The sequence below is a fragment of the Schistocerca serialis genome, chromosome 8, assembly GCF_023864345.2.
Source record: "Schistocerca serialis cubense isolate TAMUIC-IGC-003099 chromosome 8, iqSchSeri2.2, whole genome shotgun sequence".
In the NCBI taxonomy this organism is placed as follows: Eukaryota; Metazoa; Arthropoda; class Insecta; order Orthoptera; family Acrididae; genus Schistocerca; species Schistocerca serialis.
In genome coordinates, this window is record NC_064645.1 from 492570279 (window position 1) to 492642367 (window position 72089).

At 43.7% G+C, this 72089-nt stretch overlaps 2 non-coding genes across 2 annotated transcripts; one reads left to right on the plus strand and one right to left on the minus strand.

The window, feature by feature from the left end:
- Positions 1 to 27172: 27172 nt before the first annotated feature.
- Positions 27173 to 27247, minus strand: Trnat-ugu (transfer RNA threonine (anticodon UGU)). Its single transcript has one exon. It is a non-coding gene; the product is annotated as a tRNA-Thr (tRNA).
- Positions 27248 to 27313: 66 nt separating this feature from the next.
- Trnat-ugu (transfer RNA threonine (anticodon UGU)) lies at positions 27314 to 27388 on the plus strand. Its single transcript has one exon. It is a non-coding gene; the product is annotated as a tRNA-Thr (tRNA).
- The last annotated feature ends 44701 nt before the right edge of the window (positions 27389 to 72089 follow it).

Genomic DNA, 72089 nt, shown 5'->3' on the forward strand with positions numbered 1-72089 from the left:
AGCAAAGACATAAAGTAGAGATAAAGCTTAACCTGCCCTCTGCCAGACTTCTCTTTTATTTTGAACACTGCAGTCCTTTACTAGGGAGATGTGTCCTGTAATAGTGGCACGCCTGCTAGTGCACGAGGTACAGAAGTGAACAACAATGCTCTTGAAGTACTCGCCTTAAGCACTGCGTCGTAGGCACCCCGTTACACCTTTGCGAATGTGTATCTTCACCAACAATGCAAAAATTATAAGCGTCTGTGTGTATTGTGATCAGCTAGGGGTCACGTCTTCCTACATCTGTCACTAGTACTTGAGTCTTTTTACTTATCTGTATGTGAGAATTCTCTATTGGATCCTTTTCTTATCAATATTGCGCTAGGAAATACAGCTGTAATATACTGAAAGACAAACAAGGACAAATTTAAAAAGGCAGTTACAGTTCATGGGGGAAGAAACAAAACGTTTCAGGTTTGCCAGTGATGCAGTAATTCTGTCAGAGACGGAAATGGAAGAACAGCTGAAGTGATAATCCTGAGAAGAGACTGTAAAATGAGCATCAAAAAACTATAAAGGGTAATGGAATGTAGCAGAATTAAATCATCCGATGCTCAGGGAATTATATTAGGAAATGAGACACTGAAATTAGTCTGCTTTGCTTTTTGGGTAGCAAAATAACTGTTGATGGCGGAGATAGAGGGGCACAAGACGCACACTGTCAAAGGAAGAAAATCGTTTCTGAAGAAGAGAAATTTATTGACATCGAATGTAGCCCGCCCGGTTGGCCGTGCGGTCTAACGCGCGGCTTTCCAGACTGGGAAGGAGCGCCTGGTCCCCTGCATTAATCCACCCGGCGGACTTATGTCGAGGTCCGGTAAGCCGGCCAGTCTGTGGATAGTTTTTAGGCGGTTTTCCATCTTCCTCGGCGAATGTGGACTGGTTCCCCTTATTCCGCCTCAGCTACACTATGTCGGCGATTGCTGCGCAAACAAGTTCTCTACGTACGCGTACACCACCATTACACTACCACGCAAACATAGGGGTTACACTCGTCTGGGCCGCGTGGGATTAGCCGAGCGGTCTCGGCGCTGCAGTCATGGACTGTGCGGCTGGTCGCGGCGGAGGTTCGAGTCCTCCCTCGGGCATGGGTGTGTGTGTTTGTCATTAGGATAATTTAAGTTAAGTAGTGTGTAAGTTTAGGGACTGATGGCTTTAGCAGTTAAGTCCCATAAGATTTCTCACACATTTTGAACTCTCGACTGGTGTGAGGTGGTAGACGTTTCCTGGAGCGGGGAGGGGGGGGGGGGGGGAGTGTCCACTGGGGAACGAACCGCACAATAACCCTAAAAGAGTGGTTCTGTGTGTGGCGGCGGAGTGGTGAAGTGGACTGCGGTAGTCGTCTTTGGGTTGTGGACCACTGCGTCTGCGGCGGGGACGAAGCACCTCCGTCGTTTCTAGGCCCCCGGTTAACATACAATACAACACTGAATGTAAACGTTAGTGGTACGAAATCTTTCCTGCAGGTATCTCTCTGGAGTTTAGCTTCAAACGTAAGACAAAGGTGGATGTCAATCTGTTCAGAGAAGGGTGGAATAGAGGCTTTAGAAATGTGGTACTACAGAAGAATGGTGATCATTGTAAGGGGCAATCAAAAGGTTTCTGTTTGTGGGAGCTGCAACAGCGTACATGCTACCCTCGGATGAGGGTATGTGAGCACCTACATGTAGACAAGGGATCAGTGCGGCATTAACGTGTTTCTAGCGTGCGTGCGATAAATGCGGAAACGTGAACAATGGCGACGAGATTACCAAATGCGCGCAAACAGGACCAACGTGCTGTTATTCTTGTCTCGGCTGCCAAAACTCCGGTAGACGTCCATCATAGAATGAAAAATGTGTATGGGGGTAGCATGCCAGTCAAAAATCACCGTTGTGAAACGTTGGCTCAAGTTTCGTGCTGCTGGCGATACGACACAAGACGCCGGTCAATCTGTCTTACGCCAACTCAAGTGGGCGACACTCGACCATACGCCCTATAAACCTGATCTCTCCCTATCCGATTATCACGACTTTGGTCTCTTGCAAATGCTTTGAAGAGTCGACAATACCTGTCGGACGAGGATGCGCAGCAAGTAGTTACTTGGTTCTTCATGCAGCAATACACGGTGTTCTACCAAACGGGCATCTTCAAGCTGGTGCGTCGGTTGAATGATTGTCTCAATGCTCACGGTCATTTTGCCAGATTTTCACAGCGATTCTGGACAGTACGGTCTACGAACATAATCTTTTTGATTGCGTTTTGTAGGTGGGTAGATCAAATAACTAATGAGGTGGTACTGAATAGAAATGAGGATAAAAGAAATTTATGACATATCTTAATTACATGAAGGCATCGTTTTACAGAACTTGACTTGAGGCAACAAAGACGCGCCAATTTTTTGATGGATGGAACTGTGAGGAGTACACACATTAAAGGTAGATCAAGGCTTGAATACATTAAACAGGCTGGCCGTTAAGTTGCGGTAGTTACGCAGAGAAGAAGAGTATTGTACATGGTAGACAAACACAGAGAGCTGCATCAAGCTAGACTTTGGACTGAAGACCACAAAAACAATAACACTAAATGGAGAAAAAGTAGGAATCACCTGAAGAAAGTAGCTATGACTATGGTGTTTACGATTTGTGCAGAACTACAAGTAAGTGATACATGGAATCCTATTTCTGATAAAGATACTAGTGTATGCATCGTGTTCATGAAGTGCAAGGGCTTGGAAATACAGGATGTTTGACAAAGACTCATCCTATGTTCCAAGACTGCATCATCTGCAAGAATCAAGATGGATACTTTGAGTATATTTAAATTATGCGTATTAAAATATTTATTTTTATGCTTGAAAGCCTGGCCGGATTTCATTAGAATTTATCTTTTAAATACATGCACATACAACTTTCTAGCGATTTTTACAGTTCTGTTTATGATCAAAATTTTCATTTTCTTTCACGATTGTTTAAAGTGTCCTCTACTGGACAAACATCCATGGCATATTCAAATTCCTCCAGTACCTTTAAGAGCATTTTTTGAGTTTCAGCGTTAAGTTCTGTTTCACCCAAAGTTCTAGGAAGCCAAGGCACATTGAGAGAGCCATTCACTAACTAACAAAAAAAAGTCACAACCACGAGACGCAAATGATGCAATTCCAGATACGTACACCAATTAAGGCCAATCCATCGTTGCTCATTGCTAAGGAATGCTCTTTCTTGTAGGCGCTAGTGTGGTGGTGACCGGCGGATGTTGCCTTTCAGAAACAACCGTGTGGTCAAATGGCTCTGAGCACTATGGGACTCAACTGCTGAGGTCATTAGTCCCCTAGAACTTAGAACTAGTTAAACCTAACTAACCTAAGGACATCACAAACATCCATGCCCGAGGCAGGATTCGAACCTGCGACCGTAGCGGTCTTGCGGTTCCAGACTGCAGCGCCTTTAACCGCACGGCCACTTCGGCCGGCCATGTGTGGTCAAATACTTTGAGCTGTTTGAGCTACAGGGAAAATGGTTCAAATAGGTCTCAGCACTATGGGACTTAACATTTGAGGTCATCAGTCCCCTAGAACTTAGAACTACTTAAACCTAACGAACCTAAGGACATCACACACATCCATGCCCGAGGCAGGATTCGAACCTGTGACCGTATCGGTCGCACGGTACCAGACTCATGCGCCTAGAACCGCTCGGCCACTGCGGCCGGCGAGCTGCAGCGCCGTACTCCTGACGAACATCACTCTGCGCAATTGTAATTGAATAGCATCTGCTGAAATGGAGGTCGCAAAACGCCTGTCGTTGCGAGGGAGGCGTACCGTATATCGCAGGAACTGGAAACTTACCAACCGGTGGCAAAGTAAACTTTTACTTTCGATGTACAAGTCAAATTCACGACATTGTTTTACACTGCCCGACAAGAAAGGTGAAGCACTCAGGAAAGGAAAGGTCGAACAGAAATGAAACCACAGATACAGAGGAAATGTGATGTTATTGCAGTGATTACAAAATCGAGTCACATTTGCAAAGAATTTGGCAGCATGAGACCAGGCGTCAGGATACGTAGCAACCCTCTGGCCTGGGTGCATGCACTAATTCGGTTCGGCAGGTTGTCATAGGGCCGTTGTATCCTGTCCTAAGGCAAGCTGCCGTACAACTATTGTAACCGGTCCCTGAGAGGTTACACATCAGGACTAGGATGTCCGCAACTTACCGATGTGCCGTTAGAGTTCCCTCAGTTACTGGCAGCGGTCACCTGACGTCATACCCAGGGACTCCCCTCTCCAAGACACCAGGAGTTACACCACTGTGCTTCTCCAAGACGGAGGAATAATGGGACCTCTTCCATAGTCGCCACGAAAATGCAGCACCGTGATTAACTGCTCAACACAATGTGATACTCTTAATCAGCAGTCGATGCTTCCCGTCACGGCACCACTCTAACGACAGCCATTTGTATTGTCGTGGAAACGGCAGCCCACAAATGGAACAGGATGTTACTACTCTCGGTTATGCTCGGATGGCAGGTGCAGCATGAGGTGATCGACCGAAACTTTGACGACAAAAATGCCTGCTCCCACGTTCCTCTGCAGTACAACATGGAGCGACTGTCATATCACAATTTGATCAGCTGGTTAAATTGATATCCACAATGATGCCCCTTTCCACCCCTGTCAGGAACTGATAACGCTGTCTCAAACGGGTACGCCGCATCTCTGTGTCATTTACAGTGATAAATCCACATTGACTCTATTGACACCCTTATGAAGGGTGTTCCCAAAGTCCCTTTACAAGTTCAAAATTTTATTACAACGGCAGTTGTTGAAATATGGTAACAACATTTCTTTTATTGTAATCAGTCTTTATAAAGGTTTTTTTGACAGTGTTTAATAGACCTCTATATGAGCGCTTTTAGTTTCACGAAGCACGTCAAGACGGTACTCGACTTATTGCCATATTCGCTGTAGCATAACGTCATAAATGGTGGCAATGGCATTCCGAATCCTTTACTTTAAGTCAGCAATGTCCTGTATCTGTGTTTGATACACGATGTCTTTTTCATACCCCCATAAAAGAAAGTCCAAGGGAGTGATATTTACGTGGCTGGAGTGGCCGAAAGGTTCTAGGCGCTTTAGTCTGGAACCGCACGACCGCTACGGTTGCAGGTTCGAATCCTGCCTCGGCCATGGATGTGTGTGATATCCTTGGATTAGTTAGGTTTAAGTAGTTCTAAGTTCTAGGGGACTGATGACCTCAGCAGTTAAGTCCCATAGTGCTCAGAGCCATTTGAGTGATATCTGGCGAACGTGGTGGCCAAGGAATTGGCCTATCCCTCCCAATCCATCTGCCTGGAAATGTTTCATTGAGGAACCGACGAACATGCCGTCCACAATGTGGTAGTGCACCATCTTGCTGGAAAATGATAGTTGGTTTTAAGTCAATAAATTGTGATGTTACATATTCGGTCACAAGGTCGAGGTAAACATCTGCTGTAACTGTTGTCTCGTTGAAGAAAAATGGACCATTTATTCGGTTGCACATGATTCCACACCACACACTCACATTTGAACTATCCCGGTGAAGTTCCCTAATCACATGGGGGCGTTCGGATCCCCAGATTCTCAAATTGTGTCTGTTTAATGTCCCAGAAACACGAAAAGTTGCCTCGTCACTGAAACCAACTCGCTTGAGGAATGCTTCATCCTCCGAAATGCGTTCCAGCATGTTAAGTGCAAACTCTGTCTGTTTTGGCTTGTCATTTGGCTCATATGTGTGTAACAGTTGCACTTTGTAAGCATACAACCGTACGTTCTTGTGGAGGACCTTATGCGCAGTTGAACGTGGTAGTTGCAGCTGTCTGGCAGCAGTGCGGATGACTTCGTAGGTGAACGAGGGAAGACGTTTAAAACGCGATCGATGTTTTCCTCGGATGTGCTTAGTCGCCCGCTCCTCCCTTTATCCAATACTCTCCCTCTCTCCATAAATTTTTTGTGCCATGCACGGATCGAAGGGCTCGATGTTGGATCTCTTCCATACTTCCTTCTGAAGTTTTGTTGGATCTGAACATCCTATTTTGTCAATAAACCAGGACACACTCTTGAGGAGCTGCCATTTTATAGAGTTTCAGTTCCTTCCATCAACAGAGAATCTGAAACACAAAATTTTAGTATATATAAAAACTTTAGTAAACAGTAATTACAATAAAAGAAATTTTGTTAAAATATTTCAACAGCTGCCGTTGCAATAAAATTTTGAAGTTGTGATGGACTTTATGGTCACCTTGTATATCCTATCAGCCCTGGTAACAACACTGAACACGAACAACAAAAATCCATTGTAATGGTCGTTCTACTCGAGACTCAAAATTGCAACTCAAAATTGCACCCCCTTATCATCTACATAGCCGCCGATGGTGTGTATGTATTATGTAGTTACAATGACATTGGATAATGTCTTTGGGTGCTTCACTTTTATTATGAGGCAATGTATCTTCATTCATGTAAAATATATTGTCTTGCGAAGTCGGATGAATGTTTCTGAAACACCCAGTCTTTTCCTTCAGGGCATCAAACGGCTTAAGGGGCTCCGGAAAGGCTCAAAATCATGAAAAGTTCAATTTTTACTTTTTTGCGTTTTCTGAATCTGCAGACTATTACCTTTTAATAGATATATAATTTATTCAATTCCGAAGACTACAACTACTTTTAATTTTTTTTTTTGAAATGTGTTCTACATGGGCGTGACCCACTGTGGCGCTGTTAAACTGCTGTCAAATGGTGTTATTATTAACGTCCGTGTTCATCAGGTACATTTTAGTGATGTGAGATAAAGTATGTGTTGTGGCTAACCTGTGATGGTTCAATATATATCGCTGGTGTGATTGTCGATTGTTTCATGTTTATTTACTCTGTCGTTATCTCGAAAATATTCGTAATTAATTCTGTTTCTTGAGTCTCTGTTTTGTTGAAGTATAATAATGAGTAAAAGTAAAGTTATTAGAAATCCTCTGAAGGCTTTTAAGGAAAGGAGAAATGTTGTAAAGCCAAAGGTATGTGTTATTACTGTAAACAATAAAGACGATAACCAAGTGAGTGAACCTAACATCTCAAGTACACCTGCCCATAGCAGTCAAAGTGGGAAAGAAAATACTTCACAGAAGAAGCTTGGTTCAATGAGTGAAAACTATGAATGTTTTATGGGCGAATCGGATGTGAATGAAATATTTGATATGTCGGTTCTCAAAGGAATTTTTTCAAACTGTGTAAGATGTATTCATTGTAGTGAAGTTGGTCTGGAACTCTCCGTAATAAAGCACGAAGGACTTGCTAGTGAAATACAACTGAAATGTGATAAGTGTTCATACATGACCACCTTTTGGAACAGTGTTGCAGTAACTGCAACTGAAGAAAATGGTAGCAAAATCTACGAACACAACAACGAGCGATGCTTGCTTTAGACAAGGAACGCCTTCGGGCTGCAGACAGGGCTGTAAAGAGTCTAGAAATACAAGCAAGAGTAAACAGGAGGAGGAACAAGAGGAAGCTGGAGGAAGAGTTTGCAGAGGATGAAGATAATCCATCCTATGGACCTGGAATGCACTAAAAAGTTAATCCAATCTTTGTCGCTCGATTCCCAAAACTTTTATTTTCTCATACTAATTACATGTTTTCTAAGGATATTTCCAAACATATTTGTTTCAAACTTTCAGTAAATGTTACACAGTACCATCTTCATAATTTAACACAGCCTTTTTCCAAAAACTGTATATTTTTGAATATATAAATAAAAAATTGCAAAAAAATGTTGTGAATTTTCATTACAATTGAAAAAAAAATCATCTTTAATAACTGAACTAAAATTTTGTAAAATCCATGTGTTAAGTTGTAGCCCATATTCCAATAAATAATCTGTAAAAAGTTCAACTTCCTACCTCAAATACTTTGTGAGGAAAGATGTAATTTATAAGCGTTATTTTAACATTGCAAGTATAGGGCGTTCCGGAGCCCCTTAAAGCATTTCGTAATGCACAGATGCGAAAGTCTGGTCAGGGTAAGATGCAACTATGGTACATAATAATAGACCTTTTGTAACAAGGAGGGAAAGAAGAACGGCAGGGAAAAGTGGACATTATGGTTTAACAACGTCCCATCGACAATGATGTAATTATAGACAGAACAGAGCTCGGACGGGGGAAGGATGATGAAGCAGTAAGGAGCTCGTTGGGGAGTGAAAAAGTACTGGAATCACAAATAAAGTATCAGTAAAAGGCACGTTTCATCAGTAGGTCAAATGCTTTACAGGTAGGTACAGTATAAGCAACTAACAAAATTATTCTGGACAACTGCGCTAAAGTTTTAGAGCCCAAAAAAGGGCGTTTCACAGTGAGGTAAGTGGTTATAATGAAAAGGCAATGAACAGTTACAGATTAAGAACATAAATACTGGAAAGTATAGCCAAAACCAAATTTTAAACTCTTACTAACAATGACGTTTAACAGCAATTTTTCTTCTTTGAGAAAGATGTGCACTGAATTAATGTCTGGTTGCCATCAAAGAGCTTTACTGTGAAGATGTGTCAGGATTTGCTGAATACTGTGAAAACATAAGGAGTCAATATTACTATACAACCGGTTCTTGCGGCACAGTGGCCTGAAATGACACTGAAGACCACCTTTAGGCTGTGTTTCTTACCATTACGTAAAGATTTAAGAACAGATTTTAAAATAAACCAGATATAAATTGAATAATTAAAAGTTCTTAGTAAGACCAATACTTAACTTCCTGAACAGCAGACAGTGGCAGGCTCGAATACACAGACAGAGTGGGCAAGACTAAGCAGGCAGCATGACGAAATAAACAATTGACAGATAATAAGACAGAGGGCTAGTTCAAAAAACAATAAACGGGAATTATAATGGATTTAATATACTCGGCTGACCTGCTGTTTCAACCACAGTAGTTCTATTTCGATCGATGTGTTACAAAGTCTATTTGGTGACTGTACACTGATGTCCCTGATAACTAAAGAAGTAATACAACTATAGACAGAAATAAATACTATTATACACTCCTGGAAATTGAAATAAGAACACCGTGAATTCATTGTCCCAGGAAGGGGAAACTTTATTGACACATTCCTGGGGTCAGATACATCACATGATCACACTGACAGAACCACAGGCACATAGACACAGGCAACAGAGCATGCACAATGTCGGCACTAGTACAGTGTATATCCACCTTTCACAGCAATGCAGGCTGCTATTCTCCCATGGAGACGATCGTAGAGATGCTGGATGTAGTCCTGTGGAACGGCTTGCCATGCCATTTCCACCTGGCGCCTCAGTTGGACCAGCGTTCGTGCTGGACGTGCAGACCGCGTGAGACGACGCTTCATCCAGTCCCAAACATGCTCAATGGGGGACAGATCCGGAGATCTTGCTGGCCAGGGTAGTTGACGTACACCTTCTAGAGCACGTTGGGTGGCACGGGATACATGCGGACGTGCATTGTCCTGTTGGAACAGCAAGTTCCCTTGCCGGTGTAGGAATGGTAGAACGATGGGTTCGATGACGGTTTCGATGTACCATGCACTATTCAGTGTCCCCTCGACGATCACCAGTGGTGTACGGCCAGTGTAGGAGATCGCTCCCCACACCATGATGCCGGGTGTTGGCCCTGTGTGCCTCGGTCGTATGCAGTCCTGATTGTGGCGCTCACCTGCACGGCGCCAAACACGCATACGACCATCATTGGCACCAAGGCAGAAGCGACTCTCATCGCTGAAGACGACACGTCTCCATTCGTCCCTCCATTCACGCCTGTCGCGACACCATTGGAGGCGGGCTGCACGATGTTGGGGCGTGAGCGGAAGACGGCCTAACGGTGTGCGGGACCGTATCCCAGCTTCATGGAGACGGTTGCGAATGGTCCTCGCCGATACCCCAGGAGCAACAGTGTCCCTAATTTGCTGGGAAGTGGCGGTGCGGTCCCTTACGGCACTGTGTAGGATCCTACGGTCTTGGCGTGCATCCGTGCGTCGCTGCGGTCCGGTCCCAGGTCGACGGGCACGTGATCCTTCCACCGACCACTGGCGACAACATCGATGTACTGTGGAGACCTCACGCCCCACGTGTTGAGCAGTTCGGCGGTACGTCCACCCGGCCTCCCGAATGCCCACTATACGCCCTCGCTCAAAGTCCGTCAACTGCACATACGGTTCACGTCCACGCTGTCGCGGCATGCTACCAGTGTTAAAGACTGCGATGGAGCTCCGTATGCCACGGCAAACTGGCTGACACTGACGGCGGCGGTGCACAAATGCTGCGCAGCTAGCGCCATTCGACGGCCAACACCGCGGTTCCTGGTGTGTCCGCTGTGCCGTGCGTGTGATCATTGCTTGTACAGCCCTCTCGCAGTGTCCGGAGCAAGTATGGTGCGTGTGACACACCGGTGTCAATGTGTTCTTTTTTCCATTTCCAGGAGTGTATTTAAAACCATTATGTAAAACAAATTTAACAAGCACTGAAAGAACTAGTACAATAAACTGAATAAACACTATTTCCAAAAAATGAAGGACACTAGACAACACGTAAGGCAGGCAAATTATAGGTAACATAAACAGTAGGCAATGACTAATAGCTAATAATGAATAGTAGCTGTCATCCACCGTATAATGGCTTGTGGAGTTTGTATGTGGATGTAGATGAAGATGTAGATGCAGATGTGCCTAACAAAATAACTAACGCCTTAAAAACACTGACAAACCTGAGACAAAGACAGTACAGGTGATCTACAAAAAATACAACAGCAAGCACCTCTTATGCATACCACAGAACAACCACACAGTAATGTGGCAGATAGATAACATATCTTTAACTTAAAGCACATTCGCCACAGCATAAAAACACTAACGATCCCCTTCAGCTCACTACGGCAAACCACAGTAACGACAGCAATACAGTTGTGTGCTACTTCGTACCCAACGGTAAGAAGAGATGGGTTACAGAAATGTGCAGCGGGTGTCCGTCGTATGAAAGCTGGACGGCAGCAGAAATGATTAGCCAACTAGAAAATGCAGTAAACACAACCTTCTGTTAACTGGTAGCATTCTCCAACGATACGAAGATTCTTCACAAGTGAACATGCAGCAATAAAGTCCAGCTAATACAATAGTAACAAGAGCATCATAGGGTGTAGCTCTCTTAATTAAAGCACGGGTGATACTGACAGGGCCTTGGAAGAGCTACATCTCGGTGGCAACTCCATTGCGATTGGGACATTACTCAATGCGAATGGGTGTGTGGCTGCTGCCGGCCATCCTCTAATGCGGCAGCCGAGGGCGCTTATAGTACAGAGCCCGCTTAGTGGACATGCTTCATTGGATCCACCAAATGCTGCATGATCACTATCGGTGCCTGATGAAAACTTGCGTTGCCGTTACCATGTGGGTTAGTATCGACCTATGATAGATATGAAACATAGTCCACAATGTGGGCAAGCAACAGCTTCCCAGACTCGCTTCCTTCAGCAGTGGGGTGGATGAGAGTCAAGCTCCCAGCCAGTCTGGTGGTGCTTATAACTCTTCGCAGGCGAGACAGCTGCCTTCGGGCAACGTACAGCCAACGTGCAGCGTCACACGTCCTCAAACACAAGTTTCTAACGGCCACTGTTGAGATCTTGTCACTCCACAGCTAACCAAAGACGTGTTGGTATCCTGTCCTCTGCTGTTTGCGTGCGCTTTCTTGCTGCAAAGCGTCCTCTGGTCTCTCGGCAGCAGGCCAGTGGCATACCTAGCGTAGGTGGTATCGATACCATTTGGGCGCGTACAGCGCAGATTGGGAAGAAGGTCGTTCGTGTCCTTTTCAGAACAACCAGTATGGCATTTCCCTTAGTGTTTTAGAGAAATTACACAAAATCTGAACGGAGATCTGAACCATTGCACTACCGAATGCGAGTCCAGTATCTTACCACAGCGCCACCTCGCATGATGTGCTCATGGAACAAATATGGCCGCAAGTTTAAAAATGTTACAGCTTTTGCGTTAATTGTCTCCTCCTTACTTACAGATGCACCATAATATCACCGAAAGCAAAAGAAACACGCAAGAGACTTTCTGACCAGTTCTGCGTACTACTTCTCGTCATCCAAAGTAGTCGACGTAAGACTGATACACATAGTGAAGGTTGTTTTAATAGTTTAATCGGATGTGCTGTCACTGCATGGAAATTGGAACCTCTTCCTACAACAATGTTTAGTACCAGTGTACTTCGAAATTAGTCTGTTCTATGGATCATCTGAAACACTTAACGAGTTGACGCACGAACGGCATAAACCGATACCATCCAGAACCCTGCTAGGAATAGTAACTGGGGATAGTATTCTCTTGGTTACCTTCGATCTTTGCTGTAACAGCTAAGGATTGCGTTTTACACAGTATCGTATCTGTATCAGAGAACATATTTTTAGTTCATCTGAGTTTATGGAGCAATATTATGAACATATGATTGCAGTCGCTTTGAAGATAATTTATTCGTGACTCATCAGTGTACAGATTTTCCTCCTACCAAGATGGTTATGTAAGAGAAGTCGGTAGAAAACAAAGGTGTGCTTGTACAGCTGATGGATCAGGTATGCATTTCTTCAGATACTTGACAGCTATAAACAGTTACTTTAAATATATTGTATTAGATCTTTCAGATGACTTACTTAGCCGTTGCAGTGGGGCCTACTGTTTCATGTCAGCTCTCAACTAGGATGTAAGTTGCACATGTGCAAATGAGTGCGAAAAGTTATAGAAGCAATACACTGCCTGACCTTTGGCTATCACCTCAGGACATAATCCATCAGGGACATTTCATTTCTTCTAAGGTTACCAAAGGCGACTGTTGGTATGTGGTTGTGAAGTGGAAACGGGGAAGAACGATCGCAGGTAAATCAAAACCAGGCAGATCTCGCGCCGTGACAGTCGAGAACGTCGGAGGGTCGCTGTAAAAACCACATGAAATGGGTCGGAATAATGACTCTTGAGCTAAAAAAGTTCTACCAGCATTCCAGCTAGCACAGTGGCTGTGCATAGAGAGCCAAAAAGAGTTGGGTACAATGATCTACGAGCTCCTCATAAGACACACATTTCTGTAAATGCTTAGTAAGTATAATGCTTGAGGTGTTGTAAAGACGCCACGGAACAGTGAATGACTGGAACGATTAATTTGTACTGATGAATCACACTATACTGTGTGGCAATCAGATGGATAGCTTGGGTTTTGCCCATACCCGAAGAACGTTATCTTCCGTCATGTATAGGGCCAACAGTGAAGTACAAAGGAGGTGTTGTTAGACTATGAGTATGTTTTTCGTAGTCTGGATGTGTTCCCCTTATTGCGCATGTCAGTGCATCTTGTCATGTGGCATAACGCAATGGTGCGTGGACAATAACATCCCTGAAATGGACTGGCATGCCCAGTGACCCGACCTGAACCCAACGGAACACCTTTGGGATGACTTTGCTGCACACCCCAGCTCCAACATCACTACCGTCTCCGGTTTCGGTTCTTGAGGAGGAATGGTTTGTTATTCCTTCACAGACATGCAGACACCTTCCAGTAATTTTCGGATTTGCAGCCGGATCCCATCAACATTCTGCCGCGATATTTCGGTCCAGAGAGTCCGGACATCCTCAAGTGCGTAGACGAAGTACTGAAGAGACTTCATACAGTCATGGTATTTATAGCGAATTCGGGGCTTTCAAATCGTTCTGGCGGTTTGCGGCGCAAGCATTAGGAGATGACATGCGCGAGGCAGCCACGTTGTGTGCGCTGGCTGCCCTCAGCCTACAACGAGAAGATATATAGTCATCCAAGTGATTCTATGTACCGCATAATCGGTAAGGACCCAGCGAGACATATATTCACAAAAACTATTACTCTTTTAGACGCTAGTTCTGTACCTGAACAAGTTATCGAGAGGCTGAGACCACACAATGCTCTTCCACCAAGACTGTATGGGCTGCCCAAGATTCACAAGGATGGCGTTCCTCTACGATTGATAGTGAGTAATATTGGTGCCTCTACTTAATCGACCGCAGAACATCTGGCCTCCTTACTCAAGCCGTATGTGGGTAAGTGCTGCCACCATACACGTAATTCCAAGGACTTAATGAATCGTTTGAAGACTGTTAAGCTGAACAGCTCGGATTTACTAGTTAGCTTCATGTGGTCTCACTTTTTTTTACCAAAGTGCCTTTATTTGACTCGCTACATCTTATTGGTAATTTGTTCAGTGAGGATTTGACGGCTTTCTTTAAACATACTCCCTCCTCAACTTATTTTTTTATTTAATAACGAATTTTTTGTACAAACTGACGGTGTCGCCGTGGGGAGTCCAATGTCCCCTGTGGTGGCCAGTCTTTTTATGGAAGACATTGAGTAGAAATCTCTTGAGTCTGCCGTTTTCTGGTGTTGCGTAGATGATACTTGGTTGTATGGCCTTATGGCAGACAAGAATTCCTTTGTCACTTAAACTTCTTACATGAGAACATCAAGTTTACTATGGAGGTTGAGAAAGATGGAACTTTACCCTTTCTAGACGCGTTAGTATTCCGTAAGAATGATGGGTCTTCGGGACATACCGTATAGAGAAAACCCACACATACAGATCTATATCTTCGGGCGTTTAGTTGTCATCACCCCGCACAAACCTCCGGTGTTCTCATTACTTTAATTCATCGGGCGCATGTAATATAGGATGCTGATAGCCTTCACGAAGAATTAGTGCATCTGAAGTAGGGTTCCGAAGAGAATGGCTATACTTCGCATCGGATACGGAAGACCATGCACAACAAGAAGTAACGCTCTAAGGACACTGATGACGACTATAAAGCAACTGCGTTTCTTCCATATGCCGGGAACGTGTCTTCTAAAATAGGCAGATTGCTTAGGAAGGATAATACTGATGTCATATTCCGTCCACTAGCAAAGAGCAGGGCCTTAGTCGCATCCGTTAAAGACGATTTACAATTGAGGAAGGCAGGGATTTATAAAATTCCCTGTGAGTGTGGCCCTGCATATACAGGGTTATTACAAATGATTGAAGCGATTTCACAGCTCTACAATAACTTTATTATTTGAGATATTTTCACAATGCTTTGCACACACATACAAAAACTTAAAAAGTTTTTTTAGGCATTCACAAATGTTCGATATGTGCCCCTTTAGTGATTCGGCAGACATCAAGCAGATAATCAAGTTCCTCCAACACTCGGCGCAGCATGTCCCCATCAATGAGTTCGAATGCATCGTTGATGCGAGCTCGCAGTTCTGGCACGTTTCTTGTTAGAGGAGGTTTAAACACTGAATCTTTCACATAACCCCACAGAAACAAATCGCATGGGGTTAAGTCGGGAGAGCGTGGAGGTCATGACATGATTTGCTGATCATGATCTCCACCACGACCGATCCATCTCCTGTTTAAGAAATGCCGAACATCATGATGGAAGTGCGGTGGAGCACCATCCTGTTGAACGATGAAGTCGGCGCTGTCGGTCTCCAGTTGTGGCATGAGCCAATTTTCCAGCATGTCCAGATACACGAGTCCTGTAACGTTTTTTTCGCAGAAGAAAAAGGGGACGTAAGCTTTAAACCGTGAGATTGCTCAAAACATGTTAACTTTTGGTGAATTGTGAATTTGCTGCACGAATGCGTGAGGATTCTCTACCGCCCAGATTCGCACATTGTGTCTGTTCACATCACCATTAAGAAAAAATGTTGCTTCATCACTGAAAACAAGTTTCGCACTGAACGCATCCTCTTCCATGAGCTGTTGCAACCGCGCTGAAAATTCAAAGCGTTTGACTTTGTCATCGGGTGTCAGGGCTTGTAGCAATTGTAAACGGTAAGGCTTCTGCTTTAGCCTTTTCCGTAAGATTTTCCAAACCGTCGGCTGTGGTACGTTTAGCTCCCTGCTTGCTTTATTCGTCGACTTCCGCGGGCTACGCGTGAAACTTGCCCGCACGCGTTCAACCGTTTCTTCGCTTACTGCAGGCCGACCCATTGATTTCCCCTTACAGAGGCATCCAGAAGCTTTAAACTGCGCATACCATCGCCGAATGGAGTTAGCAGTTGGTGGATCTTTGTTGAACTTCGTCCTGAAGTGTCGTTGCACTGTTATGACTGACTGATGTGAGTGCATTTCAAGTACGACATATGCTTTCTCGGCTCCTGTCGCCATTTTGTCTCACTGCGCTCTCGAGCGCTCTGGCGGCAGAAACCTGAAGTGCGGCTTCAGCCGAACAAAACTTTATGAGTTTTTCTACGTATCTGTAGTGTGTCGTGACCATATGTCAATGAATGGAGCTACAGTGAGTTTATGAAATCGCTTCAATCATTTGTAATAGCCCTGTATAGGTCAGACGACACAAACGGTCCAGGAACGCTGTGTAGAACACGAAAGACACACCCGTCTGCGGCGACCTTTAAAATCAGCAGTGGCAGACCATTGCGTCTCCGTGGGACACTCAATGAAATACAATAAGACCAAAATTTTAGCACCGGTTTCCAGCTTCTGGGACTCTGTAATTAAAGAATCCGTGTAAACACGTCTTGCTGACAATATAATGAATCGTGATAACGGCTTTCAGCTGGATAAAGATTGGATCCTATTATTAAAATAATGCCGTCATAGCGGACTCGACACGCTCAGCAGATACTCAGAGATTAGTTTGTTCTTACTTCACCACTGAGGGCAGCACACAGAACGTGGCTGCCTCGCGCATGTCACCTTCTAACGTATGCGCCGTAAACCGCCAGTAAGATTTGCATGCGCGGAATTCGCTCTGAATACCAGGACTGCATCATGTCTCGTCAGTACTTCGTCTACGCACATGAGAATGGCCGGACTTCTCTGGGCCGAAATATCGTGGCAGAATGTTGATGGGATCCGGCTGCAAACTGGAAGAAGAAATACGCCGGGAAAATATCAGAAGTCATATTCAGACTCCTCATTGAAAGTGTGCCCAGCAGATTTCAAGCCCTCATGAAAACTAAGGGTGGACACACGCTATATTAAAGCCCACTAGTAGGTGTCCGGATGGACCATACAGTTTAAGTGCTAGAAAAAAGTCAAGGGACTGAGAGTCTGGGACTTATCCACTTAGTCTCCACGTAAAGACGTAAAAAACGGAGAAGTGTCGAGTATTGTAGCATAAGAATTTCTTTGTGCATAAGGCAGAAATAAAAGAACTGGGAAGAGTCTAGTGAGTACCACAGAAGATGATAATGACTAGACATATTTCTCGAATTAAACAACCGATTCTCTGCAAATGGGGATGCTTATATTAATAGGAACAAATACTGGATGTCACATGTTACAGATTATCGTAAAAGGCTTAGTTCTGCAATTTTTGTGTTACGGATGTCAGATTCCCTATTTCCAACCAATAATGACTTTGGCTTCATATTTTTGCGTAAGTCGTCATTTAGAAGAAAAGTATTTGTCTCACAGAGGTGCGTAATGAGGACAAAATATGTTGTCGATTCCAGTATCCCTTGTACATAGCGACTTGAACCGTTGGGCATACTGACAGCAGCCTTGCGATTTACTCAAAAACTAAGTTTGTTGTCAACAATCAATTACAGTTTCAAAACAAGAGTAACAATACTAGGATAATACACAGAGTCAATGTGTCAAAGAAAGTGGTGCGGTATACAGCCATGAATATCTTTGACCATCTACCTAGCGATATAAACAATTTACTACAAAAAAAATGGCTCTGAGTACTATGGGACTTAACATCTGAGGCCATCAGTCCCCTAGAACTTAGAACTACTTAAACCTAACTAACCTAAGGACATCGCACACATCCATGCCCGAGGCAGGATTCGAACCTGCGACCGTATCGGTCGCGCGGTTCCAGACTACTACACAAGTGACCAAAATTAAAGTAACAAACCGCTGTTTCTCCGTCCTGTGTCTAATTCACGATATAATCATACAAACTGTCAACCAGATGTCCTTACTATCGTGTTCTGCACGGAAGATGGCATTCAGGTAAACGGACAACCATGCAATCGATGACGTCTGGGCGTCTATGAAACGACGTTCTGTTTGCCGGGTAGCCCCACATCCACAATCCCTGTGCACACAGTCACAAACAGAGCAGTGTGGCACAGACAAGATGCCTACCAGACTCTCAGCGGTGGAAGGCCAGAGGAGGAGAGGAAGCACCACAGTCGGAAACCGATGTGGCCCGATAGCTTAGTGTGAATCGTTCTGTTGTTTCTCGGATGTAGCCACAGTGAATACAGACCGAAATTGTATCCCCAAGATCAGGACAGAGCCGACCACGTGTGACATCAGAAAAAGTGGATCGTTATTTGGCTGTAAGGGCACGACAGTCCGCAATAGTACCGCATGGCAGCAGGCATGTGAGTTCGCAGCATCCACTGGACGTGTTGTACAGAGGGAAATGGTGTGCAGAACGCTTCGGAAGATTGTCCCTTATTGTAGGAGATTTTCTGTATATCTACTTATGACACTTCTTCACAGAAGGAAACATGCCACCTGAGCGGCCGAATAGTGGGAAAATATTGTTTTCACAGATGAGTCCCGATTTAGTCTCAAGGGATTTCGCATCTGATGGGACCCAAATATTGTGGAAAGAGACCTATATCGAGGACGATCCCCAATGGAGTGGACAGTGATAATATTGACCACTTGAGCCCCTCTTCAAAAAGTTGTACGGGTGAATCGGCAAGGTTTAATTGTTGTCAGGTAACGTGACGAGATCTTGGAACCTCATTTGCCGTTGTTGCGAGGTCCTCCCCAGACTTTGTATTGATGGGCGATAATGCTCAACCTCATCGAACACAGGTGGCTATGTTTTCTTGGAGACGGAAGATATTGCACACATGGCGTGGCCTGCTCGCTCTCCAGATTTGAATCCCATAGAGCATGTCTGGGGTGCACTAGAGAGACGGCTTGCATCATGTCAGCATCCACCAACCAACCACCAAGACAGCGAGCAGCTCAACAGGAAGAATGGGCGTTATTGCCTCAACATGAGATTAATGACATAATTCACAGCATGCCCTGTCGTTGTCAGGGCTGTATTGCCGCCAGAGGTGGTCACACCTTATACCGAGCACATTAACCAGTTGTCGAAATGTGTGTGCAAATCCGTTAAGTTGGAGAAAAGAAAGAACATTTTTGTCTACCGTTATGCATGTTGCAGAAGTTTAAGTTCTGTATTCTTTACATTGTTTCTTCTTTACTATAATCTATTTATATTGCCTTGTGACAAAATAAAAGCAACCTTGAAAAATTTCCGTTTCTTGCTTTAATTTTGGACACGAGTGTATATTAAAATGCACTTCTATTTCTTAGATAAATTTATGAATGCATAATAATATGAAAATTTTGATTGTTTGTTTGTTTGTGTGCGTGTGTGTGTGTGTGTGTGTGTGTGTGTGTGTGTGTGTGTGTGTGTGTGTGTGTGTGCACTCTTACGTGCGTTACAGAGGAAACGAGAGAGAAAATGATTGAACGTAGTTATACGAGATCACTGTACAGAAGAAAGAGATAAGAAAAAGTCACATAGTTTAAGATAATCTTCTAAATGGTCAGCACGTTTCCGTAATTTTCACTGAGACAGAGCACTGTAATTGTAAAAGCGAACCTAATCACAGCGAGAGATCGCACATGCGATCCAAGGAACACGGAAATAACGGAGTCACTAAGGAACAAGAAACTTCGTGTTCTACAATCGTGTTCCTTGTTTCAAAATAGCTTGAGGTACTCGACATCAACAACGCTGAAAATATCTTTCTCTCTCTCTCTCTCTCTCTCTCTCTCTCTCTGTGTGTGACATCGCGTGTGTTAAATAGCTGCACCCATTCAGTCTCTTAACCCACTAAATGAAGAAACTCGGGTGTGGAAATGGTGGTGTATAGCGCTAATTCCGCTCAAGCGGTCCGCTTAATACGGCGCTATCTTTAGGATTTAGCGATCGATACCTGGCAGCGAGATCTGCTTTCCGGCCTTAATTAACCGCAACGCCCGGGAGATGACGTCGAGATAAGCGTGCATGGCGACGCGGAGAAGAGGTGCGTGAGTTGGCCCTGCATCTGAATGAGCACAGAGATTCAATAGCCGCCCAAACGAGTTTCAGATGCTCGTACAGTTCTGCGATGAGAAATGGACGCTTCCATTTCACGGGAGCTCCATCTAATTTAAGCGTCTATGAAAGGGTATTAACGAACTAATTTGTTACTCGAGTGGTGCCAACTAGAATAAAACGCCCTTTAGACGTAATGCTCTGTCATGTTTAACATATGAAACTGCGTCTAGGACAGTAGTCCTACAATGTGACGAGACTTTATCTCCATGATACCTTCAGTGTAAAGTGAGAAAGCACTGTGACATCAAATTATGGCGATTCAGAGGTCATGAAAGATCTTTCTTGGCATGATTATCAAGCATTATATGCTCCTCTGCATCGTATGTTTCGCTTCTGGCAGATTCAAATGAATGAAGTATTTAAATTTTGTTGAAAATATGCAATTAATGAGTCAAGTTTTGCCTCGGGAAAGACACGTTACAAATGCGTTGGAATGATGTGCATACTAACATTACACACATCGAGATACATACCCCTCATTTAAATTCTTAAGCAATATCCACTTTTACTTGAATTTAAAAGGTGGCGGCGTCCGTAATTTCAATGTTCGGCTCCATCATATTGCCGTTTTCGACATTCTTGACTCTGTTCTACGTGATCCACATGTTCTACAAGGTGGGGCAAATAAAAGAGCCCAGAGAACCAGAGTACAAGGAAATATAGCAGAGGAAAGGAAATACAATACTGACCTGACTATAGCAGATATTGGAAGTGACCACGATTCGTCTCTTAGCACTTTTGGGCCGCGGTCAACAAATTGCTGAAGGTAGATTTAAGCTGGGCTGCTGGAACCACTGCAGTCTCATCCGAAATATTGTGCTGTATTTCTCGAAGACAATGAGAGTTTTGTTGCAATATACCTCAGACTTGACGGCCCCCGACACAAAGTAATCGCACACTGACAGATTAGGGATCTGGGTGAAGAGGTAGGGCTGCGACCAGACTGACCTCTGCTAACAATTCCGTCAGGTGCGAAGATTGTGTTCAAATGGCTCTGAGCACTATGGGACTCAACTGCTGAGGTCATTAGTCCCCTAGAACTTAGAACTAGTTAAACCTAACTAACCTAAGGACATCACAAACATCCATGCCCGAGGCAGGATTCGAACCTGCGACCGGAGCGGTCTTGCGGTTCCAGACTGCAGCGCCTTTAACCGCACGGCCACTACGGCCGGCGCGAAGATTGTGTAAATGTGCTCCAAGGTTCGGCCGGCTCTATGGATAGTTGCTATATCCTGCAGGAAGTAGCTGTAGCTCTTTTCCTCCTCCGTTAGTATTGCCACATATTCATGTCCAATCGTATCCACTTACCCTGCTCGCTTTTATTTGCCCCAACCTCTACGTTGTCAATTTTCATCATAACACAGTAAATAAATCTGAAAATTAATCTTAATCATTTCACTTGTGTTTGTTAGCGTATAAGTAATACAGTTAACAATAATTAAATTTTTCTTTTGCTTTCGAGAAGATGCACGCGACATTAAAAGACACGATAACGCCTACATCTTGACTATGGGGAATGCAATAACGGCTGTCTTAATCTCACGACGCCCTAGAATCCAACAATTAGTATAATTAAAACTCTTAAAATTTCAAATTGAAAAAATTGTGATGGAATATGATACATCCACTGTGGATAGCAGGAGATAAAGAAAGGATGTCCTCACCCGGTACTTCTGTTGTTTGTTGCGAAGTCCCCATATTTTTGTAGTATCATATAATTTCCTTATTTTCAAATAATTACCACTGGATATAGCTTTCTTCTCCTTGGACTCATCGATATACACAGCAAGATACAATCAAACTTTCTGTCGTACTGAATACTCTTCTTTTAAATTCTTAAGCCTTCGCAGAACATGGGCTTCTGATGTATCAGGCCCTGGTGGCCATTGAGCTTCATCATTGTTTGAAGGCTGGTTGACAGTAAAAATACTATAATGATTTCCAAGTAAAAATGATAATGAATATTAATTCGGACTTTGTAAGAGTAGATCTGCAGGTGTGGAGAATAAAATACTTTAACCACACCGCACGAGAAGCGGTCGTTTTGCATTCAGACAAACTGAAGGGCACCTAATAAAATCAATCTAGCAGTAGCAAAAGGTTTCTACAATTACTGTAGATCCAACTATTCAGGAATACAATTATTGTTATTCAATAAATCACATGTTACAGGAATGACAGCACTTAACTCCTTATCCATTGAGTGATAAAACAAGTGGAGGCCAGGAGATGAACTCTCAGATTCCTAATACATAGTTTGCTTCTCAAAAAACTGAATGCAGTATACAGGCTACTTATTATGCCATATGTATACTGACTACGAATTAAAATTAATATCTTCAATAATTCTTATTACATAACATTTTTTGATATAAGAGCTTCTTACCAGTTGATGGTTTCTTCATGAAAGTAATAAAAAATGAAACACGCTGTAAGTACGCTGTTTAGGTTTTTATGTTGGTAACGCCACGTAGCGCTCTGTATGAAAATCGCTGACTGTGCTGTGTGCAGTCAATGGCTGCTTGGACTCATTGTTGGAATATTCGCTTGTTTAGTGTTGGGCAGTTGGATGTGAACAGCGCGTAGCGTTGTGCAGTTGGAGGTGAGCAGCCAGCAGTGGTGGATGTGGGGACGGAGATGGCAGAGTTTTGAGAGCAGACGATCTGGACGTGTGTCCATCAGAAAAAGGAAATTTGTGAAGATCGATGTCATGAACAGATATATTTATAAAGGATAACTTTTGAACATTGCTGAGGTAAATGCATTGTTTGTTCTCTATCAAAATCTTTCATTTGCTAACTATGCCTATCAGTAGTAAGTGCCTTCAGTAGTTAGAATCTTTCATTTAGCTGGCAGTATTGGTGCTCGCTGAATTGCAGTAGTTCGAATTACGAAGATTTTTGTGAGGTAAGTGATTCATGAAAGGTACATCCTGCAGGGCCATTCTTTTGTAGGGATTATTGAAAGTCAGATTGCGTACCACTAAAAAAAATATTGTGTATCAGTTTATTGGTGATCAGAATAAGTAAAGAGAGAAATGTCTGAGTATGTTCAGTTTTGCTCAGCTGTTTCAAAATCGAATAACATAAGAGGTTTACCAGCACAGTCAATTATAATTTTTCTAAGGGGCCATTACACATGGATACTGACAGAGTCGCCATATGTAACGTCCCCTTAGAAAAATTATAATTGACTGTGCTGGTAAACCTCTTACGTTATTCGATTTTCAAACAGCTGAGCAAAACTGAACATACTCAGACATTTCTCTCTTTACTTATTCTGATCATCACTAAAGTGACACACCATTTTTTTTTTTTTTTTTTTTTAGCGCAACGCAAACTGACTTTCAATAATCCCTACAAAGGATGGCCCTGACTAACAATAATCTATACCTTTCATAAATCACTTACCTCACAAAAATCTTCGTTATTCGAACTACTGCAAAACAGCGAACACCAATACTGCCAGCCGGCCGGAGTGGCCGTGCGGTTCTGGGCGCTACAGTCTGGAACCGAGCGACCGCTACGGTCGCAGGTTCGAATCCTGCCACGGGCATGGATGTGTGTGATGTCCTTAGGTTAGTTAGGTTTAATTAGTTCTAAGTTCTAGGCGACTGATGACCTCAGAAGTTAAGTCGCATAGTACTCAGAGCCATTTGAACCATTTTTGAACCAATACTGCCAGCTAAGTGAAAGATCCTAACTACTGAAGGCGCTTACTGCTGATAGGCATAGTTGGCAAATGAAAGATTTTGATAGAGAACAAACAATGAATTTACCTTAATAATGTTCAAAAGTCATCATTTATAAATATATCAATTCATGACATCGATCTTTACAAATTTCCTTTTTATGATGGAAACACATCCAGATCATCCGCTCTCAAAACTCTGCCATCTCTGTCCCCACATACACCACTGCTGGCTGCTTACCTCCAACTGCACAACGCTACGCGCTGTTCACATCCAACGGCCCAACACTACACAAGCGAATATTCCAACAATGAGTCCAACCAGCCACAGACTGCACACAGCACAGTCAGCGATTTTCATACAGAGCGCGACGTGGCGTTACCAACATAAAAACCTAAACAGCCTACTTATAACGGTTTTGTATTATACGCTTTTTGTCAACTTTATGTACTGAAGTGTTTTTATCTTACAATAACGTCTGTGTCACTGGAGGCATTCAGAGATAATTCGAATGACATTTATTTTCATTTTGCCAATAGTGACAATGGAAATACGCATTACGAGTGCTGAGAACAATACAGAATTCCCGCTATGCTTCGGAGTTACTAAAAAGCGGTTTGGGCTTCTGGTTACCCACGATAATTTCCAAAGACTATTACTTTCTGTGAAAAAGAATAGTCATCTGGTACTTCCGTTAGTGCGCATTCGTATTTATTGGTATTCCCAGTTCTCTGTTCCTTGTTATTCATAATGGAGACATAGTTTACAAGCCAGGTAGTGTATGTAGAATTCTTGGGGGTCCATTTAGGTCACGTTGTACGTTCTTTACGATATTTCGGCAAACAGATTTGTTGCCGTGTTGAGGTGGTTCGATTGCTGCTGTGCTGGGTTCGGCGTCCTACGTACGTTAGGCTTGACCCCCTACATCGCTGCGCCCCACTCCTGTGGCTATCCGCGCAGCTGCCAATCTCTTCGGCAGCGGTTGATTTAATGGTCTCATTTTCAGAGTTTGAGCTAACTTCCGTTTACTTACTGCTCGATGTAAATTATTATGAACAGATTGCGTCGCCATGGTGTGTCTTACAAAGTGGCGAATTTATTCATGCAAGATTACTAGCCCAATTAAATCCATCCGGTTCCTGCTGTTACGTTTATGACTCGTTCGTCGCCTAGATACACGGACGGGCCACCTTAGATAAATTTCTCCATTAAGTCAGTTCACTCCACTCCCACATACACTTGATCATGAAGAGGGAACATGATGGCGTTCTCCCTTTGATGTCCTGGTGAAACGGAAGCTAGGTGGCAAGCTGGGACACAATGTGTACAGAAAACCTACACACATACTGACCTGTATGCAACCGTCTCGAGTAGTCACCACAACTACCAGCCTAAAGGCGTTTTGCACGCGTTTCTTCAAATGGTGCGAACCATCTGCGATCAAGACAACAGCGGATAAGGCGTGCGATTACGCAGGTTGTACATAGACAAAAGTAGCAAGAAAAAAGGAACACAAATCACTAGCGTGCATCTCATTCGTCGGCAACACCTCCAGATATGTAAGCAGGATCTTGAAGCGACGCAGTGTCAAATGCACATCCCAGCAACCGTCTGAGACCAAGATACTAATAGGTTAAGTAAAGGATGATACAGATCTTCGCAAAATACTTTGCCAATGCGGCAGTGTATACTTCGGGGAAATGGTACACACATTAGAACAGAGCTGCCGTGAACATAGACGCTACAGTGAATTACGCCAGACCAATAAATCGCCATGCCTGACCGTTGAATTATAACTGAGCGCACTATAGGTTACAACACAACCATGATACTCAGGGATTCTTCCTCTTAATTTTATTGCGTGATTAAGGAGGCCATTGGAATTCGGGTCAATGGTGGCTTAATCGACAAAGATAGCGGCCTACAGCTGAATGAGATGTGGAACGTGTGGTGAGCCGAGAGAGAGAAATTCGTTCCCGTACAGTGAGGTCCGCATCCGGCGATGGCGTGGAGTCTACGGACCGCTTTCCACAGCCCATCACCACCTGCCCGAACCATAGCGGCTGCCTGGATAGCGACAGGAACGGAGTGGTGGAGATGGTAACCGTCAACAAATGTAGGACGCAGTTATCAGGAAAAACCCGAAGATGGCAAGAAATCTGTTAGCCAAATAATCTTGGAGAACTTACATGACACGGGTAAATACGAGAGGATTGTATAATTTAGAAATACTCCAGGAACACAGGAGATCGCTTAAGGTAATATTTGCTATAGTACCACGGAGCGACAGCAGGTGACTAGAATGTTGTATGTACAAAGACACCTCAGAAAATAAGTTACACATGTCATCTCAGACTAACACCATTGCGAAACAAGAGCGATACGTGTAGCAGACGCACACGGTGAGTGGCTGAAATGCCTTGGCAACTACACTCTTGTTCAGAAAAAAGAAAAACAGAAAATCTTTTAATGGATCCATAGGACATGCACATTAGCATGTTTTGCAGAAATCATTAGCATTTCAGTCACTTCGTTTCAGCATGCGTCCTGTTGCCCAGTAGGCAGAGGGTCCGGCATGAGTCCTGATAACTTGTTCCATGCGTGACGGCATCGACGCGTGTAATGCGCAACTGGCGTGCCGAGGTATAGCTATCCATGCAACACTCACCTGGTTCCAAAGTTCATCTGTGGTGGCTGGCACTGGGTCATAGCGCTGCACCCGTCGTTTCACCATAGCCCACACATTTTCGTTTGACGACGAGTATGGTGATCTGGCGGTCCAGGCAAAAGGTTGAAATTCTGTGACACCAAGAAAACAGATGTTTGTGCAGCAACATGTGGTCGTACATTCTCTCGCTGAAAAATGGCATCTGGGGCGTTATGCAGATAGGATATGACTACGCATCACAGGATTTTGTTCACGTACCTCACACTGGTCACAGTGCCATGGACACGCACCATGTGTGATTTGTGACTGTACCCAACAGCACCCCACACCACAACACCTTGAGTTGGTGCTGTATGTCTTGTGCGAATGAAGTCACTGCAATGCCGCTACCCATGTCTGCAGCGAACCAAAATGCGGCCATCATTTTCAGACAAACAGAACCTGGATTCGTCCGCAAACATTATCTGATGCTATGTATGAAGGTAGTATCTGTTCCCGAAAGAACAGATACCATTGATGACCGTGCAGTTTCTCTAGAATGAAATTATAATTAAATTGATACCCTAGCTGCAAACAGGCGCTGATATACATCATTGGGGACATGTTTAAAATGTGTGCCCCGACCGGGACTCGAACCCGGAATCTCCTGCTTACATGGCAGACGCTCTATCCAACTGAGCCACCTAGGGCATAGAGGATAGTGCGCCTGCACTATGCTTGCAAGGGTTAAGTCCCTGCAGGCACACTATTCTCTGTGCCCTTGGTGGCTCAGTTGGATAGAGCGTCTGCCATGTAAGCAGGAGATCCCGGGTTCGAGTCCCGGTCGGGGCACACATTTTCAACATGTCCCCAATGATATATATCAACCCCTATTTGCAGCTAGGGTGTCGATTTAATTATCATTTCGTTATCTGATGCCATTCTTGTCTCCAATGACGTCGTTCCATACACCATTGCCGTCTAGCATGTTTCTGCACATTCGTCAAAGGCAGGCGGAGAACTGGACGACGTGCGCGTGACCCATGCCGTAATAAACGGTGACGGACTGTCACCCCTGATTGTGTAGGATGTGTTCCACTGTTGCGCCAGAGACGAGGAGCGCGGCGATCTGTCCTGCAATACCGTTCGTGTGAGGAGACGAACTTCTCGGGGGTGGTCTGGGTCGTGAGATCTGACCCACCTTGTCGTATTCTACGGCCTCCCACGAACCATTCTGCACACACTCGTTGTACAGCCGAAACACTTCCTTCCTCACGACTATCAGTTTCCCGGATGGATGCATCACATTGTCGTATCCCAGTAATACACCCTATTTCAGACTCGCTGGATGCGAGTCACTGGATGCGGATATGGAGGTTCATGTGGTCAGCACACCACTCTCCCGGCCGTACCTCAGTTTCCGAGACCGGAGCCGCTACCTCTCAATCAAGTAGCTCCTCAGTTTGCCTCACAAGAGCTGAGTGCACCCCGCTTGCCAATAGCGCTCGGCAGACCGGATGGTGACCCATCCAAGTGCTACCCCAGCCCGACAGCGCTTAACTTCGGTGATCTAACGGGAACTGGTGTTACCACTGCGGCAAGGCAATTGGGCCCGAAGCTGAAGTACACAGTACAATTCGAGTCTTATGGCCAAAATTTCTGAACTGCACACAGATTCACCGTGAAATTCTACCTCTATATGGACCACATGCAATATCGCATCCATCTGTAGTTATATAGTTCCGAGAATGTGACCATATCCACACAGACATTCGTGATACCGGTCAAGAAGTCCAGAACTTGTAGCTTGGAATTTTCATGTTTTCGGCAAGCTGAAAGAACATGTCAGAGGAAAGAAACTTTCCAGCAATTACGCTGTTCATACATTGGTTCTCGAATGGCTCAGTGACCAAGGAGAGGTTTTCTATCGTCAAGGAACTGAACGACTGGGAGAACGTTACGACCGTTGTTTATGGAGAATTGGTCACTACGCTGAAAAATAAACAGAAAAAGAAAAAGGGAGTTAAAAGTGATTTTTCGATAGCAACAGCACCATGTGTGTTCTTTTAAGGCGTAGGCATTACACTGCCTTTCGCAATATTCGTGGGTGTATCTTAATCTTAGCTGTCACATGCCTCTCTAATATGCATGATATAGTGAAATCAGTCCCTAGCAAACGTCATCAGCTTTTTGACCTATATTACTGGGTGCGATTCAATAGCTGACAGCTTCTAAAATTTCTGTGAACTTAGACCCAGTTCGCTGTAGAATCGGTGACCGATCGCTGCTTCTGTACGCTCGAGTGTGTGACGTTGTTCGCAGGGATGTTGGAAGACTCATTTGCATCTATCCTTCCGCCATAGTCAGTGAACCGTATCGAAACGAGAGCCAAAGATACGCCATGTATTGTCTTAGCCTTTTTTGCCCGAGTGCCTGAAAGCACGGCGAGAGTAAAAAGAAACTTGAAAGGTGAACCTCAGAACAGAAATTCGCATTCATTTGTGCCTCCGAAATGGTTTCCTGTTCCACTCGATCGTCCGTTATGCGAGCCTCTACATTTGTCGATAACAGAACAAAAATAACGGCTTTTCGGAATTCTGTTCTTCGTGCCGACGATATGCTCCAATTTCGTACCGTTTCCGCTTCACACATTTCTTTCTTTCTTGTGATTTGACGGAATCCAATCGGTTTTGAAGTTATTCGGTTGTCTTGGACTGTTCTACAAATAAAACTGTCATAAAAAGCAAATTCCCTTGCGGGTAAAAGTCGTTTATTTCGTCGAAATGTGGCAGCCTTTTTCATTATCAAGAGCACAGAGATATTATTCCACAGATTCTTCACTCATTTACAGCCAAGCGAGGAGGCGCAGTGGTTCGTGTAAGCCACTCGGTCATCATGAATAAAGTTTTCCGCAGTTATCCGGATTCGTATAAAGCTAACGCTGGAATGGTGTCTCAGAGAAATACGGCCCCGTCTCTGTTACCAGACTTGCACATTAATCCGCTCTCTTTTTTCCTCATGTGCCAAATACAAAGTGTAATTGTATCTCCTTGCCTGTAGAGACATTGGCTGGGTTGATACTCCCTTGCTTTTCTTCTTCTCTTTTCTTTTATCACCTGCTTGTTCCTCAGTTCCTGGATCTCCTAAGGTAGTGTTTCCTCTTTCAAAACAAAGCAAATTATTGTCGGAACTACTCAGAGTCTACATTACACATAAGAAACTGTTTTGTAAAACTAAAATCAGCTACATATTTTTGGCTGAATTGGATGTAGAGGACTGTTCACTACTTTTAGCATTGTTTTAGAAGAAAATTAACCTAAATCAACAATATTGCATTTCTGGCTCTGAGCACTATGGGTCTTAACTTCTGAGGTCATCAGTCCCCTAGAACTTAGAACTACTTAAACCTAACCAACCTAAGTACATCACACACATCCATGCCAGAGGCACGATTCGAACCTGCGACCGTAGTGGTCGCGCGGTTCCAGGCTGTAGCGCCTAGAACCGCTCGGCCACCCCGGCCGACTATATTACATTTCTGTTCGTGGAGCCACACCTTGTTGGAACACAATTTCTACAGCACACTTGGCGGAAAAATGTAGGATATAGGATGCAAGGTGTCGCTAGTGGTGTAGGTTAGGTTACATTAGGTTTTAGGTTTGCCTAGGTTGTATCACATGTTTTGTACCTACATGGCTAGTATTTGTTGATTAGCATACGTAATCTAAACTAAAATTATGGCAGTATAATTAATAAATTAAGTTGACTGGTTATATAAGTCCGCTACGCGAGTCTATTTTCACCACATAGCCTACAATGAGTCGCCAAATGACATTGGGATATGATACTAACAGCGATTTTAAATACATCTAAAACTGTGACAATGAATTCTGCATCCCGATAGCATATAATTAACAAAATTATTTCGGAGAACTGGCTATAGTGTTCGATATATTATGTCAGCGGCCTCTAAGAAGAAACAATCTAAGAAACGATAACACGGAGACAGAGATGGAAATCAATTGATCATCCTAGAGCATCCCTGCCTTTCTTTGGAGCTACAACAAACAGAGTCCTGGGCAGAGGTACCTGCGCAGAGTTAAGAACAGCCTTGGTCCCGATAATCCTGGAATTTATGAAATACCTTGTGAGTGCGGTAGCAGTCATACTGATCAGTCCATACGAACGATTTCAGAACTCAATACTGACCACAGACGCCAAGTTAAAAATCGAAATTTCGAACTTAATCTCACGAGCAAACCTGTGCTGAAACGAAAATATTATCCCATGCATCCACCGATTGAGATTCTGTCAACAAGGAAGCCGTTGAGACCAGAAAGTGTAACAACAACTTTAACAGTAACAGTAATAGTAGTGTCCCACTCTTAGTCGGACACTGTACGTCCGAAGCTATTCCGACCCTCAGTCCAATATCTGGGGCAAGGGCTGTCAACATACCTCACCTGTCTTCAATAATGAGGGCATCCACTGCTGAACGCTATCAGTAATGTGGTGTGGCGTTCCAGACCGTGCGGCCTTCCTTGAATCGCATGTGCCACACCTTGATCCATGCAATGCACTCCTCTTCGTACATTTGTGCCATTCTGTGATGAATTTCTGTCCCCCGCAATCTTTCCCCAGTCAGGAAACACACTACACCCATTTGCTTTTCTTTTGAAGGTTGCAGGTCTCTGTTTTCAGCACAACTGGGTGCTCTGTTCGGCCGACGCGTGTACATGCTCGCTCTATCCTCAAGTGGGTGTGCGTCCGTGTCCCTCTAGCGGCTAGTTTGGCTCATCAGCGCTCTTATAGGGCCACATCTTCTTCCGTAGGCAATGGCATTACGATCCATCCAGCTGTTTTAATTTTCAGCCTCCGGCTCTTTTTTTAATCGCCTTAATAGCAACAAATCACCATCATCAGTCACAAAGTCCAGTTCAGGGACCGAAGTACAAAACATCCACAAGTACGTAGTCATCTGGACAAGGGAGGGTTATTCATACGTCATCTACTGATGTACGAAAATACAACCACACAGTGGTCATGGGATAGCACATATAAAGATGGCGGTAGTATCGCGTGTACAAGGTACAACAGGTCAATGCTTTGGGTTTGTGCTCAGGTGATGAATGTGAAAAAGTTTCCGACCTGGTTATGGCCGCACGACGTGAATTAACAGACTCTGAACGCAGAATGGTAGTTAGAGCTACACGCATGGGTCATTCAGTTTCGGAAATCGTTAGGGAATTCAGTATTCCGGAATCCACAGTGTCAAGAATGTGCAGAGAATACCAGATTTCAGGCATCACCTCTCATCCCGGACAACGCATTGGCCGAATGCCTTCACTTAACGACTGAGATAAGCGATGTTCCAAAAAATGGTTCAAATACTCTAAGCACTATGGGACTTAACATCTAGGGTCAACAGTCCCCTAGACTTAGAACTACTTAAACCTAACTAAGGACAGCACACACATCCATGCCCGAGACAGGATTGAAACCTGCGACCATAGAAGCAGCACGGTTCCGGACTGAGGCGCCTAGAACCGCTCAGCCAGATGCCTAGTCAGATGAATCCCCATTTCAGTTGATAAGCGCTGATGGTAGGATTCGAGCGTGGCACAGACACCACGAAGAATGGACCCAGGCTGTCAATAAGGCACTGTGCAATCTGGCGGTGGTTCCAAACTGATGAGGGCTGTGTTTACATGGGATGGACTGGATCCTCTGGTCCAACCGACCAATTGATCCGATCATCGACTTTAAATGGTTATGTTCGGCTACGTGAAGACTTTATGTTCCCAGACAACAATGTCATGTCGTCGGATCACTATTTTTCACGATTGGCTTGAAGAACATTCTGGACAAATCGAGCTAATGATCTGATTTGGCCCTCCATGTCACCATACACGACCATCATCGAACATTTACGGAACATAATCGAGAGTTCTTTTCTTGCATAACATCCTGCACTGGCAACACTTTCGCAGTTACGGACGATTGTAGAGGCAGAGTGGCTCACTCTTTCTGCAGGGGACTTCCAAAGACTTGTTGGGTCCATGCCACGTTCAGTTGCTGCACTACTCGTAAAAGGAGATCCGACACGATATTAGGAGGTATCCCATGAGTTTTGTCACCTCATTGTCATAGGTCTTATGGAGTATTACAATAAAAACGAATTAAATTTGATTTACTGCCGAGAAGGCTTTAATTGGAGAAATATAATAACCAATCAAGAAAGGAGTACATTTCCTGCACACATTGATAATGTTCACATCCCTACGTTAACTGCTTCTCTGAAGACAAAACTGCTGCAGTGTGACTGCTAAAAAATCGTTTCTTGTTTAGGGCCGTCTACAACAGTGATGGTCGACCTGGTCCTACAGCCCACTAGTGGTCGTTCCAGCTCGCATTGTGGGCAGTAGGCCGGGGTTTTTAATCTTTTTCCATTGAGTTGTCATAACATTTTGACATTATGTATTATTATATGCTTCGACTTGCAGTACTCCTGCTTTGTAAGGTAAAGCTACACCCCTACTTTACAAAGCATTGGCCGGTTAGAACATTCTACTGCTGACAGAGATGCAAAAATGGGCGGATAGTAAAAAATAAGTTGATCACCCTTGTTCTACAAGAACATATAGGAGTAATTACACTCCAGGTGGTATCTAATAGCTGCTTAGTGATAGCTGAACCATGATTACTGGTCTTTCCTGCCCCATTTACTCTACGTAAGTGCAAAACTGACCCCTGTATGTTCTTGTGCGTTTCCCTTTTACTCATGATCAATTCTTAATGCTGTGTGATTGTAAGTATACGACTGATAACAAGATATTTCGGCATTACCAGAGAAGTGAAGGAAGTGTCTTCTCTTCTGTCTTTGATGGAACTTACTGCTCAAAAATGGTTCAAATGGCACTAAGCACGATGGGACAACATCTGAGGTCATCAGTCCCATAGACTTAGAACTACTTAAAACTAACTGACCTAAGGACACCACACACATCTATGCCCGAGACAGGATTCGGTTCAAATGGTTCAAATGGCTCTGAGTACTATGGGACTCAACTGCTGAGGTCATTAGTCCCCTTAAACTTAGAACTAGTTAAACCTAACTAACCTAAGGACACCACAAACATCCATGCCCGAGGCAGGATTCGAACCTGCGACCGTAGCGGTCTTGCGGTTCCAGACTGCAGCGCCTTTAACCGCACGGCCACTTCGGCCGGCAGACAGGATTCGGAACTGCGACCGTAGCAGCAGCGCGGTTCCGGACTGAAGTGCCTAGAACCGCTCGGCCACAGCGAACTTACTGCGTTTCGTAGTTTTTAGTCATTATTTGATAAGAAAGTATGCTACCACCTGTTCCCATTTAATGGTTATCTTGTATTAACAACTGAAGATATGTGTTGTAGGCGGCACGGCTTGCAGTTTTTATGACGATCTCATCCAGTATGACATTTCCACTGGTGCTGAAGGCAAAGAGACATCCTTTAGGCAGTAGTGGCCCAGGAGATTAGACTGAACATACTTCGTTTCTTCGTTTGACTGCCATAATCATTTTCAATTGTGTTGCAAAATACTCTCACTTGTCGGAAAAAAGTTTTAAATCTCAGTAATTATATGCATATAGGTGCTTCTCTCCGTGTTGCTAGAGTTACGATAAAAGGAAAACATAAAGAAATAAATAAGAAAAGAAAAGAAATAACTTTCGCGCAGTACTATCAATATTACGAGCGACGCTCAATAAGTAATGCAACACTTTTCTCTCGGCTTATTTCGATTGAAAAATTGTGGAATGTGTTGTGCGACATCGTGAAATATTCTCGCTTCAGTTCCTATAGCTTCACGAAGTTCCGAGAGGTGGCGGCACTATACGTAGCCTTCAAAATGCCGTCTGTAACGTAAGTGCGTTCCAAGCAGAGAGCGTGATTGAGTTTCTTGTGGTCGTAGATATTCATAGGTGCTTGACAATGTCTGCGGAGATCTGGAACTGAACAAAAGCGCGGTGAGGCGTAGTACGAGGCGTCTGTGATCATCGCATCCAAATCGCACAAACCGGTCTGATCTCCGACGTAGCGGCCGGCTGCACATAGCTGTGACTCCTGCAATGTTGGCACTTCCTTGCGACAAAAATCCAAATGAACTCATTCTCCATGACAAGGCAAGACTTCACTCAAATCTGCACAACCGAGAGACTCAGCGCCACTCGGTGTGAGCCGCAGGCGGCCAGCTGTGTGCTTCTCGCCGGCGTGGCTAAGATTGTGGCGACAACAAGCGCCCGTGATCCTGAGTCAGAATCTGTGGCCATCGCCTCGGGATGCCTCCGGCGTGTGTTGGAAGCCAGGACGACTGCCCGCGGAAGCGAGCCATGGAGTAGGCCGCCACTGGCTGGCTGCGGTCCCCGCTTCGGCCTCAGACGGTCGAATCCGCGGCCCGCTGTGGCCTGGAACGCTGGCGCCCATCTGCTGCTGAGTGTAGCTGGTGGTGTGACACGCCTCGCCATCCAGGAGAACTGCCACACTTGAATGAATCTCGTTAGAAACCCGCACCTGCTTATATGCGGCTGCGCACCTCTGTTTTGCCATACGCACCACTTCGCGTCACTTACTCGGAACACGCTAGGTTGGCCAGCGGGCCCCTTTGTGACGCTACAACGCAGTCCTTGCTATGAATTTTTTCGCGTACTTAACACATGAAACTGTTTGTATACGATATATTGTCTAGTGTAAATATATATTGTAAATACTATGTTTAAATTATATAATATTTAACACTGGTAAGTCACGGCATATTTAGTTAACGTTGAAGTCAGAGAGATTGTTTTGTCGTGCCGCTGCGCGCAGGAGCGCGCCAGCGGGTAGTAGTAGCAGTGACGCCGTGCTCGGAGTAAGACGTACAGTCGAGTGCTGCTGGTCCTAGCTGTGTTACATCTAACGGCTAGTGTGTGGATCTAAGTACGACGGAAAAGTAATGGTCGGCATATCTGGAAACATGGCCGGGCAAGTTATTATGGATTAATGGGCATAGTGCTGAAGAAACGAGGACTTACATGTGAAGCGCACTGTGGGCCCAAGTCGCTACAGTAAAAGCCCGCTGCCACACTGTGTCGCTGCCGTGTACTTCCGTCGATCCACCGACAACGAGGGAAGTAAGATCTACGTAATTTTCGTAGGATAAAATTGTAGAAGGCTTTCCAGTGGCTGTGCTTTTCTCTGAAGTTGAACAATTAATAACAAGCACTTTATAATCGAAGTGTTTGTTATAGTTACATTACACCCGACAATAACACCAAGTAGGTTCCCTCCGATCCTTACATTATTGATCCGAGGATGTCACGCCATTATCAAGAAAAAATGTTAATTATCAAATTATTTGCGTAGACGGTGAAGAGTAAATTTCAGACTGGTTATCGCGTTAATTGTTGCACTTAATAAGCTTACGCGAACCGTAGTAACTTAATAATAGACTGAAGTAATAAATTTGATTATTAAGATTTATTTCAATGCATATTCAGCTGAAGTTTGTTCAAGGATATTTCATGAAACTATAAAGCTTATTCCACCTGACAATCCCCCAATTAATGAATAATTATCATTCAAAATAAAGTTAATCAATTATTGGCAATATATTTCATTATCAGTAGATTAAAATGTGCAAAGTACCTAATTTTAAAGACAGAATGACAGTCCATTATTCAAAATCTCGATAGATAATTATCTGTGTTGTCAGCATTGCACTTAGCTGACAAATTATGAACAAAATAATTGTCAAAATACTTATTGAATGTAAACCATTAATGTGTAAGTGTAGTTAGATTCTTATGACATTGATTTATATGACTACTGAGCCTGACCCAGCACTTACGTAAAAGCTCCCGCTCCACCAGCTGCGCTACAGACGGGTAAACTTTATTTCTGACACAATTATCCACGTACTTAACAGTACTGTCGCTCATCAGTTGAGCTGGCGACCGATTTCTTAATTGCTTTTAACAACTCAATCATTTCTTTCGGCAAAATTTCCACTGGCAAAATTTATTTACAAATTATTTCCATTATTTCATTTACCGATCGTTATTGAATGAAATTACTCATTCTATAACGATCAAGTTATAACGTCTCCTGTTTCCGCGGAAGAATCATTATTTACTTTGAATTCGGATGCCTTATCCCGACGCGGGTCAAAATTTATAATTCACGGTCATTGTCAACTTGTAATTTCGCAAATCCCGGGAAGCAGGGGGGTGTTATACCTTCTGCCTGTGATTCGCGACATGCAAAACGGCTATGTTCACTCTTTCAGTAATTTCATGGACCTGTGGCCTCTATTCTACTTCGCAGCTGTTGGTACGCGTAACTCACTGCAATCTGGCCCACACCTGGCTGTAACTTGTGCTCAGAATATTGCCAAAAACTAACTTTCCTTATCGTAAACGGTGGTGCTGCTATAATACAGTTTGGAGACATGTCTAAAGTAATTCATAAAACGATGATGCTCCATTATGAAAATCCTGAAAATGTGATATATAATATGTTAACTACATTACTGAAACATCTTCTGTTGGGAACACCGTTCATTTCACTCGCTCTTTGCTTCAGTATTGAGATATTTGTGCAAATACTACACATTAAATCAGCCCATTACTACTTAGAAAACTGCTCATTCATGAATATGAACTTACAAAGCAAACTGAGGTCATTGTGTTGGGACAGAAACTCAACGTCGATTACTATGCAAATTTCATTTAGTGGAGTAGCTGCGACAAATGTGATGTGCGAATATCGAACTTTTGTTTTCAAAGGGATATGCAGTAACTTTGCTACTCTAAATGCAAATACCGTGATTCAACATTTACGTTATCGATTTTCGAGAATTTCTGACGTAACATTTGTTACACTCTCATCTAATAAATGAAACAACTGACGAGTCTCTGACCTTTATTCCCTTATCACGAGCCGGCCGGAGTGGCCGAGCGATTCTAGAAGCTACAGTCTGGAACCGCGCGACCGCTGCGGTCGCAGGTTCGAATCCTGCCTCGGGCATGGATGTGTGTGATGTCCTTAGGTTAGTTAGGTTTAAGTAGTTCTAAGTTCTAGGGGACTGATGACCTTAGCAGTTAAGTCCCATAGTGCTCAGAGCCATTTGAACCTTATTACGATTGACTTAAAGTGTTGGCCGTGCTACCATTCACAAAAGTGGAAATTTCTTTTTGTGTATAAGCCTTAGTATTTATTTGTTTCAAGAAAATGAGATGAAAACTTGCTATACGCATTATAATTAATTTGTATTCCATTTACACTTTGAAAATAAGACACTATTCCAAGGCGCTTCCTCAAATCCCGTTGCTTGTTGCTGATGATCTACACTAAGCTTCGAAAATTAAGAGTTCGTATCAGAGACTACTGTACGTTTGGTTAGGTACAGGATGAACCAGAACCCCCCGACAAAATTTCGGAGTTTGCTCAGTGTATTTTGCCGTGAAATAACCATATTCTCCGGTGTCTCGTTACAGAACAATTGATTTTTTTTACTGCTTGTTACCTTAGCTACCTTTTCATCTGTGTTGCACTGAAAAAACCTACATAACAGAGCAAATGTGGACAGTATGCGCGTGCATCTTGACTGGGAATAGGCTTGCTCCCCTTACTCGCAGTACTTTTTGTTGGCCACAACAATTTAGATTTTACTATTCACCCTAAAGCTTGAATTCAGTAATGCCCGAATGTGTCTCGACTTTGCTTTTGTGATGGTGTTGGTTGTACGTTAATAGTGATATACAACAGTACGGGTACGTTTACTGGTGATGGCTTGGCCGACTCGTAAATTTTTGCTCTGGAAGGAGCCACCGGACCTTTATACAAAACGTTCAGATCATATATCTGAACAGGCTCTAAATTTTTTTTTTTCATCATATGGATTACTTAAAGGTTATCCCGAGGCACAATACCAGTTGCAGGTTGCCTGCCTAACGGCTTTCAAGGGCAACAAAAACGTGATTTTCTATATATCATACAGTCATTTAACGTATTTAAGAAATTAAAATGCTGTCGTAATCTACTCAAGGGCTATTATGCTACATGTTTAACACAGTAAGTCAACTACTCAGTTAGAAACTGTGCAACGTCTTCAGGCAGCGTAACTCACGCTGCAATATATTCATCCAGTAATTGAGAACTAGAGGGTGATTTCCAACAAACTTTACACTGCAAAATTATATCACTGTACGGTACATAGTTCGGAAGCTATGCCGCTTTATGCATGTGAGTTCGATTTTTTAAAGAACAGTGGGTGGGAGTTAACTGGTTTTAATCTAAAATGTGCTGACGTATGGCATATTGGAAGTTAAGCAACAGCCTATTAGCTGATAGAGCTGCGTCACACGATTCGACAGGCTTGGCAGTTGTTCTGCGAAGGAAAGATCGCTATAATGATGTCAACCAGTGGTACATACAGGGAGCGAAACAGAAACTAAGGAACATATGTGTTCCAATGTGTGTGAAATCTTGTTGTTGTTAGTATTTTGCAGCTGTGACTTATTAAACTGATAGTTCGGTAATTTTCACATCTGTCAACACCTGCTTTCTTTGGGATTGGAATTATTATATTCTTCTTGAAGTCTGTGGGTATTTCGCCTGTGTCATACATCTTGCTCACCAGATGGTAGAGTTTTTTCATGACTGGCTCTCCCAAGGCCATCAGTAGTTCTAATGGAATGTTGTCTACTCCCGGGGCTTTGTTTCGACTCAGGTCTTTCAGTGCTCTGTCAAACTCTTCACGCAGTATCTTATCTCCCATTTCATCTTCATCTACATCCTCTTCCAATTCCATAATATTCTCCTCAAGTACATCGCCCTTGTATAGACCCTCTATATACTCCTTCCACCTTTCCGCCTTCCTTTCTTTGCTTAGAACTGGGTTGCCATCTGAGCTCTTGATATTCATACAAGTGGGTCTCTTCTCTCCAAAGGCCTCTTTAATTTTCCTGTAGGCAGTATCTATCTTACCCCTAGTGAGACAAGCCTCTACATCCTTACATTTGTACTCTAGCCATCCCTGCTTAGCCATCTTCCACTTCCTGTCAATCTCATTTTTGAGACGTTTGTATTCCTTTTTGCCTGCTTCATTTACTGCATTTTTATATTTTCTCCTTTCATCAATTAAATTCAATATTTCTTCTGTTACCCAAGGATTTCCATTAGCCCTCATCTTTTTACCTACTTGATCCTCTGCTGCCTTCACTACTTCATCCCTCAGAGCTACCCATTCTTCTTCTACTGTATTTCTTTCCCCCATTCCTGTCAATTGTTCCCTTATGCTTTCCCTGAAACTCTCTACAACCTCTGGTTCTTTCAGTTTATCCAAGTCCCATCTCCTTAAATTCCCGCCTTTTTGCAGTTTCTTCAGTTTCAATCTGCAGTTCATAACCAATAGATTGTGGTCAGAATCCACATCTGCCCCTGGAAATGTCTTACAATTTAAAACCTGGTTCCTAAATCTCTGTCTTACCATTATGTAATCTATCTGATACCTTTTAGTATCTCCAGGATTCTTCCAGGTATACAACCTTCTTTCATGATTCTTGAACCAAGTGTTAGCTATGATTAAGTTATGCTCTGTGCAAAATTCTACAAGGCGGCTTCCTCTTTCATTTCTTCCCCCCAATCCATATTCACCTACTATGTTTCCTTCTCTCCCTTTCCTACTGACGAATTCCAGTCACCCATGACTATTAAATTTTCGTCTCTCTTCACTACCTGAATAATTTCTTTTATGTCGCCGTACATTTCATCAATTTCTTCATCATCTGCAGAGCTAGTTGGCATATAAACTTGTACTACTGTAGTAGGCATGGGCTTTGTGTCTATCTTGACCACAATAATGCGTTCACTATGCTGTTTGTAGTAGCTTACCCGCACTCCTATTTTTTTATTCATTATTAAACCTACTCCTGCATTACCCTTATTTGATTTTGTATTTATAACCCTGTAATCACGTGACCAAAAGTCTTGTTCCTCCTGCCACCGAACTTCATTAATTCCCACTCTATCTAACTTTAACCTATCCATTTGCCTTTTTAAATTTTCTAACCTACCTGCCCGGTTAGGGATCTGACATTCCACGCTCCGATCCGCAGAATGCCAGTTTTCTTTCTCCTGATAACGACGTCCTCTTGAGTAGTCCCCGCCCGGAGATCCGAATGGGGGACTATTTTACCTCCAGAATATTTTACCCAAGAGCACGGCATCATCATTTAATCGTAAAGCTGCATGTCCTCGGGAAAAATTACGGCTGTAGTTTCCCCTTGCTTTCAGCCGTTCGCAGTACCAGCACAGCAAGGCCGTTTTGGTTAATGTTACAAAGCCAGATCAGTCAATCATCCAGACTGTTGCCCCTGCAACTACTGAAAAGGCTGCTGCCCCTCTTCAGGAACCACATGTTTGTCTGGCCTCTCAACAGATACCCCTCCGTTGTGGTTGCACCTACGGTACGGCCATCTGTATCGCTGAGGCACGCAAGCTTCCCCACCAACGGCAAGGTCCATGGTTCATGGGGGGGGTGTGAAGTCTTATGGGACTTAAATGCTAAGGTCATCAGTCCCTAAGCTTACACATTACTTAACCTAAATTATCCTAAGGACAAACACACACACACACACACACACACACACGCACACACACACATGCCCGAGGGTGGACTCGAACCTCTGCGGGGACCAGCCGCACAGTCCACGACTGCAGCGCCTTAGACCGCTCGGCTAATCCCGCGCGGCAAAGGAACGTACTAATTAGTTCCCCAGACGCAACGTCACTGGCACAAACAAACTACAGACCTTCACTTCCGCTGCGTACGTGGTCTTTACCAGAGCCGTAATTTACCTGCTAATGACACGTGTCGTAACGTCAAAAGTTACGATACTAAAATCTCATCCTTGCAAAAAAGAAAAAGCAACTGGAAAGTACTATGATGTGATGGGATCTACACTCTTTGCGGAGATAGAGCCGCTTCGTTACTCCGCGAACCAAGACAGAAAAACCAATAACTGATGACATAGATACGGTGTGAAAAGCTCAAAACCGGCCGCTGTAACCGAGCGGTTCCACGGGCTTCAGTCCGGAACCGCTCTGCTGCTACAGTCGCAGGTTCGAATCCTGCCTCGGGCATAGATGTGTGTGATGTCCTTAGGTTAGTTAGGTTTAAGTGGTTCTAAGTCTAGGGACTGATGACCTCAGATTTTAAGTCGCATAGTGCTCAGAGCCATTTGAATTTGAAAAACTCACAGATCTGAGAGAAAAAGTTTCCCATGTTCGTGAGTACCACACTGAGGTGACAGGAGTCATGGGATACCTCATCATATCGTGTCGGACCTCCTTTTTCCCAGCGTAGTACAGCAACTACGTAGCATGGCCTTGGTAAGTCGTTGGAAGTTCCTTGCGTGAATACTAAGCCATGCTGCCCCTATAGCCGTCAATGATATCGCGAAGTTTTTGCTGGTGCAGGATTTCGTGTCCTATGCATGTCCGGTGGGATTCATGTCGGGCGATCTGGGTGGTCAGATCATTCGGTCTAATTGTCCAGAATGTTGCTCAGACCAATAGCGAACAGTTGCGGCGAGGTGACAAGGCACATTGTCATACATGAAGATTTATCGTTGTTCGGGAACATGAAGCCACGAACGGACCAGACCTCATCGACGGTGTCAGTGTTGAGACAGGAATTAGTGATCATGATGTTGTCATTACGACTATGGTTACGAAAGTTAAAAAGTCGGTCAAGAAGGCTAGGAGAGTATTCTTAGTAGAAAGAGCAGATAAGCAGTTGTTAGCATCCCACTTAGTAAATGAATCGGCTTCATTAACTTCCGGTACGATGGACGTGGAAAAATTACGGTCAAATTTTAAACATATCGTTAATCACGCATTGGACAAGTATGTGCCGAAAAAGTGGGTTACGGACGGAAAAGACCCACCGTGGTTTAACAGCGCAATTCGGAGAATGCTCAGGAAGCAAAGGCAGTTGCACTCGCGGTACAAGAAAGATCGGGAGAATGAGGACAGGCAAAGGTTAGTAGAGACTCGTGCTGCTGTAAAAAGAGCGATGCGCGAAGCATTCAACCACTACCACCGTCATACCTTAGCAACAGATCTTGCTTAAAACCCAAGGAAATTCTGGTCTTACGTAAAATCGCCTAAGAAGGTCGAAGGCTTCCATCCAGTCACTCACTGATCAGTCTGGCCTGGCAACGGAAGACAGCAAAACGAAAGCTGAAATTTTAAATTTAGCATTTCAGAAATCTTTCACGCAGGAGAATCGTACAAACATACCGCCGTTTGAGTCTCGTACAGATTCCCGTATGGAGGACATAGTGATAGACACCCCTGGGGTTGTGAAGCAGCTGAATGTGTTGAAAATAAATAAATCGCCAGGTCCTGATGGGATCCAATTCGGTTTTACAAGGAGTACTCTACTGCATTGGCCCCTTATTTAGCTTGCATTTATCGCGACTCTCTCGCCCAATGTAAAGTCCCGAGCGACTGGAAAAAAGCGCAGATGACGCCTGTATATAAAAAGGTAGAAGGACGGATCTACAAAATTACAGACCAATATCCTTAACATCGGTTTGTTGCAGGATTCTCGGACATATTCTCAGTTCGAATATAATGAATCTCCTTGAGACAGAGAAGTTGCTGTCCATGCATCAGCACGTCTTTAGAAAGCATCGCTCCTGCGAAACGCAACTCGCCCTTTTTTCACACGATATCTTGCGAACCATGGATGAAGGGTATCAGACGGATGCCATATACCTTGACTTCCGGAAAGCGTTTGACTCGGTGCCCCACTGCAGACTCCTAACTAAGGTACGAGCATATGGGATTGGTTCCCAAGTATGTGAGTGGCTCGAAGACTTCTTAAGTAATAGAACTCAGTACGTTGTCTTCGATGGTGAGTGTTTATCGGAGGTGAGGGTATCATCTGGAGTGCCCCAGGAAAGTGTGGTAGGTCCACTGTTGTTTTCTATCTACATAGATGATCTTTTGGATAGGGTGGATAGCAATGTGCGGCTGTTTGCTGATGAAGCTGTACTGTACGGGAAGGTGTCGTCATTGAGTGACTGTAGGAGGATACAAGATGACTTGGACACGATTTGTGATTGGTGTAAAGAATGGCAGCTAACTCTAAATATAAACAAATGTAAATTAATGCAGATGAATAGGAAAAAGTGTCCTGTAATGTTTGAATACTCCATTAGTAGTGTAGCGCTTGACACAGTCACGTCGATTAAATATTTAAGCGTAACATTGCAGAGCGATATGAAGTGGGACAAGCATGTGATGGCAGTTGTGGGGAAGGCGGATAGTCGTCTTCGGTTCATTGGTAGAATTTTGGGAAGATGTGGTTCATCTGTAAAGGAGACCGATTATATAACACTAATACAATCTCATTCCATGTAGGCTTTCACGGCCGGCGTCTTTATCAGTAAACTCTTCCGGGCTAAGTTGCCGTGGTCGATCTGTAGAACTTCTTCTCCCTGACGTTTCGTTCTCAACTGCGGAGAACATCTTCCGAGGTGAGTCGACAATCTATTCTTGAGTACTGCTCGAGCGTTTGGGATCCCTATCAGGTTGGATTGAGGGAGGACATAGAAGCAATTCAGAGGTGGGCTGCTAGATTTGTTACTGGTAGGTTTTATCATCAAGCGAATGTTACGGAAATGCTTCAGGAACTCTAGAGGAAAGGAGGCGTTCTTTTCGTGAATCGCTACTGAGGAAATTTAGAGAACCAGAATTTGAGGATGATTGCAGTACAATTTTGCTGCTGCCAACTTACATTTCGCGGAAAGACCACAAAGATAAGAGAGATTAGGGCTCGTACAGATATATATAGGCAATCATTTTTTCCTCGTTCTGTTTGGGAGTGGAACAGGGAGAGAAGATGCTAGTTGTGGTACGAGGTACCCTCCGCCACGCACCGTATGGTGGATTGCGAAATATGTATGTAGATGTAGATGTAGAAGTCCACGAATGGTTGTAAATGGTTTCCAAATAGCCGAATATAACCAGGACCCAGTTCATTTCAAGTAAACACAGTCCAAAGCAGAAGGAGCCGCCACCACCAGCTTGCACAGTGCCTCGCTGGCACCTTGTTGCGATCTGCGCTTCACTCGTATCCTACCATTAGCTTTTATCAACTGAAATCGCGACTCATCCAACCAGGCCACGATTTTCCAGTCGTGTGGGGTCCAACCAATATGGTCACGAGCCCAGGAGAGGTACTGCAGGCGATGTCGAGAGGCTAGCAAAAAGACTTGTGGCGGTCGACTGCCGTCATAGCCCATTAACGTCAAACTTGAAGCACTGCCCTAACGGATATGTTCGTCGTACGTTGAATTCTGAAGATTTTTCAAGCAGTGTTGCCTACCTTTTACCACTGACAAACCTACGCAAAGCACTGATTGCATCCATTATGAAAAGTATAATGACTGTAATTTACTTACGAATTACATGTGCACTGACGGATAAATAGTATGAATGTGTGAAGACGTGTTACGTGAATGTCTTTCTTCACACTCTGTGCTATCTATCTACAGCTTTATGTTGTATTAATTAAAATGTGTACTCAAGACACAGGGCACTTGAGAAGGGCCCATAAAGGAAACAACAGAAAGTGCTGTGGACAGAAAGGACCGGGTGGTATGTCACAAGATTGTGTTGAGTTAGTATGTTCCGTGTTTGATTTAAAAAAAAAAGGTGTAGAACGAGACAACTTACAGGCTTCGAGTACATGAACTGCTTGTAATTATAGGTGTAAAACGGTCGTTTACAGAAGAACGAAATGGAGCATTGGAGTCCGATTACTAAACATGGACGTGTTAGCCTTTTTTATTACTGATATTACAAACACAACACAATAACCATATTTTCCTGCCTTAATATACATTCTTCTATCTTAATAAAATCTTAGTCTGTGGGAAACAAGGAGCTGCCATAAGAAATTATGTCAGAACAGATTAAAATTTTGCTTCGCTTAATGGTAGACGTTAAGTGTTAAGCCACAAACTGCTTTAATAGTGAGCTCCGTGGTCCACTTTCTGACCCTAGTCGGGTGAATCAGGCTCCCACCGACCACCATGTCATCGTTAGCCAGTGGGGTCATTGGCTGTGGTATGAAGGAGCTCTCCCGGTCGTTGTTGGGTCTCTTGACCTTGGAATCGCTACTAATCGGTCAAATAGATCCTCAGTTGCTCTCACGAGGCTGAGTGCACCTCAGTCCAGTCCTTCCCGAAAGTGAAAAATCCTTCGCAGTACCGGGAATCGAACCTAGGTCCGCCGCTTGGCAAGCAGCTGCCCTGACCAGAGCTGCAGATGTGGACTTAGTAGTAACAAAGCTCATTACTACCTCTTGCTGTAGCTGTGGTCATTGTTCTTCTTCTCAAAATGCGATGAATGATTTATGATGGATTTGATGGAAAACGGTCTTAACACTTCCTTTGTTGGTGCCCTCTCACTCGATTAATCTGATTACTTATGTCTTCTGCAACGTCATTCGATGTATCTTCAGTGGAAGAACGTTTACACATACAGGAAGGGTGCCTTTTATGTTTTTACAAAAACAATGAAAAACTTTTAACTTGGTTCTTATCGTTTTAGTATTTCTCAATACAATGGCTTTTAAAATTTATGCACTTTTGTGAGTGTTTGGATCAGTTCCGGAAACATTTTTGTCTCTTTGTTGATGGTACCTCAGGTTCTGAATGGTTTCAGTAGCTTCTTGATGTTCTAAAACAATGGTCACGCTTTTTTTGTTTGATTTAAGGATAAAGAGAATTGAAGTCAACAGAGCCAAAAAGCAGTTAATTCTGACTCCTCTGAAAATAGTTTAATGTGTGTGGTACAGACGGTATCGTTGTGATGAAGAATGACGTAATGTTTTCGGTTGTTTATGCCGATTTTATCAATGACTGACGACAACATGGAAGATCAGAGAACAATGGACGCAACACGTCACGTGCTACAGAAAAGGTCTCAAAGTACCCAAACAGTTAATTACTCCTTACTTTATAACTATTACGATTATACTCAAATTTCTTCTTCTCTTACGATGCTGTATATAGATTTTACGTGATCGCATTTTTGAGCAGTTCAACAGTTGACACGAGTGTTTCAGAGCTTCAATTAAATTGTGCGGAATCCAATGAGAACAGACCTTTTTTCACAATGAACTAATGCTAACAACAAGCAGATTAAATACAGTACTTTATTTCTGCACACCGCCAACAGCGCGGCAGATGATCTAAGTGGTTTTATTTTACCTTCTAAATTATCCGTGGTACTGTAAGGGGATATCAGTGCTACTTTTATTCTTGCTTCCTGCTTTTTTTGTCATCGTAGACAGTAAAGCGTAAATTTATTAAAAACCAAATATTTGGTGGCGTGCGTTCCAACGAGAATTCTGAGCTGATTGATAATTGTATCATTACAGGTTATGTGTTTCTTTCGGACTGTAAAATCAGCGACGTGACCTTCAGTTTCTTTGTTTCGTAGCGTCTCCATAGCCTGAAATTAACGCATGCAACTGAAGTTTGAAAAAGTTATCTATCACTGAAAATTTCTATTATGCACAGTTAAACTGATTTTTCTTTTAGTGTGTTTTAACCTGGGATATGGTTTTCCTCCCAGTTGTAGACATTTTTTGAAACTGCAATGACTCCAGTTAGCAACTAAATATTAGACTAACAAGTGATTGGGATATTGAAGCTTCTGTTTAGTTTATTCTTTTTCCTGGATATTTATTTATGGGCATTTGTTTAGCTACAACAGTAACACACTACTTTCTTTCAAACAAAATGTATAATTTATGACAACTATCACACACGCCTATGTCTTTACGTTCTAAGTTCCTAAATTGAAACAAAAATTGTTTGCACTTATCCCACTGAGCCTCGACGATTTCCTTCGAAGCAACAATTTAATAAAATAAAAAATTGTATTTTACCTACCAAACAAAGATTCAGGTTAAGTCACGATCTGGTTACTTTATGCTTAGCCCAACGTAGGCCTACTTGTACTTAAATTGCCAATCCCGGCCAAAGGCTTCGAAAACCCCGCGCATTGGGGTCAAATTAGATTACGTTTCCGGACACGCACTGTCTGTAAAGGCTAAGTAGGCGATACGCATAAAACTATGACAAGTGGAAAAGAATCTCAACAAATATAAATGACACTAAGTAGCGTACTGCCGTTACGGTATCGAGATAATATGTTTACGACAAGCACATGTGAAGCGAAAAGTACTCGTACACAATTGACTTGCCTCCGCACAACTGTCTATCGGGCGTAGTGGCAGTGCGGTACATGCGATTGTCGATTGTCTAAATGAAAAAAAAAATGGAAAATATGTGTATCGGACATCATCTAAGTGTGCTTGCCCAAAATGCTTTTTCTTTTTTGTTAATATAAAACGAACGAAACAACCCAAGCGCAAGTCTTCATTGACTGAATTTTAATTGAGATTTAGTAAAATTTGCTTATTTCCAGTAAACCACATTTCTGCAGAAATAAAAATACACTCCTGGAAATTGAAATAAGAACACCGTGAATTCATTGTCCCAGGAAGGGGAAACTTTATTGACACATTCCTGGGGTCAGATACATCACATGATCACACTGACAGAACCACAGGCACATAGACACAGGCCACAGAGCATGCACAATGTCGGCACTAGTACAGTGTATATCCACCTTTCGCAGCAATGCAGGCTGCTATTCTCCCATGGAGACGATCGTAGAGATGCTGGATGTAGTCCTGTGGAACGGCTTGCCATGCCATTTCCACCTGGCGCCTCAGTTGGACCAGCGTTCGTGCTGGACGTGCAGACCGCGTGAGACGACGCTTCATCCAGTCCCAAACATGCTCAATGGGGGAGAGATCCGGAGATCTTGCTGGCCAGGTTGGTTGACTTACACCTTCTAGAGCACGTTGGGTGGCACGGGATACATGCGGACGTGCATTGCCCTGTTGGAACAGCAAGTTCCCTTGCCGGTCTAGGAATGGTAGAACGATGGGTTCGATGACGGTTTGGATGTACCGTGCACTATTCAGTGTCCCCTCGACGATCACCAGTGGTGTACGGCCAGTGTAGGAGATCGCTCCCCACACCATGATGCCGGGTGTTGGCCCTGTGTGCCTCGGTCGTATGCAGTCCTGACTGTGGCGCTCACCTGCACGGCGCCAAACACGCATACAACCATCATTGACATCAAGGCAGAAGCGACTCTCATCGCTGAAGACGACACGTCTCCATTCGTCCCTCCATTCACGCCTGTCGCGACACCACTGGAGGCGGGCTGCACGATGTTGGGGCGTGAGCGGAAGACGGCCTAACGGTGTGCGGGACCGTAGCCCAGCTTCATGGAGACGGTTGCGAATGGTCCTCGCCGATACCCCAGGAGCAACAGTGTCCCTAATTTGCTGGGAAGTGGCGGTGCGGTCCCCTACGGCACTGTGTAGGATCCTACGGTCTTGGCGTGCATCCGTGCGTCGCTGCGGTCCGGTCCCAGGTCGACGGGCACGTGCACCTTCCGCCGACCACTGGCGACAACATCGATGTACTGTGGAGACCTCACGCCCCACTTGTTGAGCAATTCGGCGGTACGTCCACCCGGCCTCCCGCATGCCCACTATACGCCCTCGCTCAAAGTCCATCAACTACACATACGGTTCACGTCCACGCTGTCGTGGCATGCCACCAGTGTTAAAGACTGCGATGGAGCTCCGTACGCCACGGCAAACTGGCTGACACCGACGGCGGCGGTGCACAAATGCTGCGCAGCTAGGACCATTCGACGGCCAACACCACGGTTCCTGGTGTGTCCGCTGTAACGTGTGTGTGATAATTGCTTGTACAGCCCTCTCGCAGTGTCCGGAGCAAGTATGGTGGGTCTGACACACCGGTGTCAATGTGTTCTTTTTTCCATTTCCAGGAGTGTATGTCAGTATTTACCCCGAATAGATATATAACAAACCCCCGGGATATCCTCAGACCTCATCGGACGCCTTCAAACCTAGGACATAAGAAAGGAAACCAGGAAGTGTGGCATCCCTAGACCAAAGCTACACCAGTCTTCTTGTATAAATAATCCAGACGTTGTACACCAAACTTAGGCGAGGGAAAGCGCTGTTGATCGCTATGCTTTATCGCAATATCAGTAAAACGCCCCGTTCTGACGTAAAAACAAAGGAGAAACCCTAGTTTAGTCAAACAATGGAGTAGTGTCTTTTTTTTCCTTTACAATAGCGCTAGACATCGTTGCAAATGCATACAAGACCGTCTGTCAGTGGTCTACATCTACATCTATACTCCGCGAGCCACCTTACGGTGTGTGGCGGAGGGTACTTATTGTACCACTATCTGATCCCCCCTTCCCTGTTCCATTCACGAATTGTGCGTGGGAAGAACGACTGCTTGTAAGTCTCCGTATTTGCTCTAATTTCTCGGATCTTTTCGTTGTGTTCATTACGCGAGATATATGTGGGCGGTAGTAATATGTTGCCCATCTCTTCCCGGAATGTGCTCTCTCGTAATTTCGATAATAAACCTCTCCGTATTGCGTAACGCCTTTCTTGAAGTGTCCGCCACTGGAGCTTGTTCAGCATCTCCGTAACGCTCTCGCGCTGACTAAATGTCCCCATGACGAATCGCGCTGCTTTTCGCTGGATCATGTCTATCTCTTCTATTAATCCAACCTGGTAAGGGTCCCATACTGATGAGCAATACTCAAGAATCGGACGAACAAGCGTTTTGTAAGCTACTTCTTTCGTCGATGAGTCACATTTTCTTAGAATTCTTCCTATGAATCTCAATCTGGCGCCTGCTTTTCCCACTATTTGTTTTATGTGATCATTCCACTTCAGATCGCTCCGGATAGTAACTCCTAAGTATTTTACGGTCGTTACCGCTTCCAATGATTTACCACCTATGGCATAATCGTACTGGAATGGATTTCTGCCCCTATGTATGCGCATTATATTACATTTATCTACGTTTAGGGAAAGCTGCCAGCTGTCGCACCATGCATTAATCCTCTGCAGGTCCTCCTGGAGTACGTACGAGTCTTCTGATGTTGCTACTTTCTTGTAGACAACCGTGTCATCTGCAAATAGCCTCACGGAGCTACCGATGTTGTCAACTAAGTCATTTATGTATATTGTAAACAATAAAGGTCCTATCACGCTTCCCTGCGGTACTCCCGAAATTACCTCTACATCTGCAGATTTTGAACCGTTAAGAATGACATGTTGTGTTCTTTCTTCTAGGAAATCCTGAATCCAATCACAAACCTGGTCCGATATTCCGTAAGCTCGTATTTTTTTCACTAAACGTAAGTGCGGAACCGTATCAAATGCCTTCCTGAAGTCCAGGAATACGGCATCAATCTGCTCGCCAGTGTCTACGGCACTGTGAATTTCTTGGGCAAATAGGGCGAGCTGAGTTTCACATGATCTCTGTTTGCGGAATCCATGTTGGTTATGATGAAGGAGATTTGTATTATCTAAGAACGTCATAATACGAGAACACAAAACATGTTCCATTATTCTACAACAGATTGACGTAAGCGAAATAGGCCTATAATTATTCGCATCTGATTTATGACCCTTCTTGAAAATGGGAACGACCTGCGCTTTCTTCCAGTCGCTAGGTACTTTACGTTCTTCCAGCGATCTACGATAAATTGCTGATAGAAAGGGGGCAAGTTCTTTAGCATAATCACTGTAGAATCTTAAGGGTATCTCGTCTGGTCCGGATGCTTTTCCGCTACTAAGTGATAGCAGTTGTTTTTCAATTCCGATATCGTTTATTTCAATATTTTCCATTTTGGCGTCCGTGCGACGGCTGAAGTCAGGGACCGTGTTACGATTTTCCGCAGTGAAACAGTTTCGGAACACTGAATTCAGTATTTCTGCCTTTCTTCGGTCGTCCTCTGTTTCGGTGCCATCGTGGTCAACGAGTGACTGAATAGGGGATTTAGATCCGCTTACCGATTTTACATATGACCAAAACTTTTTAGGGTTCTTGTTTAGATTGTTTGCCAATGTTTTATGTTCGAATTCGTTGAATGCTTCTGTCATTGCTCTCTTTACGCTCTTTTTCGCTTCGTTCAGCTTTTCCTTATCAGCTATGATTCGACTACTCTTAAACCTATGATGAAGCTTTCTTTGTTTCCGTAGTACCTTTCGTACATGATTGTTATACCACGGTGGATCTTTCCCCTCGCTTTGGACCTTAGTCGGTACGAATTTATCTAAGGCGTACTGGACGATGTTCCTGAATTTTTTCCATTTTTGTTCCACATCCTCTTCCTCAGAAATGAACGTTTGATGGTGGTCACTCAGATATTCTGCGATTTGTGCCCTATCACTCTTGTTAAGCAAATATATTTTCCTTCCTTTCTGGGCATTTCTTATTACACTTGTAGTCATTGATGCAACCACTGACTTATGATCACTGATACCCTCTTCTACATTCACGGAGTCGAAAAGTTCCGGTCTATTTGTTGCTATGAGGTCTAAAACGTTAGCTTCACGAGTTGGCTCTCTAACTATCTGCTCGAAGTAATTCTCGGTCAAGGCAGTCAGGATAATGTCACAAGAGTCTCTGTCCCTGGCTCCAGTTCTGATTGTGTGACTATCCCATTCTATACCTGGTAGATTGAAGTCTCCCCCTATTACAATAGTATGATCACGAAACTTCTTCACGACGTTCTGCAGGTTCTCTCTGAGGCGCTCAACTACTACGGTTGCTGATGCAGGTGGTCTATAGAAGCATCCGACTATCATATCTGACCCACCTTTGATACTTAACTTAACCCAGATTATTTCACATTCGCATTCGCTAATAACTTCACTGGATATTATTGAATTCTTTACTGCTATAAATACTCCTCCACCATTGGCGTTTATCCTATCCTTGCGGTATATATTCCATTCTGTGTCTAGGATTTCGTTACTGTTCACTTCCGGTTTTAACCAACTTTCCGTTCCTAATACTATATGCGCACTATTTCCTTCAATAAGAGATACTAATTCAGGAACCTTGCCGTGGATACTCCTGCAGTTTACCAATATTACGTTAACTTTTCCTGTTTTTGGTCTCTGAGGACGGACGTTCTTTATCAACGATGATAATGTCCTCTCTGGTAAGCCGTCAGGTATTTTATCGTTTCGCCCAAGGGGGGGGTCCCTCTAACCTAAAAAACCCCCGTGTGCACGCCACACGTACTCTGCTACCCTAGTAGCTGCTTCCGGTGTGTAGTGCACGCCTGACCTGTCTAGGGGGGCCCTACAGTTCTCCACCCAATAACGGAGGTCGATGAATTTGCAACCATTATAGTCGCAGAGTCGTCTGAGCCTCTGGTTTAGACCCTCCACACGGCTCCAAACCAGAGGACCGCGATCGACTCTGGGCACTATGCTGCAGATATTAAGCTCAGCTTGCACTCCGCGTGCGATGCTGGTTGTCTTCACCAAATCAGCCAGCCGCCGGAAGGAACCAAGGATGGCCTCAGAACCCAAGCGGCAGGCATCATTCGTTCCGACATGTGCTACTATCTGCAGCCGGTCACACCCAGTGCGTTCAATAGCTGCCGGAAGGGCCTCCTCCACATTACGGACGAGACCCCCCGGCAAGCACACCGAGTGCACACTGGCATTCTTCCCCGACCTACCCGCTATTTTCCTAAGGGGCTCCATAACCCGCTTAACGTTGGAGCTCCCTATAACTAATAGGCCCGCCCTCTGTGACTGTCGGGACCTTGCCGGTCGACAAAGCTTTCCAGTCCTGATACGTTAGGAACTCCAGTACCACCTCGTACAATAGCGACTGTCAACCAGCCGTTGCCATGCGAAAATTTATCGTTCAGATCAATACTGAAGTTAAGTCTACATCCACAAAAGACTGCAGGTCCATCTAGTAGAGAGTGTGCAGCGACAGATTTTATGGTATTTTTCTTCTTGTCGGCGGCAGGTGGTCATTTCGACGTCTTCAATTGTTTTATATATAGTCTGTCGTGCACGACGACGGCGACTGTATCTTCTGTATGGCATCTTGGCAGCGTTCAATGCAGTTGCCTGTGCAGGAGCAGCAGCGCGAATGATCCGCTTTATTTTCATGATTCTCTTGAATAATGGTGTTGCAACGGGTCCCACCAGGTGCCATGGTACTGCTGTGGGTGCGCACAGAGACGTCATCTCAAGCACATCTCTGTTCCTGCCATAGTAGTTTGTCCCACACAAAGAAACCAAACAATTACATATTTCAATAAATGGTAAGTAATACTCAATCAATCTCGTTTTGATGGTAATTGAATATGGCGCGAACAGAACAGTGAAGGGTCCTTGCGAAACAATTATTCGAGGAATCGAACTCTGCTTCAAATGGCTCTGAGCACCTGCGACAGTAGAGGTAGCGCGGTTCCAGACTGAAGCACCTAGAACCACTCGGCCACACCGGCCGGCAATCGAATTCTCAAGTATAAAACAGCTTCAACCTCTGGTTGCTTTAGAAATGAGTTAATGGATTAAATATTGGACATTAAGCTTGTAGGCCAGAGAAAGTGAAAAAAAGGTTTGATATTGTGTTCAAAGGTTGTTGGAAGCCGCTACGTGCTACCATTATCAAAAGCTGCATGAGTGTGGTCTCGGTAATTTGGGCTCCACTTTAAGCAAAGGCCATTTTCTTACGCATCTCAATGTTTATGATGTTATGTCTCCCGAATTACGTGTCGTACAATGATGTACGGGAGCTTCGGAATTTTCTAAATGAAAACTGTTAAAGCTTTTTAAATAAAGCAATCGTTATTAACAGTCCATTTCTTTATTCTCCATGTCTACATATTTATTTCTCAACATAGTCACTCCAGCGACGAACACATTTCTCCCATTGAGAGACCAGTTTGTTGATATCGTCGTGATATAGTGTTTGTCTTTGTTGGCGAAGCCACGAACTTACCTATGCTTGCGCAGCTTGATCGCTATCGAAGTGAAGTCTCGAATATGTTCTCTTAGTTTTGAAAACAGATAAAAATCGGATAGGGCCATGTCGGGACTGTACGAAGGATGATCGCTGACAGGTAATTCAAGGCGTTGGATTGTTGATGACGTCCCAGCACTCGTGTGTCGTCTGGCATTAACATGCTGAAGGATAGGCTGCTCCATGTGTGGACGAACCCTTCCAATTAGTGAAACTCGGTTACAGCACGCTGTTTCCCATGCACCGGAATAGGTACATCTCACACCGCTACGTTACACGCCGCAATGCGGAACCCTTTAGCGGCTTAGGTCTGCAAATAGGTATGCACGAAGAATAAAGAGGTAGAATGTTAATTACATCGGTTTTATTCAAGAAAGTTTAAGTGTTTTCCCATAACAAATTCGGAAGGGTTATTTTCAGTACGCCCTCGTAATTTTGCGAGACCACTCAGTGGTAAACGTTAACGCCGTCTGCAAAATTTGTTGCAAATACAGTTATTAGCGAAGAAAGTGCCGTGAATCACGCTACCTCAAGTGATAGACACAGTTTTATAACTGTAGTACCGTCTTACTTAGTTTCTAACACCACAGTATACTTGTTAATGAGTCGATTACGACAGGACTTCAAAAATTTTAGATTCTGTCGATAATTATTACACAAAATTCTGAATATCAAGTTTTTGATGTCCCTGGAAGGCGTTAGGTAGACAGCCTGCGAGTGGAATCGTGCACCACGAAGCATGAACTGGGTTCACAATATATTAACATATATGAGGACGTTATAAAATACACCCACTACATAGAGATGCTAATATGATGTCACTGTGGTAAATGTTTGGAATATCTGGGAACATGATTACAGAAGCTACGCCATAAGCCAAGAGTTTGAAATAAATACAATAATGAGAACTTACTGAGGTAAATAATTTAGAATCGCATATAAATAGAGCCAAATGTAAATTACACTGAAACTAAGTGCTCTGACGGAAAAAATAGTAACATCTATTTGGAGTTGCGCGACGTAAACAAAAGTTAGTACACGTGGTTCTATATCTGAAAGATGATATCTATTCAAATTTAGCGCCAGTCGCATCAGAATGGTCCTAGTGGTGTCACTATGAGGATGCAAATTAGGTTTGTTTTAAATACAACGGTCGTGAGCTTTAGTTACCTTTGAGATTGGTCGTGATGAGTTGGTGTAGGTCAAGAATGACGTTAAGACGATAAAGATGCCATCATCAACACTCAGTGAATTAGAAAGAGATCGTGTTATGGGGCTACCAGAATCTGGATGTTCCTTCTCCGATACTGCAAAATGACGCTGCAGGAATGTAGCCACTGTACATGATTGTTGGCAGTGGTGGTAGCGGGTCGCCAGAAGACCGGGCAAGACCGAGCTACCGAGCTACCGAGCTACCGAGGGGCAAGACCGTCGTGTTCGGCGTATGGTTCTGGCGCATCGTACTGCATCTGCAGTAACATTTTGAGTAGCAATTAGCACCACAGTTACACAAGGAACTGTTACAAATCAGTTCCTTCAAGGACAGCTCCGAGACAGACACTGACCCCAAACCACTGCTATTTGCGACTTCAGTGATGTAAAGCGAGAGCTCATTGGAGAACAGGATGGGGAGCTGTTGTGTTTGCTGATGCAACCTGTTTCTGCCTCGATGCCAGTGATGGCCGTGTATTGGTTAGAGAGAGGACAGAAGAGGGCCTGCAACCAACTTATCTACGTGCTAGACATACTGGAGTTATTTCATATGACAATAGGAGCAATATCGTGGTTATCCTATGCACCCTGACTGCAAGTTTGTACGTCAGTCTAGTGATTCGACCTGTTTTGCTGCCATTCACGAACAGCTTTCCAGGGGATGTTTTACAGCATTATATCGGTTGCCTACATATCGCTCTTGTAAACCACATGCTCTACAGAGCGTCGGCATGTTCCCTTGGGCTGCTCGATCGCCAGATCTCCTTCCAATCGGGCATCATCGGACGTATCTCCAGCGTCATCGACAACCAACATTAACCGTCCTTGTACTGACCGGCCACGTGCAACAGCGGTGGGAGTCTGTACCGCAAACTGACATCCAGCATCCTTAAAATAGAATGCAAGCATATCTGGATACTTTCATTCAACATTTTGGCGGCGACACCGTTTATTAATGTACCAGCTTCCCACATTTGCACTAGCTTATCTCTCACTTACATCACCCTGTGATCTTGCAATGTTAATCACGTAAATATGTTACCTAGACAAACGTATTCCCAAAATTTCTTTGCTCTATACTATTTAGTTTCTACTGTTGCAATTTTTTTCGTGAGTGTACATTCGAAATTGCCAAGTCAAATTGTTTTTATCCACTAAAACCATTAAATAAGTGCAGATGTAACATTTAATCTGGACCTCTATTAGTGAGACCACCTAAACGCATCTAGATACCAGAGTCAAATCAAGAGGCAAGACGGGCGGACTAAGATTTCCAAAGGGCTTTTGATACCGTTCCTCACAAGCGACTATTAATCAAATTCCTTGCATATGGAGTACCATCTCAGTTGTGTGACTGGATTCGTTATTTCCTCTCAGAGAGGTCACAGTTCGTAAATCATCGAGTAGAACAGAAGTGCTATCTGACGCTCGGCAAGGTAGTGTCATAGGCCCGCTCGGTTCCTGATTTACATAAATGACCTAGGTTATAATCTTAGCTGCCCCGTTAGATTGTTTGCAGATGACGCTGGAATTTACCGTCAAGTAAAATCATCAGACGATCAATTCCAATTACAAAATGATCTAGAGGGAATTTCTGTATGGTGCGAAAAGTGGCAATTGGCACTAAACAAAGAAAAGTACGAGGTCATCCACATGGGTACTAAAAGAAATCCTATAAATTTTGGGTATACGATAAATCGCACAAATCTAAGGGCTGTCAATTCGACTAAATACCTAGGAATTACAATTAAGAACAACTTAAATTGGAAATACCACACAGATAATATTATGGGGAGGGCGAAACAAAGACTGGGTTTTGTTAGTAGAACAATAAGATGTGACAAATCCACAAAAGAGACAGCCTACATTACACTTGTCCATCCTCTGCTGGAATACTGCTGCGCAGTGTGGGATCCTCACCAGGTAGGATTGACCGATGACATCGACAAAATGCAAAGAAGGGCAGCTCGTTTCGTGTTATCGCGTAATAGTGGTGTGAGTGTCACTGATATGATACGCGAGTTGTGGGGGCAGTCGCTGAAACAAAGGCGGTTTTCTTTGCGGCGAGATCTGTTTACGAAATTTCAATGGACAGCTTTCTCTTCCGAATGCGAAAATATTTTGTTGACACCCATCTACGTAGGGAGAAATGATCATCATAATAAAATAAGAGAAATCAGAGCTCGAACGGAAAGATTTAGGTGTTCCTTTTTCCCACGCGCCATTCGAGAGTGGAATGGTAGAGAAGTAGTACGAAAATAGTTCGATAAACTCTCTGCCAGGCACTTAAGAGTAAATTGCAGAGTAACCATATAGATGTAGATGTAGATCAAGCTCCGCTCTAATTTTATCTAGCCAGAAGATAAGGCCTACGCTATGCATTTTCTCTTGGCAGTATTTTATACAACATAAACACAGTGGCCGCTACTACTCATGTAAATGGTTCTATTGCCCAAGCTGTGGCCTATCAGAAGCGACTTACGTAAATTATTTCAAAAGTGTACACAAAGTCCTATTCAAATGAACAGCTTTTGTGGAAACAGGTAAACAGTCAAAAGGTTTCATTCAAACACGTAACCTGCTGTAATAGCTTCATACAGCTGTGTTCGCACCACAATATCCGATCCCTTTCAACTACCAGCAGTCAAACTAGCTCAATGACTGTAGATAGTGAGCTAACAACAATGGGATACTATACTGTCCACCAGCTCCTCAAGAGCCACACGCTTCCGTATCCACTGCTTGTCAACACCTGAGATGAATAACTAGGAGCGAGTGATTTTCAGTGATAAATCACGCTACGACCTGTGGCAATCCGATGGAATGGTTTGAGTTTGGCGAATTCCTAGAGAACGTTACCTGCTATCATGTTAGTGCCAATAGTGAAGTACAGAGGAGTTATGTTCCGGTATGGGGGTGTTTTTCATGGTTAGGAAGTGGTCCCCTTATTAAGTTTTCGTACTGAAGAGCAATCATTGTATCAGCATAAAGCACCCTGTCATAAAGCAGCATCTCTGACGCTGTTGTTCGAGGACACTAACATTCCTGAAATAGAGTAACCTGCCTAGAGGGTTCGACCTAGATCCATTGGAACACCACTGGAATGAGATGGAAAGTCGTCTTCGTTCCAGAGCATAGTATCAAACATTGATACCTTCTCTGGTTTCTTCTCCTGAGATGTAATGGGCTGCCATCTCTCAACAGACGCTCAGACTCACTGAAAATATCCCGAACGGAATTCATCATAAAGGTGTAGTGTTGACCCACCTCATGGTCATGTCCACTACTGGGTGTCCGGATACTTTTGATCGGACTATGTATTTGGCCGTTTTCCATCGAATCCCCCACAAAGATTCTTTGTGAACACACATTTCGCTACTGCCATTAGGCACGGCTAAAGCTTTTCACGCTAAAATTCTAGATCGCGTGTCTGATCCCCACTAGAATGCGCGAGTTCATTTTAAAATACGAAGGTGTGCTGGCGAGTAATGCCTCCGAATTTTTATGTGAAAACACTTAAAACTTTTGAAGCTTTCTAAGCTGGTCGTTCCAAAAATGAACAGCATAGAGACAGAAGTGATGACACTTTCTGCAGGACCTGACCATCATTTTGCAAGACAATGCTCGAGCACGTACAGTGCAAGCTGTTACCGATTTGTTTGACTGATGGGGCTGCTAAGTGCTATAATAGCTACTGCACTCCCCTGACTTAAGCCCTCGTAAGTTCGATTTCTAAACTGAAGGAAACACTTCAAGGCATTCGTTTCAGAACTGTTACAAATTCGTTGGACAAAAGACCGCGCCGCTCGAACTGTCAACACAACTGGCACTGCTAAGAGTATCCAACGACTTCCACATCGCTGGCAATGGATTATGCACACTGCTGGTGACTACTTTGAAGGTCAGTAAAATTTTGAAACATGTCTCTATTTTGTACGAGCTGTATATAAATAGTTTACTTTATTAAAGTTCCAACCCTCGTATTAAAACATACACTATGTGATCGGAAGGTCCCGGACACCTGGCTGTAAATGACCAACAAGTTCGTTCCGCTCTCCATCGGTTATACTGTAATTGAGTATGGTGTTGGCCCACCCCTAGCCTTGATGACAGCTTCCGCCCTCGCAGGCATACGTTCAATCGGGTGCAGGAAGGTTCCTTGCGGAATGGCAGCCCATTCTTCACGGAGTGCTGCACTGATGAGAGGTACCGATGTTGGTCGGTGAGGCCTGGCGCGAAGTTGGCGTACCAAAACAGCCCAAAGGCGTTCTATATAATTCAGGACAGGACTCTGTGCAGGCCAGTCCATTAGACGTATGTTATTGTCGTGTAACCACTCCGCCACAGGCCGTACATTATGAAGAGGCGCTCGATCCTGTTGAAGGATGCAATCGCCATTTCGAATTGCTCTTCAACAGCTGGAATCAAGCAGGTGCTTAAAACATCAATGGACGCACGTGCTGTGATAGTGTCACACAAAACAACAAGGGGTACAAGCCCCCTCCATAAAAAACACGATCACACCATAACACCACCGCCTCCGGATTTTAGTGTTTGCACTACACACCCTGGCAGATGACGTTCACAGGGCTTCCGCCATACCCACACGCTGTCATCGGATCGCCACACTGTGTACCGTCGTTCGTCACTCCACTCAACGTTTTTCCACTGTTCAATCGTCCAATGTTTACGCTCCTTAAACCGAGCGGGGCGTTGTTTGGCATTTACAGCGTAGTGTGTGGCTTATGAGTAGCCGCTCGACCATGAAATCCAAGTTTTCTCACCTCCCACCTAACTGTCATAGTACTTGCAGTGGATCATCATGCAGTTTGGAATTCCTGTGTGATGGTCTGAATAGATGTCTGCTTATTACACATTACGACCCTCTTCAACTGTCGGTGGTCTCTGTCAGTCAACAGACGAGGTCGGCCTGTATGCTTTTGTGCTGCATGCGTCCCTTCACGTTTCCACTTAACTATCACATCGGAAACAGTGGACCTAGGGATTTTTAGGAGTGTGGCAATCTCGCGTACAGACGTATTACACAAGTGACACCCAATCACCTGACCACGTTCGAAGTCCGTGAGTTCCGTGGAGCGCCGCATTCTGCTCTCTTACGATGTCTAATGACTACTGAGGTCGCTGATATGAAGTACCTGGCAGTAGGTGGCAGCACAATGCACCTAATGTGAAAAACGCATGTTTCTGGAGGTGTCCGCATACTTTAGATCACATAGTGAAAGCTATCATTTCACCATGTAATTTCATCGTGACAGTTCATATGCAATATTCAGCATTGGACGAAAGAATGCAAACATACTCGTATTAACAAATACAAATTGTTATATATTTATGTAAACATGAAGGGGAAAAGGAAGAAATAGGCAGCATTTAATGGTAGAATATAGTTCACAAAATGTTTTTTACAGCTAATTATAAATACTTTCGCAGGGCTATTCAATAACATATTTCCGTTTCTACTGACATTTGTGCCATCGAACATCATCGTACATCACTTGAGAAATCTACCTTAGATGAAACCTATTCGGTACCTACCATCGTCACAAGCTGATTGACCTCTCAGTGTGCTAATTCCTCCTCCGAAAGAGATGTGAGGGTTGCGGCGGCTTCTTACTGTGGTTAAAATGGAAGAGCGATGAGACCGGAATGTCTACGACGAAGGCGACGTCTATGAATTTCTTCTTAGCACTAACGCTTCTCTTAAACCAAAGAATATTTAACCTGCAGTACCTGAAAGCTAAAACATTTGTGCAGCGCGAAGCCTTGCGGTCTGTCTCTCTGACGTCATGCCCTGCAATGTACATTATAACGTTCGCGTGTGATGATGTCTCGGTCCGCCTGCAAGCTCTGTACAAAGAGTTCAGCACAATACACGAAAAAGTATAACTCGAGAGATATTCAGTGGTAAAGAAGTGGAATTCCTTAACAATATCACAGCGAGTAATCTCGACCAGACCGCGACACACAAAAGGCTCAAAGGAACGTCCTCCCTAAAGGCTGCTTTCCACTTTGTTTGCTCCTGCAACTCTCTTCTTCCTTATACTTTGCCCGCATTCTGTTTTCGCTTCCTTTCTTTCCCATCTTTTTTCTTCTCCCTATAACTATTTTCCTCTTCTGCATGTGGCACCTTCTTCTGCTTGCCAATAATGCTTAGTAATCCGTCGACATCTTCAGTCGTTTGTGCTGCTTATTCAACTCACGTACTTTCAATGACAAGCATCTGGTCACGGCGTTGCCCATATCCTTGTCGCTAACGGTATCATTCTATACCCTGTTATGGTCAGAGTATTTTTGCAAGGATATTGTCAATATCTCTTTGTTTCGTTTGTAACAACTGAGTAAAAGTACTTTCTTTAAAGGTTAAGGTTTTTTTCCGGACGAATATTTACGACAGAACACAATCCCAGGCTCGTCTAACGTTGCATATTGATTAACAACGCGATTTCTTCCCGCGCCAGCGGTGAAATGCCGTACACATAAGTCGCTTCCTTTCAACTTTACTCAGCGTACATGAAAAGACAACACCGAACAGTTTCATCAAATCAACTGGATAAACGTATTTATGACACTAAAATTTTATAAACTGTCCTCTAATCGTCATATTATCAATAATAACGTTCGTACAGCAATTTTCTTTTATTGGTGCTGTCACTTCCTGGAATATTAAATCTACATCAATATAATATCTTTATCTAGAATGTGACTCTTTGTCTCTAAATTAGAATGTTGTTGCTGAACACCAGTCGTATTCCTTTCTTACTGTTGACACTATTCGCCGATTTCAAACTGTGATTTATTAACAAACTATTTACATTCCTCTAACTCTTGAAAATGGACATCTAAATTTTGATTAATTGTCTGGATTTCTTCCCTTAGAGCCTGATTTTCTTATGTCATTTCTGCCATCATTGCTTTTCGTCCAATCCTTTTTCTTAGTAAAAGTCACATTATCACTTTATTACTCTCTCGCACATCGTTACCCATAGGAATACTCATAACTATACATTGTAATTTAGATTTAAATCTTCAAGTGAATTTCGAATGTCATTACTACATTTTTTTCTCCAGTGTGTTGAACAATATCCCCAACTGTAATAATTAATTGCAAACAGTTTACAACACCAATTGCTACTTTATTTTCTAGTATCACTACCTAATGCAGCCACAGAGCCAATTTTGAAATGGTTATGATACAAGCGTCGGGCACTCACTCAGATGCATCCGTGTACGCCCTCGACGCTTGTCGAGAATAAGACATACCACCCATCCAACCATTCATTCATCAAATCTTTCAGTCTTTTTCTCGTGCGACCCTTGAAACTGTGAACCCACCAAGGACAACTGACGTCCTGAGACGATTGTGTCAATAGGAGGTGAGACACATACCACTGCCATTTCTAGGAAACTATATCTTTCATTAATTATGTAATACTTGCTTTCTCACACACAAATTTTATCTGTGCATCATATAATATAAACCTCATCTACTCTGAAACATCATGGCAGATTGAAGCTGTGTCTGAGATTCGAACTCGGGACCTTTACCTTTCACAGGCAAATACTGTACTAAATGAGATACTCAAGCACCAATCTCGACCAGTGCTCTCAGCTTTACTTCCAGCAGTACCTCGTCTCGTACCTTCCAAAGTTCAAAGCGAATGTGCTTGGGTAGCTCAGCTGGTAGAGCACTTCCCCGCGAAAGGCACATGTCCCGAGTTCGAGTCTCGGGCCGTGCCCACAGTGTTAACATGCCAGGACGTTTCGTCTCAACGCACACTCCGCTGCAGAGTGAAAAAATCTTATACGGGGACCATCTACTTTCACCAGGGCGAATTATCGATTATGTGCTCATAACCTCATTGCCGAAACCTTTGTACACCGAAGTCACACTGCCTGTCACTGTATCATAATAAACCATACTGGAAACAACGTGTTTTGGAGAGGTCCTCAATGGGGCGTATCACTGAAACCATAAATACAGGTTTAAATATGAAAAACAGCGAATATGGTAAATCACCTCCAAAGGTGGTGGCCCCTTCAGACACTAATCGGCAGTGGGAGAAGGAAAGTGGAGTCACAAAGTTCAAGAGTTTTTGACTGTTGTGACACGACCTTTCTCCCTTCACCTCATATATTTGTAAATCTTACCAGGTAATTCCTGCAACTGAGGACAGTGTGTACAGTACATCCCATGTTCATTCCGAGAGAAATATAGCTCATCTACACGCATTCGGCCCGTTTTTAATTGCAAACGCCACATTGCAGCACTCGTCTTCTTACACAGAGGTGTCGCGGTATCCATTCTGCCATTGGAGGTTAAAATCTAACCTGCTTCACAAGTAGAATGGCTTCTAACCTCCACGTCAAAAACTGACTAAGGAAATAGGTAACACCTTGACCAGGCTTTCAGCCGACGTTATCGGGCATTTGAGATGACCATTGTCGGTACCACTGTGAATGCAGTATAAGCCGATATTCCTAGGCGGACAGTGGGCAGTGACATAGTATTGCTGTCGACCTCCCCACGAAGCTGTCCATAGCGCTGGTTCGTTGGCCTTTGCAGAGCGCTATCAGTCATGGGCAATAGCAAGGAAAGGAAAAAGGTTGAAGTTTAACGTCCCGTCGACAGCGAGGTTATCAGAGCCGAAGCACAAGCTCGGAGCAGTGAAGGGTGAGGAATTAAATCGTATGTGCCCTTTTCAAAGGAACCATTCTGGCATTTGCCTGCAGCGATGTAGGGAAATCACGGAAAACCTAAATCTGGATTGTGAAGCTTCGCCCTCTCTAATACGAGTCCAGTGTGTTAACCATTGCGCCACCTCGCTCGGTCGAAGGCAGTCGTCCATGGCAGTTGGTCATCCGAATCATTAGTAAGCGTTTATTACAGTGAGCAGCAGCACTCTGCATCTACATCTACATCTACATTTATACTCCGCAAGCCACCCAACGGTGTGTGGCGGAGGGCACTTTACGTGCCACTGTCATTAGCTCCCTTTCCTGTTCCAGTCGCGTGTGGTTCGCGGGAAGAACGACTGCCGGAAAGCCTCCGTGCGCGCTCGAATCTCTCTAATCTTACATTCGTGATCTCCTCGGGAGGTATAAGTAGGGGGAAGCAATATATTCGATACCTCATCCAGAAACGCACCCTCTCGAAACCTGGACAGCAAGCCTCTCTTGCAGAGTCTGCCACTCGAGTTTGCTAAACATCTCCGTAACGCTATCACGCTTACCAAATAACCCTGTGACGAAACGCGCCGCTCTTCTTTGGATCTTCTCTATCTCCTCCGTCAACCCGATCTGGCACGGATCACACACTGATGAGCAATACTCAAGCATAGGTCGAACGAGTGTTTTGTAAGCCACCTCTTTTGTTGATGGACTACAATTTCTAATGATTCTCCCAATGAATCTCAGCCTGGTATCCGCCTTACCAACAAATAATTTTATAGGATCATTCCACTTCAAATCGTTCCGCACGCATACTCCCAGATATTTTACAGAAGTAACTGCTACCAGTGTTTGTTCCACTATCATATAATCATACAATAAAGGATCCTTCTTTCTACGTATTCGCAATACATTACACTTGTCTATGTTAAGGGTCAGTTGCCACTCCCTGCACCAAGTGCCTATCCGCTGCAGATCTCCCTGCATTTCGCTACAATTTTCTAATGCTGCAACTTCTCTGTATACTACAGCATCATCCGCGAAAAGCCGCATGGAACTTCCGACACTATCTACTAGGTCATTTATATAGACGGAATGTTACGAGGCGAATAATAAATCTTTATCTTGATGTTGAAGCTCCTTTTGTCTGTGTTTGCTTTAACAGTGACATATGTTTTGCCTGCAAACACAATTTTGTTTTTGCCCCAGACATGTTTCACTGCAGTTGCAGCATCATCAGTGCGTTCTTTTATTGTTATGCCTTCTTACCACATGGTGAGGTTTTCCTGCTGTATTACGTTTTTATAGTGTCTGTTTTTTGAAGTTTGTCGCCTGCAAGGTTTCTTTTCTCGTCATTTTCTTCATTGTCAAGTGTTTTGAGCTGTCACTGTTACTTTCAGTGTCACTGTCACTATCAACGGTTATCCCAACTGATAGACTGTGGTGTGCGCACTGTAAGACCTTCGATACACACACCATCAGATTATTTGACTTGTCGCTCTAACGAAGTAGGCAAGTGTCGGCAATATCTCTCGTGGTTTTATCGTGGCGTGTTTATCTTCTGCCGTTAGGTCAGACGATAGAAATGCCACTTGCACGCTTAGAGTAGCAGATTGACGGTGACCAACTTTAAACAGAACTTGATTAATTTTCGCACACATTTGTTACAATAATAACAAGCATAAAAATTACTTAACTTGGCTCTGGATGCTATTTACAATTGACAATCTGAAGTTCCTTTGGTATTGGTGCGTTAATCTTATTCTCACATATCTCTGATACTTGACAAAAGTGTCTATACATTTATCTTCATGGCTACATACAGGAATATGGTAATCTCTTTAGGCGCAGACTGAAACTTGACTATAGACTGGTACAGACAAATGTAGAACTCTTTCAGACTGGTACAAACTCTTGCAGACTGGTGCAGACAAATGCAGACTGACTAATCGGAGGTCTGTACACTTGTTATAATACCTCGCACATTCATGTATTACTGCGCGCGTGTGATCCGCAAGGAGATAAGGTTCTACGTTAGCATCAATCTCATTGGCTGCGTTACATATTAATACGCGGATCGGCGGAAGCAGAATTTGGTCTGTCTCTATGGCAGCGCCATATCGTAGTACGGAGACGGACGAGCGCTGCGCCTGCGCTGTTGTGCTTAGCGGGGCGCGCTCTAGTGGGAAAGTCGTGTACGCGCTGACTACGTGGAACTGTGTACACAACATAGACAGTGACAGCGATAGTGACAACTAAAAACACTGAACTTGGCAATGAAGAAGATGATGAAAAAGAAACCTTGCAGGTGACAAACTGCAAAGAAAAACAGACATTATAAAAACTTAATCCAGCAGGAAAACCACACTATGTGGTAAGAAGCAATAACAGTAAAAGAACGCACTGATGATGCTGCAGCTGCAGTGAAATATGTCTGGCACAAAAACAAAATAGTGTTTGCTAAAGGCGGGCCCCACTCGAAAACATATGTCAATAAATCTTCAAGCTGATGTCTATCTGAGTCGACACTAGCTGTGCAAAAATTCGTGCCGGGATTAAAAACAGTGTGGGGTTTCAGTGTAAAGTCTTAATGAAAACAACTGCATAAAGTATTCTGCTACATTTGTGGAAGTTTATTGTTGGTGTGTTTCAGCCTGAACGATACCTTCATAACGCACATTTTCTGTTCAAACCTCCATTCCATAATAAGTTTTTAGAAATGAATTTTTACATGAAATTTCTGATCTAACGCAGATAGATGAGCACAGAATTATTAGATCAGCACAGAATTATTACAAGTGATGAACGGCAATATGGGAAGGGCCGACGAAAAGGAACTGTGACGCAGTGGAGACGCGTCACCCCTCTGCCCTCGCGTGTTCTCTGGCAATTCAGACACACCAGAACCACTTTCAACTACAGTAAATTACTCTGTACAACTACACAGGTATCGACGCACATTCCGTCCATTAGGCATCCAACTGGAATCGTGGCGCCAACTGGCAACAGTGGATGCATAGAATACTGTGAACAGTGGTTCGCAAGATCGGCAGGCTCCTTAAGCCTTCTACAATCGTTCTGGCTTCTACCCACAAGTTAGAGATACTGTGCTATTCTCTTTAACTTATTGCGTTTCTCATTACGTCACCCTTATGAAACAAGGAAACTGCTTTTACTGAACTCAAGCTAGGTCAGTGGTACCTGTGCATGCAGATTGGCCGTAATCATAGTTGTCTATAAGCCGAGGAGAGGGTCTAATGATCTTGACGTTCTATTAAATAAAATATTGTCCCGCATCTCTAGAAAAGATTGTCTGTAATTTTACTAAACAGATTGCAAGCGAAGCCTAGGTGGTTGCGAACCTGTACACAGCGCAGCCGAAATAATATCCGCAGTCTACAGGTTTCCAGTTAATCGTACAGCACTTTCCAAGTTGCAGAAAGGATAGGGCCATCACCATGCCACGTGTATTCGGGCGATAATTCCCGACACTTTACTGCATTGTACTTGCCTCACGCACGTCCTCTTATTCACACGACGCCACACAGACCTACTTCACAACGTCATCACAACAGTAACATGCACCATTTGTCTGTGGGCAAAGATCTGTGACGGCTTCATGAGTTTGTATTTAGTTTTACATTGAGGTGACAAAAGTCATGGGAAATCGATATACAACATAACTACTCACTCACTTCTCCTATTCTTATAAATCTGTTCTTGTATAAAATTTATACGAGAACAGGTTTATAAGGATAGCAGAAATGAGTGAGCACTTAGGGTGTAGTGATGAGCCGGCCAGGGTGGCCGAGCAGGTCTAGGCGCTACAGTCTGGAGCCGCGCGACCGCTACGGTCGCAGGCTCGAATCCTGCCTCGGGCATGGATGTGTGTGACATCCTTAGGTTAGTTAGGTTTAAGTAGTTCTAAGTTCTAGAGGACTGATGACCTTAGAAGTTAAGTCCCATAATGCTCAGAGCCATTTGAACCATTTTGTAGTGATGATGTAAATGTTAGACATTGTAAGTAGGCTGTTTATGTTTTCTTATTGGCAACGTCACGTAGCGCTCTGGCTGTGCTGTGTGCAGTCTGTGGCGAGTTTGCATTGTTGTCTGCCATTGTAGTGTTGGGCAGCGGCAGCTGGATGCGAACAGCGCGTAGCGTTGCGCAGTTGGAGGTGAGCCGCCAGCAGTGGTGGATGTGGGGAGAGAGATGGCGGAGTTTTGTAATTTGTCATGAACTGCTATATATATTATGACTATCAAGGTAAATACATTGTTTGTTCTCTATTAATATCTTTCATTTGCTAACTATCCCTATCAGTAGTTAGTGCCTTCAGTAGTTTGAATCTTTTATTTAGCTGGCAGTAGTGGCGCTCGCTGTACTGCAGTAGTTCGAGTAATGAAGATTTTTGTGAGGTAAGTGATTTCTGAAAGGTATAGTTTAATGTTACTCAGGGCCATTCTTTTGCAGGGATTTTTGAAAGTCAGATTCCGTTGCGCTAAAAATATTGTGTGTGGGTTTAAGCACAGTCTTGTATAATTGTTCAAAGGGGACGTTTCAACATCACTCATCCAAGTGGGTCGGTCATTAGGCGTTTCAATGATTATTGTTGACTTATGTCAAACCTTGAATAGATTACATACAGGGTGGTCCATTGATAGCGACCGGGCCAAATACCTCACGAAATAAACATCAAACGAAAAAACTACAAACAACGAATCTCGTCTAGCTTGAAGGGGGAAACCAGATGGCGCTATGGCTGGCCCGCTAGATTGCGCTGCCATAGGTCAAACGGATAGCAACTGCGTTCCTTTAAATAGGAACGCCCATTTTTATTAATATTCGTGTAGTACGTAAAGAAATACGAACGTTTTAGTTGGACCACTTTTTTCGCTTTGTGATAGATGGCGCTGTAATAGTCACAAACGTATAAGTACGTGGTAGCACGTAACATTCCACCAGTGTGGAGGGTGTTTGCTTCGTAAAACATTACCCGTGTTAAAATGGACCGTTTACCAATTGCGGAAAAGGTCGTGTTGATGTACGGCTATTGAGATCAAAATGCCCAAAGGTATCCTGGACGACATCATCCAAGTGTCCGGACCGTTCACCGGATAGTTACGTTATTTAAGGAAACAGGAAGTGTTCAGCCACATATGAACGCGAACGACGACCTGCAACAAATGATGATGCCCAAGTAGGTGTTTTAGCTGCTGTCGCGGCTAATCCGTACATCAGTAGCAGACAAATTGCGCGAGAATCGGGAATCTAAAAAACGTCGGTGTTGAGAATGCTACATCAACAGCGATTCCACCCGTACCGTATTTCTATGCACCAGGAATCGCATGGCGTCGACTCTGAACGTCGTGTACAGTTCTGCCACTGGGCATAAGAGAAATTACGGGACGATGACAGATTTTTTGCACGCGTTCTATTTAGCGACGAAGCGTCATTCACCAACAACGCTAACGTAAACCAGCATAATATGTATTATTGGACAATGGAAAATCCACGATGGCTGCGACAAGTGGAATATCAGCGACCTTGGCGGGTTAATGAATGGAGCGGCATTATGGGAGGAAGGATAATTGGCGCCCATTTTATCGATGGCAATCTAAATGGTGCAATGTATGCTGATTTCCGACGTAATGTTCTACCGATGTTACTACAAGATGTTTCACTGCATGACGGAATGGCGATGTACTTCCAATTGAATAGCATATTTCATGGCAGGTGGATTGGTCGTTGAAGCACTATACCATGGCCCGCACTTTCACAGGATCTGACATCCCGGGATTTCTTTCTGTGGGGAAAGTTGAAGGACATTTGCTATCGTGATCCACCGACGACGCCTGACAATATGCGTCAGCGCATTGTCAATGGATGTGCGAAAATTACGGAAGGAGAACTACTCGCTGTTGAGAGGAATATCGTTACACGTATTACCAAATGCACTGAGATTGACGGACATCATTTTGAGCATTTATTGCATTAATGTGGTATTTACAGGTAATCACGCTGTAACAGTATGCGTTCTCAATAATGATAAGTTCACAAAGGTATCACATTGGAACAACCGAAATAAAATGTTCAAACGTACTTACGTTCTGTATTTTAATTAAAAAAACCTACCTGTTACCAACTGTTCGTCTAAAATTGTGAGTCATATGTTTTTGACTACTACAGCGCCATCTATCACAAAGCGAAAAAAGTGGTCCAACTAAAACATAATTATTTCTTTACGTACTAAACGAATATGTAATAAAAACTGGGGGTTCCTCTTTTAAAAAAACGCAGTTATCCGTTTGACCTATGGCAGCGCCATCTAGGGGGCCAACCATAGCGCCATCTAGTTTCCCCTTCAAACTAGACAAGTTTCATTCTTTGTAGTTCTTTCGTTTGAGGCTTATTTCGTGGGATATTTGGCCCGGTCACGATCAATGGACCACCCTGTATAACAATACAACAGTTATACTTTGTATATTTTAGTGTGTATTCTTCTTTAGTAACTATTTGTTATTGGAACTACAAGTATTCTACACATGTGGCGAACTGTTTTGACTGACAACACACTGTTTACTTCTATATGGAGCACTGTTATGTTCTTGATCGTTCGTTTGCTAATGCAGGCCTATTAGAATTAGATTATTTTAGACCTGGGTTACGGCTATAAATGAGGCACCGACATTAAAATGGTACATTCTGGTGGCATGTTAGCTTAAATGTCTCTTGATGGAATGTGCATTTTCATGAACTGACTCATGTGTATTTATTTTACACCACTGACTACCTTTTAATATATTAACTGGGTTCCATACCATTCTTCTAGTTCCTCCTCACTTGTGTTTCGTATCGTTATGTATAATGATTAAGTAACCTATTTCGCTTTGTTACTTTATAGTTATGACGATACAGTGTTATGCAAACATAACTCCTTTCCACCTTTCCCGCCTTTCACTATTTTTACAGTTGAATCATACCTTACATGCGTCTGATTGGCAGTGCATATTTTCCTCCCTGTTCGTTAAATTGTGCACACAAAGAAGTGTTTAGAGTATTATTATTCGCTTTTAACACGACTTTAGTACCGTTTCATGCTCATATAATTCTCTCTAAGAGTAAGGGTTTGTCACCTAGACTTACATGTACCCCTATTTTATTCAAATGTCTGGTACTGACCTGCAATGGAAATACCTGTGTATCTATAACACCATTTGTACTTGTTTGTTCGCAATGACAGCTACAGAGGCAGAACGGCTCAATACTTCTGCAGAGGTCTTTCAACGACTTGTTGAGTACATGCCACGTCGGGTTGCTACGCTATGCCGGGCGAAAGGAGACTCGATATTAGGAGGTATCCCATAACCAGCCTCAGTGTATAAGGCAGACTATGAGGGAAACGGTCATCCTATGTTGTAGGGGTGTACATCTTTATATCTATGGATCCAAGAAAGTCAGTCAAGTAGAAAGGGTAAAAAGATCGAAATAGTGTCGCCTCTTTCTCATAATCAATCGGGTGCAAAGCACTGTGACATTCAGTGATAGAGTTGTGAAGTGAGCACTTGCATGCGCTAAAATGCGGTAATTCACAGACAACAACGAGTCCGTGAATTACTTGTTGAAAT